Raw genomic sequence first — 70,484 nt, forward strand, 5'->3', positions numbered from 1 at the left:
ATCATTTCCAATTTCTCCAGCACATAGCTTGTTGGCATGTTGTCTCTCCCATTAGACTGGAGCTCCTTGGGAGCAAGGACTGTCTTTTGTCTCCCTTTGTATCCCCGGTGTTTGGTACAGTGTAGGCATTTAATGTTTACTGACAAAGCAAAAATATTCTTCCAAATTCATTTTGCAATTTAATGTAAAAATCAGAGTAGTTCAGAGACCCAAATGCAGACATCAAAAAAGACAAGATTGTAGATAGGATGGTTAAGACCTAGTTAGAGCCACTAGGTGGCGCCATAGTGTGCAGCACTCGAGGCCTGGAGTCTGGGAATCCTCAGCTCCAAATCTGGCCTAAGAAACTTACTAGGTGTGTGGCCCTGGGCAAGGTACTGAACTCCATTTGCCTCAGTTTCCCCATCTGTGAAGTGGGGTCATGAAGACGCAAACACAACTGACCAAAAAAGACCTAGTTATCTGCAAGTTCAGAAATTTCTGCCCAAGCATGAGTTTGTGTAGGTCCAGAGTGTTTTCTGGTTCTCACGAATAGCTTTCCTTACTTGATACTACTTCTCTTCGAGCTCTGGTGGCAATGAGAAATCTCGCCATCAGACCGGTAGTAATTTGTTGTATGTGGGGATTTCACTTCTAGACGCCTGTTAAACTCCAACATGAAAGAGACGGAGTGGCCCTCCCGGATATAGGTGTCCAATCCCGCCCACCCCAGGAACGCCCCCAGCTGTGTGCATGTGCCCCAACATGCCTTGGGACTCACACCTGTCAGAGAAACAAAAAGTCATTCACTTCAGCTTCATTTTCAGGTAATTTATTCTTAAGTCATGTTTTTTGAACGGCCAAAGAAAAATTTTCAGAACAAGTGAACTGTAATGCTAGCTCCTTTCCTCTTACAAACTCAAATACTAACAAATAACCTAAAAACGGCCCAAGTCAGACAGGGGAGGCTGAGGGAGAGCAGAAAGGTTTTTCTACTGGGCAAGAAAACGGCATGTCTACAAACTGCCATAGAAATACATTTCAGAAAGTCTAATAAAAGTTAATTTTGTGTCATTAAGGTGAGCTAAGCCATCATTCCCTGACTGACGTCAGTCGGCTACAGGAAAAATTCTTGCTTTGAATTAGTTTGAAAAACATGAGTCGCCAGGCAAGCCCCAAGATGTACTCAGGAGATTCTGGCCACACTGGATTGGGCTTTTACTGTCAAGTGCCTTTGGTGTCCGCTGGTGGGTCTGCTCCTCTAAGCCATCTCTGCCCTTGTTTCCAAGGACTGGTGTAGAGATTCATTACTTCCTAAACATGTACCACATCTGAGAGGCATGCTCCACTGAACACCCCCCACCCCCAGTGCAGAGAACAGAATCTGGGAAAAGTGCTCCGATGAGATTATGATGGAGAAAGGGATGAGCCTGGTAAGAGGGCAAATGTGTTTCTATTAAGCCTGGTTTTCTGAAGGAAGGAAAAAAAAAAACCAGGAAAAATGGCAGCAGCTGACGGCAATCCTGGGAAAAACTCATTTTCTTTATAAGCAAATTCTCCCACAATCCTGACACAAAGTATAAATAACCTACGGTAGTTTTGTGACATTGCCCCCTTTCCTGGCTGTTCAGATCCACTAAGGCCTCAGTGCCAGGCCATCCATTCACCACAAACAGCCCCCTATCAGCTCCTGGCAGGTCACAGAACAAACCAGATCAGACTCGCTTGGCAGCCCTAGGTTTAGTTACCACCACCAAAACTTAACTCCAGAGCTACAGGGCTCAAGGTGTGCACACCAGCTTAAGCACAGAGGCCAAGCACTCCATGTTTCCAATCTGCAACCATCATCATGGAGAGAACGAACACACACACACACACACACACACACACACACACACACACCTCCAAGGAATGCCATCTGTCATTTGCATGATGTCTTGGGTCAGCAGGCACACACACACACACACACACAGACACACACCTCCAAGGAATGCCATCTGTCATTTGCATGACGTCTTGGGTCAGCAGGCAGCCCAAAACTTTGCCTTGTAGTTAGAAATAGGAAGGAAGCCCTGGCTACATAAACTAAAATACTTGGCCTTGCTTTCCTGCCACTGCTTCTCTCCCCTAGACTTGCCCTGCCCCAACCAAGCCCCGCTCAAAAAAAACAAAAACAAAAACAAACAAAAAAAAAAAACAAGGAAGCACAAGTCACTCTTCAGCCAGGGTTTTCCCCAAGTTAGTGATGGTAAGCCCCTTAGGCAAGGATGATGCCAGGGACCCTGAAAAGCCCCGTGGAGCAGAATGTCCTACCGCTCAGATCATCTAGCAGACTGGGAAGAAAACTTAGCGTTAAGGCAGGACTTCTTTTCACGCACTCTGAGGGTGGAACCAGGCCAGGAGTAATCAGTGACTGTGGCCAGACCACCAAGGCAATGAAAATGTCCATTTATTCCTCTCTGAATGAGACAGCGTGGCCTCTCTAACGGGCGGTTCTTTACCACGCTGGATCAGTCAGTTTGGAGTGGGAGATGTGACAGGCACACTTTGATTCAGGTAGGTCAGTAAATTTGGCATCTAAAGAGCGCGTGAATCCACGTCTGGGTCAGGTCTGGTCAGGTCAGTGGTCTCAGTTGAGCCCACTGGGACATTAGCCTTTGATAACTGCAATTGGTCGCAGTTTAATTGCTTTCTTGCTGATTCCAGCATCATGGCAGGTGTTCACAACATCTGTCACGTTTTTATACGACTCAGGGGCCTAAGAAGGGAAAAAAATGAGAGATTTAAAATTTTGTAAAGGAAATCTGTGAGTCCCAAGCATAAACAATACTTTTTGAAAATGCATCTTCCTAAGCAAAGTTTCCACTCTTCTTTACAAAGACTATGTGCAAAACTTAAAATACATGGTAAAGACAATATTTACAAACTATGACACCCCCCCCCGTTTTTAGATTAGTATTTTACTATTTAACAAGAGAAAAAGCTCCTCCGTCCTCACCCCACCTACTCCCAAACAAGGTAAATTCATTTTGGGTAAATCTGGAAAATGAGCTGGAGAAGGCAATGCCAAACCCTTACAGTATCTTTGCCAAGAAAACCCCAAATGGGGTCACAAAGGGTCAGACACGACTGAATAACAATAAAATCTTAATGTTAGGAGTTGGAGGCTTTTGTAGGAGGCAGTGAATTTGGTCAGAAAGAAATTTCTGAACGGGGAATCATTTAACACAGGATTTCACAACTTTATGGTTGTGTTTGTTTATAATGAATTATCGATGTTACTATAAAATGGTATTGCTTCATGCAATACGCTCATATATGGATCACATACAAAACAGTACAGACTACTCTGCAGTGAATCACAACTCAAGAGTGTGACTGAGAAGACGAAATATGGACTAGTTTTAGGAAAATTTACATAATTTACAAGATGGCAGGCAAAAAGCTTCCTAGGTGTAGCTGCTCCCATGCAAAGAAGTACAATGTAAAACTGTCACGTGAACAACCATGTAGATCTCCCTTACCTCTTCCATCACCAATTTAGGGGAAGCGACCCGGATCGCGATGCCCATGTCAGCCAATTTATCTAAAACATCCTGGAAGTCTAAGTTACGTCGAGATTTTGCTCGGGACAACGCACGACCCTGGGGGGAAACACATTTCAACAACATAAACTAGGGCCTGAGAGTCTTTGGACTAAAGGATAAATACAAAGAAGCTGTACGTGTGCCCATGGAACAGGATTCCCTGGAAGACAAGAATTCCCCCTGTCCCCCAAGAGGCTGAGCCAGAAGCTGTAGCTCTGAATGCAATGGCCCCGCGTGGAGAAGGCCAGAGAGGGAAGAGTCCTGGGTAGGTGTGTGGGGCAGGAATCCCCACTGGGCAGGATGCTCTCCAGCTCAGCGGGCAGACTTTCAGATAGATCTGATATTCGCAACGTTGGTCCCCTTTCCATCCTCTGGAGAACCCCAGAATCAGTCTGTGGCACATACAGTGTCATGAGCATTAGAGAGAAGGCCAGAGTTTAACACCATTTCTTCCAGGTTGTTTCATCTGAGTTAAGCAGGACTAACAGACACACTCCCGGTCTCTCAGGATTGGCGCACTGTGCACATCACTGACTCCTTTTCAGATACAGACACTGTGGTTCAGGAATCCAGGACAGCGCTCCAGGTCTTCTGGCAGAGGCCGAGGGTGGGAAGGAGACAAGAGTCTGGATGGAGTGGACTCTGTCCAGGTCTCTGGTGATGCTCAAGAGAGAAGGTGCTTAGAGATGAAGGATGCAGAGAACACCTCACCTAGATAACGATATCCGTAAGAACAGAGGAGAATGTGACCTCTTGGCAACATCCAATGTCCCTCTTATAGTCTAATCTCACCAAGAGACCTCCTAGTTACTTCATATACTCCCTTGGGAGGGACGTGACTGTTGTCCACCAATGTTTGAACTGTCTTCAGGTGGGAGAGGGAATAGATTTATTCTACCTTGTCCCACGGGGCAGAACTACATGTAACAGGTGAAAGCTACAAGGTGGCAGGTTATGACTTAACAGAAGAACTAACAATCACAGGCCCATCCGAAAGTGGAAGAGGTTGCCTGGGAGGTCAGGAGCTCCTTGTGGAGGTCTCCCAGGCCAGACAACCACCTGGTGGCTCAAAATAAGTAATCCTCAAAGATCTGGTGTTAATGTGGCCAGAGTGGATGATAGCAGGGATATGCGTTTGGCTCTGAGCTGCTCAACACTTCCACTATCACGTCCATAAAGGCACAGCTGGCACCCTCATCAATTTAGGTGATAACGTGAAATTGGTGGGAAGAGCTAACACACTGAATGACAGGATCCAAAAAAGATCTCCAGAGTTTAAAGCACTACAGCATCTACTATGGTAAAAAATAGGTAGGCATAGTTGGACAATTAAAAAAAAAAAAACTTGAGGGTTTTAGTGGACCCCAAGCTCAATGGGCCAGCCCAGTCAGATGTCCTCTGGAATGCTGCTAGGCTGGAGAACCCTTAGAGGCTGGGAGCAAGCAAGATGGCAAAGGGCCTCAGGAAGAACAGCAGACAGAATGGTAGGTATGTAGTTTGGAGGAGCCCCACAGGAGCACAAGAGCTGTGTTCAAAGATCTGAAGACTCTCATGTGGAAGAGGGATGACATTTTTTCTGCCTGGACCCCCAGAGCAGAACCAGAAGCCGAGGGAGAAGAGGCAAAGGGGCACACATCAGCTCCATGTGTGAATGACCCGAGACGGGGAGGGAGAGGCTGCCTCGTCCCATGGTGAGCTCCCCTTTCTTGGTGGTCTCTGAGCAGACACCAGATGATCACACTTGGATCACACAGGGACATTGTTGTGGGGATTCCTCTGAGGCAAAAGCACCATGGGATGAGATGTCCACCGAGGTCCCTCTCTTCTTCTTAGAATTCTGTGGTCTATATAAAGGATCTATGCCTCAGGTGAGGACAGGACTAGGTGATCTCCAAATTTCTTGTCCACTCTATAACTATGAACTCCAGGAGTGGTTCTCAAGCTGGGGGCTATCAGGCATCCCTGCAGGGAGGAGCCCATGAATCCATGCTCAGTGAAGCCTGTCCTTTGTTAATCAGAGATCTTCTTAGCCAATGAATACTTAGGGCACAACTTCTATCACGTGAAGGGAGGCCAACAGATCTGTTACGACATTAAAAGGAGTCCTCCTATTTAAAAAGACTGCGAACAGGTGATGAAAACTTTTTCTCCAGAGTGGACCTATCCAGCTATCAGGAAGATTCAGTGCCCACGAGTGATAGCCAAGCTAGCAGGTCTGTCTCATTCCACGGCCAATCCCCAAGGAGTTGGTTGGGGATTTCATCGGGATACAAACCTTCTCTACCAATACAGACTGGCAAGAGCTCTGCATTCGATAGTCACAGAGTAATGTCAGGCATGGGTTACATGGACTTCCCCAGGGTCACAGTCACTCTTGGGTCAGCAGGAAGGCCACCTTCCCCTCTCTCCCTATGCCACTATGCTTCTCTGAATACAGACCGACATCTTCGCCCTCCTCCATCTGGCCCACCCCAGGCAGAACACTGAAGAAGCCACTAGGGGACTTCCCGTACAACTTAGTTTTTAACTGCCTGGGAAGGAGTTTCCTATGAACCAATCGCCTCAGGCTTCCCAAAGTGCTGCCTTCTACAGGTAATGGACACTTGTGATGATCAGAAAGCATGAGAATGAAGCCCACAAAAGAGCGAGGAGGAAAACTTCTCAGATCATCTATTTCTGGGGGGTCAAGCTGTGTCCTCATGTTTCAGCACACACCCAGATATTACTTTCTGATCTCATTTTGGGAGTGGGCATAGCTGATGCTCCTCTTCAAAGTGCTCTCTGGCCCAGGAGTGAGTTTGAAGACAGCAGGGTGTCAGATCAACTGGAGGGACAAGGTGATGCCCAGACCCAAACTGGGCCCACAGGGAAGCCATCAAGATCACCCCCACTCACCTTCTTCAGACCATTAAGACCACCCACCGTGCACTTTGTGAGGCAGGCTCAGCAAGAAATGAGACATATCTGAACTCTTCCAGAAGGAATGAAAATGAGACGGATACAGCAGGGCGTGAAAGCGGGTCACTTCTAAAGGAGAAATCTACTTACAGCTCCATGACAGGTTGTTCCGAAGGTCTCTGTCATGCCCTGCTCAGTCCCAGTAAGAACATAGCTGCAGGTTCCCATGGTTCCCCCAATGAGGACTGGCTGTCCGGTCAGCTGAGGATGCAAACAGACCCACCACACAGAAATTAGAACAGCATGACCCTCAAACACCCACAACTTAAAATCTCTATGGCTTTGTTAGGTGGCAGAAGAATCGACTTGGTTCCTAAACTGAGTAACTTTTGCCCCATGTTAAGACCTGGTAGGTCCAATACAACCAGCATGTCTCAAAAGCCAGATATGACCATGTCATTCTCCTTTGAAGAAGTGGTCTGAGGGGTAGGAGGTGGGAACAGGAAGCCCTGGGGGGCGGGGGTGCTGCTGGAACAGTCTGTGCAGGTAGCATGAGGGCCTGGAGAAGGCAGAGGCAGGGAGAAGAGAAGAGAAGTGAGAAAGAGTCTTGAAGGTCCATGATTTAGTCACATTAAGTACTAAGACCCTAGAAAATCTCAGCATCCTGGGCTGCAAATGCCTGATAGGGACAGACGAGGGTCTGACACCAAAGTGAGGAGAACAAAGGAAAAGACTGTGATTCTCAACCCTTGTTTCATTGTCCCCCAGGATAACCCATTTCAAAAAACAAATTCATTGTGATTCATATCAGCACAAAGATAACTGTATACACATGGATAAGTACCATCATAGAAGCATTTATAGTGAAATCACACAAACCCCCAAGGCTAAGAATCCCTGTTCTCTGGGGCTTCTCTGCCCAGTGGGCATCATTCCCAGGACCAGTGGGGCAGAGAGGCTTACAGCAGCTCAGCTAAGACTCCTTTCCACTAGAAATATTTCCAACTGACTGACACTGATTCTGACGGCGACTCTTCCCCCTGCCAGGCCCTCGAGGTGTTGAGTCCCTGACCTGGTAATCCACAGCAATGAGGGGGTGGTGCGGAGGGAAGGCCCGGGTGGACCCCTTCCTGTGTACCAGCAGGGTCCGCTCTTTGCCATCCACCACATGCTGCTCCACCTTGGCAATGTTGTGGGAGACGTCATAGATCACATGGAGGTCCAAGTCATCAGGGGTTGTGTTGAAGACCTTGGCAAAAGCCTAAGCAAGAGAAAGTTCAGCTTTGGTTTAAAACAGTCAGGACTAGCCATCCCAAGTATTGAGCACATGCATGTGCACACACACACACACACTGCTATCCCCCCTCCCCCCCATCTCAGATCCTAGCCTGTTCTTCAAGTAGTCCAAGACACCTGAACAGTGGCATCCATCTCCAAGATGATGACCAGAAATGACCACTTAAGAATCCACTGCCGTACACCATCTCTTCACCCAGAACTGCCAAAGTCCACAGGACAGAGTCTTCCCTCTTGCTGTCCCCACATCCTTGACCCTGCATGCTGGGCTATCTCATTTTCAGGAGCTAAGCTTTACCTCATGGGGTTGTCAAGAAAAAGAGCGAGGTTTTATAGAACCGCCAAGGCTGCTGACTTGGCATGTCTCTGCACGAGGAAGGCTGGCTGAAGCCCTGTGGTCTCAGGGCCTGTAGGAAGCTCCTGCCATAAAGAAATCCCCTTTTGTCTTCTCGGTCACCCAGGCCACCTGTGGGCCTTGCCTGGCCCTTGGCTGTCCCTTCCTACCTTTTCAAAAGGTTTACTTTTGTGTCTTTTAAGAGAGACCAAGAAGAAGTCTGATGCATTCCATGTAAGGATCTGATCTGCAATAGAGCTAATTAACTAAGGCTTCAAAATTTAAAACAAAAACCTCAAACCAAACACTTACCTACCCTCAAATTAAGTTCAGGGCAGCTAGGTGGTGCAGTGGATAGAGCGCCAGGCCTGGGGCCAGGAAGACTCATCTTCCTGAGTTCAAATCTGGTCACAGCCGCTTGCTAGCTGTGTGGCCTTGGGCAAATTACTTAACCCTGTTTGCCTCAGTTTCTTCATCTGTAAAATGAGCTGGAGAAGGAAATGGCAAACTACTCCAGTATCTTTGCCAAGAAAATCTAAATGGGGTCATGAAGAGTCAGGCATGACTGAAATGACTGAACAACAGTTTGAAACTGAGCTGAGATTCTTTAAAATTTCAATGTCTCAAGAGTGAGAAAAATGCTCCAATTTAGCTGCTAGTAGACACTCCAGGGAAGTATAGTTTTTGTGTGGTTCTGGCATTGCCACTTTGCCAAGTGTCAGTCCTCTTATTTATGGGTTGCCTTAGTAGCCTACAATGAGGGATTACTACTGATTCCCATGACAACTGTTAACCAAGTGAAGAAAATAATCAGGTGTGTATCCATCCTCCTTTAAAAGGTGACCTCACATGCCCTGAATCTTATCCCACCAGTTACCAAAACAAACTTTCTTTGCCCACTATCTTTAGATTTCAAGGACACCAAGCCACCAAACCAAACACGGTCTCCAAAGAACACTTGGAATCCCACCTGGCGGGTCAGAAACGTCATGGAGGAGCGGTTGACCCAGGCATAGTTCCCGGCAGCTGCCATCCCCTTCAGGTAGTCCTGCCCCTCAGGGGAGCTGATCCGAGCACATGCTAACTGGCGGTCATTCACGATAATCTTGTCTCTCTTCATAGCTTTTTCCATGGCCACCAGGGCATCTGGAAGAAAAAAAATTTAGTTTAGCTTTCACTTGGTGGCTTGGCAAAGCAAGCTCATGCCACATAAACTTCACAGGCTTATTGTGAAGAAAGCATTTTCTACACCTGAAGTGCAACATAACCATGAAGTTACCTTTATTAGTATGTTATAAAAAAGTAAACCTGCAAACTTATCCTTCTGATCATTTCAGTACTACAGAGTTCACGCCTTCTACAAACAAATTCACTGAGCTCCACAAACATGCCAGGGACTGTGATATCCAACAATGTTATCTATGGCATGGTCCCTGCCCACAGGGATCTTACCATCCCCATCACAAATCTAGCAGCATCGTTAGTGTAGAAGCAGGAATAATAACCAGGTCAGAACATTCTGGTCTCCAGGAGTAAAAGTGGATGAGAAGGAATGTGACAGAGTAATTTACAATTTATCATCATCATGTGAGGCATGTTTATGATGGCTGGATTTCAGGGAGGTAAAGTGTTTGTTAATCCCATGAAATGAGATATATTATTAAAGGTTTCCAATACTTGTGAAATAAAATTCTCATAGCTGAAAGTCAAACCAGGGAGTGTATATGAAGCACCTACTGTGAGCCAGGCACTACACGAAGTGCTGGGGATAAAAACAAAAACACAAGGCAATCCTTGAATGAGAAATGAGTAATGAGAGAGAATGAGAGAGCGAGAGAGAGAGAGAGAGAGAGAGAGAGAGAGAGAGAGAGAGAGAGAGAGAGAGAGAGAGAGAGAGAGAGAGAGGTGCCAGTTACAGGAAGAGCAAAGGAAAGGGATGGGGCTGCTGGCACCACAGGGACTCAAGCTGCCCCACTGCCCCCAAGGTGGGAGCCCAAGAGATTCTCCTTCTTCTGTTTTCTGTTCCCTCTACATCCACCATCATGCTTCCATCAGATCATTCATCCTCAAGCAAAGAGTTGGCTACATCTCTCCTCTAAGAAAATCCTTCAAGAGCTCCTTCCTGCCCTGACTAAAGTGAATGATCTAGAGCCTGGCCTCCAGGGCCCTCCTGCCCCACCTCTACACTTTTGTCTCTGGCATTCCTTGTACCTGGAGCATCATTCTTCCCATTTGCCCTATCTCTGCCTAACCTTCGATGTTCCCTCCTCTGTGAAGTTTCTCCTGAATGGTCTTTCTTCATCCCTCAGATGTCACCCAGCACATGATTTGTGCCCTCTTAAGAGCTTACAATGTACCTTTTTATATTTGATCTGTGTATTTACAATCCCTTCCCCTGCCCTCCAAGCACAGAGAGGTCCTCAAAGGCTGGATCTGATGGAGTCTTAGCCAGACCTTTGTATCTCACCACTTAAACACTGTGGGTCCCCACAACCTGCCTCAAGCGTCTGTTCACGTCCCAAGGTTCCATGAGGCCACAGGTTAGGTCCAGATCATACCTGTAGCTACCTGATGGCCCAGGCCTCTGCTGCCGCTGTGGATCATCACACACACCTGCCCCTTGTGGTCAATGCCCATCTTCTTAGCAGCGTACTCATTAAAAATCTCATCCACAACTTGGATTTCTGCATAGTGATTTCCTGCTCCCAGGGTCCCAAGCTGTCAAAACAAAACAAAATAAATCCACCCTGGTCAAATGGTCCCCTCCTCCTTTAATCAAATGACACGCCAAATCCCATTACAACAAAGAACATTACAGAAAAGACCTCTGTATAGTTAAACTTCTGACCCCCAGCAGATGGCTTACTTCTAACAGTATTTGATCTAGCAAAAATAACTCGGACAAGGCCTTAGAGTTCACTGATTATTAAAGAAGATATTGTAGACAGTACATAAACAGAAAATGCTTCATTAGTTAGCTAAAAGTATAGGTTCCCATATGTTTTGTGCCCTGGCCTAAACACCATCAGCTACAAGAGAAAATTCATTTTACAGGTAGACAGAATCCTTTACTAAAAACTTTACTGACTTCAGCATGAAAAATATTTCAAATAGGGGGGCAACCGAAGTTCAGGATAATTTCACCAAGGAGGAGGCACATTTGGCCTCTAAGGCAAAAGTCCAGGATTATAAAAGACAATCAGGGAATCAATTTGATCTTAGGGGTCATAGAAATACATCATGATGCATTCCAGTGTTTCTGCTTTTTCTAACTCCTACATCTCCGTAGGAGGATGGTTGTGCACTTTTATTTTTGGAACCCAAGGCTCCCTTGGCATGTGACCCATAGCACTGGCCAAGCATCCACCAAAATGGTGGGATTGGCATTGGCCATCCACTGGCCACTAACCACTGTTAGAGGTGGGGGGCTTGTAAACACTTTCTAGAATGACAGAGAAGTGACAGATGTTTCAAGAAGCCAAGGCCCCAGGTCCCTCTCCCAGGCTATGACCTCCTGCTGCTTCTCCTGGAGGCTGGAGGTGGGGAATGTGGTCATAAAATACAAGAATGATTTTAAATAAAAACAATGTGGAAAAGAGACAGCTGAATGACCCGAAAGGTTACCTGAGGAAGGCCTCTCTTTTTAGCCCTGGCGGAGACCTTGTTAGGGTCAGCTTGCAGCATACGCCCATATTCCTCACAGTGCTCCTTGTCCTCTGCCCAGGCATAGCCTTCTCGTAGAGACCAGTCCACCCCCATCTCTAGAGCCTCCTCTAAGTCCCTGAAATAAAAGAACTGTGGTCACCATGGGGTCAAAAAATAGGTCACACAACTTTGTTACAAGTGCTTCCTTCAACATTTAAAAAAACCCAATGTTTCTAAAGGCAGACAGAACACTGAATCCATGCTGGTCTGGCCCTTTTCCTTTATATGAGCTCATTTGATCCCAAGCCCTATGCGGCAGGGAAAATGTAGTACGAAGAAACCTCAAGCCCATGAATGGAGAGATAACAGGTCAAGAGTCGCCTTGGTCTGCATGGAATCAATATTTCTAATAGGTGTTGTCATGCCAACCATGACTTTTCCCTGTTTCCATGCCCCTTGTGGAGAGAGTAAGCCAACCCAACTGATGCAGTCCACCTCCAAGCTGCCTCTGCTTCTGCTCTGCATTCTGAAGCTAAGCTGTTCACGTATGAAATCCTAGAGGCGACGCAATCTATATCCAGATTTGTGAAGCCTTTTGCCCCATGTTGGCATAACCCTCCCACCGTGGCCTTTTAAATACAACAAAATCCCATGGCCCCTTCAGTACTGAGTTTCCTCATCTTTAAAAAGAAAGGATGACCTAGAATACCTTGCAAGTTTCTTCCTTATCCTAGGAGCCAAGGTCCCTGGAGGTTGTTTTTAACAGACACTCTCTGATCCCCAGCCTTGGGAATGTGACTTGGAAAGAAAGAGCACCCAACACATCATGTCCACCATTTTCATTCAAATTATGGTGGTCTTAGCTTAATTACAGGAAAAATTCCAATACAAAGACACTGTTAAAGTTCCCAATCCATTACATTTGACTACAAGAGACCTGACTGGTTTCTCTTATAGTACTGAAGCTACTCTTAATAGGTGGGTTTCCACCTGAAGCTCAAAAAACTTAGGACCCCTATTTGAAAAAAAAAAAACAAACCAAAAACCATCCTTTCCCAAACTTGCTAAAGAGAAACATACGCATTAATAACTTTTGGCCTTACTTGGCATTCATGGGGATAACTCCTTTGGATCCCACCCCAACAGGAATGTGGTCAAACATGGCCTGGGCGAGTTGCTCCTTCACAGGCTGGACATCACTTTCATCAAGATTGGTTCTCAGCAAGCGGACACCACAGTTGATGTCAAATCCGACACCACCTGCGGAATGAAGACAACCCAAGCCCAATCAGCAAGTCTGGATAACCTGGCAAGTGTTTCTTGCTATTAATAGATAAAGGAAGGGAGCAGGTACAAAGAACATGGAAGGCAGGGTGGAAGAATGGAAGGAACCCTGGAGCTGGGTTCACAGCCCACAGGGCAAGCTCTTGGAGCCCAAGTTTCCTCACCTGTAAAATGAAAATCTGACTTGTGTGATATCCCAACCTCACAGGGTTGCTGGAGGAAAGTGCTTTTTAAAGTGCTTTATAAATCTAAGTCATTGATAATAAAATGTTGATAGTTCAGCTGCTCATGACAAGGCAGAACCTTTTAGTTTATTTCAACTCTGGTTTTTGTCACAACAAAGTGGTCTCAGCTTTGTTAAGGTGGATAACACAAATAATATAACAAAACTTGATGCAGACAATTCTGGGGCCAGAGAGGCAGCACTGAATCATGTCCTGGAATAGGGAACAGGACAAAGACTTCGTTTTTAATTCCTTATTAAAACTCTTCCAATGCAACAATCAACGTTTTAGAGTAGCTTGTTTTTAGTGACTGTGTAACAGCAGGGATGCAATATGCAGCTGAAGGGGGAAGATGAGGGTTTCGGTAAATGCCCATCTAAGTTCAATGTTTTACTACGTACTGATTACCTATGGTCAATTATTTTACTCAGTAGAATGGAGGGAAATTACTGCAATTCCAAACTACTGATCATGAGCTCTGGTCCACAGAGAGAAGGTGACCAGTGAGCAGCACAGTGTAGGGGTGGATGGGGGAGTGTCCGTGACCTTACCTGGGGACACCACAGCTTCTGGGTCACTCATGTCAAAGGCAGCCATATTCCCAATAGCAAATCCATAACCAGAATGGACATCGGGAAGCCCAATAGATCTCTGAAAGAGATTTTAGAACATCCACAACCAGGAACCATCTTTTTTTGGAGCCTCTCAAAACCTCTTCCTCTCTCTACACTTCTTAGCTGAGGTCACTCCCTACTAATCAAGAGTCGGCAGCCTATCTGGTAATAAGACTCTGAACCTAAACCACATGGAGGCTTACGCCGTCCAACTCAGTGATCAGAAAGTTTTCTTGTCCGCTTAGAGCTCACACAGCTTTTCTTAGGGGTAAAATCCTCCACATACAAAGCTGATAACAGGAAAGGCACCCACGTAAAGCTCCTGAATAAACACGAGCTCCAATCAGAAGACACTGAGTTAAGAGGCTGCTGAGAATCGTTCTTCCCAGCTGAAAGTGGCAGACATTTTCATTTACTCTGAGAACATTCTAGAAAGTGACCCTTGGCCAGTGTGAATCATGACAATGCAGAACCAAGATGATTCAATCGATGGAAATATGATCTAATGGGAGGACCCTGGGCTTAGACTAAACCCTGGCTCTGATGCTTACTAAGCCCAAAGTGGGGACAATATTATCTGCAGTAACCATCCCACAAGGTATGAGGAAACTGCTTTGTTTGTAAACTTTAAAGCCCTAAAGAAATGTTTGTCACTGCTACTGTTACTGGCTAGTTTACATCATGTGACTTCTGTTTGTTTCTACATCTAACCGATAATGGCCTTACTATACAATGGGACCAAGGCTTTTTTTATCCAGGGCTCTAGGAGACGCTGACGGATCCAGGACTGGGACAATGAGCATGCAGGGTATGTGTTCATTTTCTATTTCCAGCCCCATTTAATGAGGAGCTGTAGGGGCCCTCCCGCATACTTCCTGGCCGACTATCCCCCTTTACCAATAAATATGACCTTGAATAATTGTCTCCTCCATCCCCACACCAACTCTCCACCCCTTTTCCACTCATGCTCCAATTATTCTCTTCGAATGGAGCAACACACAGCAATATTGCCCAAACTCATCAATCAAATGCAATATAAGCAATTAAGAAAAAAAAATCAGCTTCGTTAGTTTTGAACTTGTATGAATTTTAGCCAAGTGATGCTATGAAATCTATGGTATTCCCAGCTGGAAAACTCCAAGACAGCCACAGTCAGTTATCTTTTCAGCCTCCACCCTCTTGACAGGCCATCAGAATGGAAAAGTCAACAGCAAGATTCTGAGCTATAACTCACGTGGACAATCCCAGGTAAGGCTGCCACGTTGCCAATCTGCTTCATTGCTGGCAGGAAGCCACCAACACCTAGAGAAGGAAAGAGAAGAGAAGAAAAGAAAAGAAAAGAAAAGGATATTTCCCTTTTCAAAACATCTGAGTAAATATATTCATAATTCACCAACAGGGCAGAAACAGCTTTTCTTGTGCCCAAAACAAAGCGCTACCTTAAATCAAGGGGAGATGGCTGAAACTACTCACACCATGCGGCAGAGAAGGCTGGATCAAAAGGGAAGAGTTCTCAAGCTCTAGGGAAGGAAGTGAGGCTATCTGGATGTCGCTATGACACTTCATAGAAACTTACACAGGGAAGCAGCCAGCCTGGCATGTGGTGTCCAGAATGCTGGGTCCACCTCCCCACAAGACCGACCTGCTCGTGGTCAAATCGCTTAATGCCTCTTTGGGCTTCAGCTTCCTCAAGCGGTGCCACAGTACTGTCACCCTACTGACAGATGAGGAAACTGAGACTCAAGAGAGTGCTATAGGCTCTCTCCTAACTCCAAGCCCATTTAGGGGCCCCAGTGGACAGTGCTGGGCCTGGAATCAGGAAGACTTGAGTTCAAATCCAGCCGTGTGACCCTGGGCAAGTCGCTTAACCACTATTTGCCTCAGTTCCTCATCTGTAAAATGGGGATTATAACAGCAGCTGCCTCCCAGGAACAAATGGGATAATTGTTTAAAAAAAGCATGCTTAGCACAGCACCCGGCACGCAACAGACGCCTAATAAATGTTTGCTTCTCACCACCACACACCATCGGTGTATTTACACATGGCCTCCCTAAGGTCCCACAAGACATCAGCGACAGACACACGTCTGGTTTAGTCCGATTACACCCATTTCCTTCCCAGGAAGTAAGCGGAACACCTGTGGGATGACTTTCCTATCTCAAGTCTTCCTTCTCTACTAGGACTTCACTTGTCTAAGATCACCAAGGTCTGATGCGGTAGAACCCAGAACCTGTGACTCCAAATACTGTCTGTGTGTGTGTGTGTGTTATGGATTTTGGGGGGGTTCAGCTCAACCAATTCATGTTTTTCATATAAATACCCACCAATTTTCACAAAAGCAGGTGTGGCTTTTGTTTGTTGCTAAGCGATGCTATTTTGCATTCATTTCATCAGGAGTAAATACTTCTTTGGTATAATTTCAATCCTTGGTTACTACTTTGGCTGAGTCTTTATAAAATCAAGCCTACTTCAGGTCTGCTTTCCTCAAGGAAGGAGGGAAGACACGGCAGTTAGCTAGTAGAAAAGCCAATTCCTTCCACCCAAACCTTGGCGTACTCACCTCCACCTCGGCAGGCATTTCTTAACTCCTCAAACATCAGCTTCTCAAGCGGATCGTTCACGTAGAACACTCCTTCCACCTGGGGCCAAACGCAAATGAAAAAAAAAAAAAACAAAACCACATTATTTACAACATGCATGCTCCAAAACAGAATGCTGGCCACAATTTCTGTTGTTATCTCGCCCTGCTCCAAATCTTTGTTACATGGTTTGTAAACTTATAATATTGTCCTCCACAATAAAGAAGATCTAAGATGGGGCCTGGGAGCAGGGTCACCAGCATTTTTTCAAATGGAGAATTGCTGCAATATGTAGAGTGTAAGCCCCTTGAGGGCAAGAGCTGTTTTGTACTGTGTTTGTCCCCCAGTGTCTAACACTGTACATAGCAGACAAGCCTGAATAAGTATTTATTGAGCTGAACCACACCTTGCTTTCATTTTGAAAAAGCTTTTATTGAACTACCGTTAACAAAACATGGAATTTATGACTTTATAAACTGAACAGCATTGCAGTCTTACAGAATAGGCCAGAGTCTATGTTGTCTCGTGTTTCCAAAGCAGCAATCAGTATCGAAGAAACTGACCCTAACAACCCCGTGACAATTTTTAATTACGCCAGTTGAGACTTTAGTATACATGTACAATTTTTCTCTATCCTTAAAAAAGGAAAATGGATTCACTCAACAAATATAATTTGCTAAATGCCTAATGGGGCAAAGCAACAGGGTAGACACCGAGGAATGTTCAGACAAGAAAACACAAAAATAAATAAGAAATGTGCCTTGACTTCAAGGAGAGAGGAAGAAGGGAAGGAGAAGAGAAAAAGCATTCATTCAGCGTCCACTCTGTAACAGGAGGTTCTTACAAATATTATCTTGTTAACCACAATTCTGCAGGGTTTTATAGGTGAGGAAACTAAGGCAAACAGAGGTTAACTGACTTGCGCAGGGTCACACAGCTAGTGTCTGATGCCAAATTTGTACTCTTCCTGACTCCGGGTTCATCACTCTATCCACTGAGCCACCAGCTGTAGAGCTCTGTAATGCATCCTGGGCCATGTCCGGTAGTCCTGACCAATATCTGGCCACTGGAGGAGAAAGTGAGGCTGGTGACCTTGCACAGCCCTCCCTCACTCAAATCCAAGTCAACTGCAAGTCACGTCATCATCTCCCTGCTGTCATGGTCCTCTTCAAGAATGGAGGACAAACACAATAAAACAGAGAGAGCTCCCCGAAGCTTAGAGCGGTTAACTTACTAGTCCAGGGTCACACAGCTACAGCTGGTGTCTAGGGCAGGACTCAAACCCAGGTCTTCCCAATTCCAAGTCTACCACACACACTAGTCCCTTCAGGGCCCTGCTATCACCACCACAGGTATGAAGCAAAGGAAAAATCACTTCTCTTGGGGAGCACGAGGGAGGACTTTGTGGAAGACGTGATCATTGAAATGGGTCTTAAGAAAAGGGGGAAGGATGTCTGACTGAGTGGCCTGGGGGAGGGCAGAAGAGTGGCCACACACCTAAGAATGGTGAGGAATCTAATCTGTTTGGGATGGAGGAGATATAAATGGAAAATGTGGAATAAAATTGGTCAGTACAGCTTGTGGAAGGCCTGAAAAGTCTGCTAGGGGTGGAGAAGTAACTGTGCTAATAGCGGTCAGTGTTTCACAATTATCAAGATTGGTCCAAATGCGTTTAGCCAAAATGATACAACGAATTATGTGATTATGACAAGAAACGTCCAGCACGTTTTCTAGCAGAGATAAAATGTCACCAAAGGTGGAAGGGCTAACGGAAAGACAACAAAATGAAACATTCTGTCATCTAGGGAACGTCTCATTCTTTTCTAGCGCATTTATCAGAAAGGAAAATCGTTATGGTGCAAATGGTGACAAAGAAGCAACGGAGACACAGGGGTCTCGGGACACCGTCCAAGGGGCCCCGCCATTAAGGGAGCTCTTCATGTACAGGCTCTGCAAACACCTCCGTCCACGACCCAACAACAGGCTGTGCAGTTTTCCACGTTCGTGACCGTCACCCTTAAGGTGACTCTTTTCCTTTTCTGGTCCCATCCAAATCCCAAATTCCGAATGCACACGGCGGACACCTCTTCTGTCCTGCACCTTCCCTCCCTTAATCCTCTCCTATTTATCCTGGATATAACCCGCTTTGTCTCTGTCCGTCTGCAGGCTGTCTCCCCCATTAGACTGTGAGGTCCCTGATGGCAAGGGCCCCCTTTTGTCTCTTTTTGTATCCCCGCCGCCCGGCTCAGTGGCTGGCACAAAGTAGGTGCTTAATGTATGCTTACTGATTGTTTCCCCTGTGAACTCCCAGAGGGCAGGGGCGGCCTTTTCTCTCTTTCTGCACCCCCGGTGCCTAGCCCAGTGCCTGGCACGCGGGAGCCCCTTAATGAATGCTTATGGATGGATGGAGTTGTCATTACCTCCCCCAAGTTACTCTGCACTTCATAGGATCAGACTAGGGCTAGAAGGGGCTTCAGGAGGGACCACCGACTCCAACTACGTAATCTTACGCCAACGAGCACTTATGAAGCGCCTGCTGTATGCCATACTTGGTAAGTACAGACTGACCGCGCGCTTCGAGAGCCCCCAGTTACTAGGCAGAACAGTCCGGGGGTCACGACCTGCTGGGGGGGGAGGCGCCAATTGTGAACCGCCAACTCCTCAGACCGCTAGCGACGGCAGACACCATGTGGTCCTGACCCTCACCCGGTCCGGGGCACTTGCTGGGGAAACTGAGGCACAGCAGGATATTTTTCACACACACCTCCCCACTCCCCGCCTCCTGGGGACGCTCCGGGCCTGGGACGGAGGCCGGACAGAGGCCGGGCCAGGCGGGCCCCGCTCACCTGCATGTTGGGCACGAAGCCCTTCTTGATCCTCCAGCAGTTCTTGTGGATCTTGTCCAGATACTGCAGCTCGTCATTGTAGCTGCGGCTCATGGTGGCTCCCGGCCCGGTTCCGCCTCGGCTTCCTCAGCCTCTTCAGTCCCAGATGGATCAGCCTCAGTCGCCGGGAGCTATGCCTCCGTACTCCGACTGCACAGGCGCAGGCGCATAAGGCCGTGGCGCGGGAGAAGCGGAAGCGGAAGCGGCGGCGACGGGGCACGGCGGGGCTCAAAAGGCTTCGAGGCGAAACACTTTCCGCTTCAGTGAGCTTTGACTGCCCCCTAGTGCTGGCTCCTCTCCTATCCCCTTCTCTCCTCTCCCCATCCTTTTCTCTTTTTCTTTCTTTCTCTCATTCTCTTCCTTTCATTTTCTCTTTTTTTTCCATTTTTCCTTTCTCTTTGTTTTTTCTTTCTCTTCCTTCTTTCCTTTTTCTTTCTGTTTCTCTGTTTCATTATATTTTCTTTCTCTTCCTGTTTCTTTTTCTCTCTTCTCTTTCATTCTCTCTTTCTGTTTCTTTCTTTCTCTCGTTATTTTTCTTCCTTTCCTTTTCTCTTTTTCTTCTTTTTCTCTCATTCTTTCTCTTCTTTATTTTCCTTTCTTTTTCTGTTTCTTTTATTCTCTTTCTTGTTTTTTTTTCATTATCTTCTTTCTTTTCCTCTTTCTCTTTCCTTCTTTCTTTTCTTTCCTTCTCTTTCTATTTGGTATTGATTTTAATCTTTATTCCTTTTTTTCAATTAGATTTTTTATTTTGAGTTTACAACACTAAGTTTTACATGTTCTTGTGTTTCAAATTTTCTTCCCTTCCCTCCCCCCCATGGCATGTAGTCTGATATAAATTCTATATCAACCTTTGCATTAAACTTATTTACACAATAGTCAAGTTGTAAACAAGAATTATGACCAATGGAGTGAATCATGAGAGAGAAGAAACAAAACCAAAAAAAAAAAAAGAAAAAAAAGAGAACAAATGGTTTGCCTTAATCTGCATTCAGATGCCACATTTCTTTCTCTGGATGTAGATAGCTCTCTCCATCATGAGTCCTTTGGAGCTGTCTTTGAGCCTTGTATTCCTGAGAAGAGCCGAGTCTATCAAAGTAAGTCAGATTTGGATCTTTATTCTTGCAAATGAATGCTCTTGCTGTACACAGCCACATCAGAAACTACATTGTTAAACAAATTACTTACTATCTGCTAACTTATAGCAAATTTAATTTTTGTGATGTTACTTGTTATTGGCCATACCTAAACATTCTTCTCTTCAAAATTTTTTTTTCAATTAGCAAGTTTTTGTCTCTCTCACTTCCACCCCACAACTGGACAAAATGAAAACAAACTCTTATAACAATAATATTAATAACAATGATGTTAGCAACATCAAATGTAATAACTATAACAATATTACCCAGGCATCTGGGCGGCACAGAGGATAGAGCGCTAGGTGTGGAGTCAAGAAGATTCATCTTCCTGAGTTCAAATCTGGCCTCAGACACTTACTAGTTGTGTGACCCTGGGCAAGTCACTTAACTCCATTTGCTGCAGGTTTCCTCATCTGTCAAATGAGCTAGAGAAGGAAACGGCAAATCATTCCACCGTCTTTGCAGAGAAAGCCCCAAATGGGATCACGAAGAGCTGGACATGACTGAACAGCAACAACATGACAATATTAATAATTACAGCAACAGTGATGTTTTATGTGCCCAAACTGATATCAATGATATCAGTAATAATAACAATGCAATGACATTAATAACAATGGAGCTAAAATATATAATCTCATTTGATGATCACAACCATCCTGGGAGGCAGGTGCTGCTATTATCATCCCTATTTACAGGTGAGGATACTGAGGCAAACAGGTTAAGTGGCTTGTCCAGAAAGTATATCTTAAATGCTGTCTCTCCTCTCTCTCTCTCTCTCTCTCTCTCTCTCTCTCTCTCTCTCTCTCTCTCTCTCTCTCTCTGTCTGTCTTTCCATCCATCTGTCTCTCTATCTATCTCTACCTCTGTCATCTGTCTATACCTCGATTTATCGATCTATCCGTTCATCTCATTTATCATCTATCTTTTTATAGTTTGGGGAAAGATTTTATTTTAAAATTTTATTCCATAAATAGTTTAATTTTTCATTCTTAAAAAAAGAAATAGAAAATTCTTTTTAGCACTTTAAAGTTTATTGATACATTTTTGACACAAAAGATATTCCCCCAACAAACCACTTTAGAAAACATATCCCCCGCAGATAGCTTACTTACATGACTCAGTCATGGAAAGCACAGCTTCCTTGCCTCTGAATCACTTCCTACTAGTCACATCTTCTTCCCCACAAAGATGCTCATGATCCCCCTTTCCTCTCTCTCCCTAAGTGCCTTGTAGCTACATTGTATTGATTTCTTTTTATTCTCTGCATATACATACATGTACATACAATACATATATGTACACATACGTATGCTTACATAAATATATACATACACTGTATAATTTTAAATTTGTACTTATCTTCTCCCATTTGCAAATAGTCGTTTCCTTCTTTGTATTTGCACCCCTAGCAACTAGCACAGGGTCTGGCCTATAATAGGCACTTAGTAAATAAATTGACTGAAAAGAGCAGTTCCATATTTTAGGGGAATAAAAAGAAACTAATTCCTTAAAGGGGAAGGAAATTGTCCAAGGTCACATAAGTAGTAAGTAACAGAATCAGAATCTGAGCTCAGGTTCGTTGATTCCAGAGGCAGATGGTCTTCCCTCTGTGTCATAGAACGAAACTGTATAGTAATGAACAGCGAGGGAGCTTGATTTCCACATCACTTACCAGACAAACAGGAAAAATTAATGTTTTTTAAAGTGAATTAATAGGCCTGGTCTAGTGGGGGGAAAAAGAACACCTAGATGAAGGAAAAGTGTCCTCTCTCCCAATCCCCTCCTGATTGTACATACTTAGGAAATATTTCTTCACTTGATTTGACTAAGTCCTTCCTGACCTCCTCCTTGGCCCTCAGACCCACCTCGGGACTCCTGGAACTTTCATTTGAGGATGAGGAGGAGGAGGATGATAAGGATTTATGTAGCATTTTCAGGGTGGCAAATTGACATTAGCTCATTTTGTTCCCACAATTACTCCGGGAGGGAGGGAGGTACTCTTATTATCTCATTTTATGGGTAAGGAAATGGAGACAAACAGGTTTGTGACAGTGTCCTTGAGCAAAGAAACAGGGTGTTCTGTCCGCTTCCCACACCAGGGCAGTTAAATGCTCTGCATAGTAGCGGCTCAGTGCTATCTTAGGCAGTTGGTTGATTTCAGCTATCTAGTAACAAAATGACAGAATCTGAGGGACAGCTGTCGTCAGTTACCCGAGCTACTTTGCCAGAAACTGCTAGAACATTTTTTTCCTCAAACCTTTGATAAGGAGACGAGGAGAGTTTCTTCTTCTAGTCTAGGGGAATGTAGCCCACAAAAGGTGAAGGGCTTCGAATACTAAACAGGCAGGGAGGTGGACTGTGCCCTGTTCTCGTTTTGCCCCTCGGTTTTTCTGCCCCTTCCCCCACTCAGGGGCTCATCCATCCCATACCGCTTGGCCCAGGTGTAAACATTGCTGGTTGAGGCTCTGCTTCCTCCGTGTGAGCCCTGACTTGTCTGCTTAAAATATTAAACCTCCTCTCCTCTGCCTCTTAGAACCCCTAACGCCCTTCAAGGCCCAGCTCAAGAGCTACCCCGTGCTAAACAGAGTCCCAATTGTCAATGTCTCCACCCACCCCCACCAAATTAATATATATTTATTTTTATATATATTATTTTTTACTCATTTGTGTACGAATTGTTCTTTTCTCTTTTCCTCTAGAAACTCCTTGAGGTCAGGGATTGTTTTGCTTTTCTCTTATATCATTAATTCCTGATAGAGTGTTTTAGGACTTGTAGATGCTTAATAAATGCTCACTGAATTGAATGGACAATGTCCAGTGCTTTCTGCACCCAGTTAGATGATTTTTTCATAAATAAATTTTTATTGCTATCTTTTGGTTTTTTTTAATTACGTACACTTACCAGTGCTTTCCCTTCCTTCACCCAGAGAGCTCTTATTTAAAAAAAAAAAGAAAAAAAAACCTTTAAGCAAAACTAACCAATATTGGGAAAAGTCGGACCTTATATACAGAGGTTTACACCCATAATCCCTTATGTCGGCAAAGAAGTAAGATGGAGGGGTTCTCAGAGGCATTTCTGCATATCTCTTCACAAGCTTGGGGCCAAGCTTGGTCATTATAATTTCCCAGCATTCAATGTTGTTCATAAATGATCATAGGACACTTGATCTAGACCTGGAAGATACCTGAGAGGCCATCTAGTCCAACGTTGTCACTTGACAGATGAGGACACTTTGAATGAGGGCGGGTAAGTCCTGGACCCCTAGATTTAGAGCTGGTTCAGACCTCACTTAGTCATCACCATATGTGATGTTATTTTCCTGGTTCTGTTTATTTCACTTTGCATCAGTTCATATCCAAGGCTTCTCTGTACTCATCGTATTCATTGCTCTTATAACACTGTAATATTCCATTGCAAGGTGGTCAAGGTGACTGATGGACTGATACATTTGTCAGCATAAATAGGAATCATCTTTAAGGTTTGCTCCTCAGGTCTGACCCAAGTCAGACTTAGGATCATTGCTTTAGTGTTGGAAGGGACCTCAGAGGCCATCTTATTTGACCTTCTCCTTTTATAGATTAAGAAGCCTGAGCACATAAGTTATGTGACTTGCTCAAGGTCACACAGCCAGTGTCCGAGGCAAGATTTGAACCCAGATCTTTCAGACTCCAAGCCCAGCACTCTTTCTACTATACCATGTGACTTGATAAAAGTCACCAGGGCCAAATCTTTTAGATGATCACAGGTTCTATGTTTGATTCTAAACCTGGCCTTTCTCACTTAAACATTTTAAAAAGCAAAGCCAGGCCAGCCTAGAAACTTGTTCAACTTCCAAAATCCTACACCATCTGAAACTGTGGATCCACCCTCATGCCCGATTGCCCCCCTTTCTCAAAGCAAGAGAGGTGGCACTGTATGAATGGGGAGGAGAGATTTTATTTAAATAAAGGGAGAATAAAATATGAAGTACAAAACATAAAACCCTAAATGCAGTGGGGACAAAGCAAAGGCAGCCTTGCAACTCCCAGGTGGATTCCCTAGATTTTCTTGTCCTCTGTACCCATCATACAAACCTGCCTCGTGGCCCCAGCAACTGACATCTACACGTACTCAGTACACACAGTCATACATATATACAAGTGCCATCGCAAGCCCCTCCCCCCTTTATCTTTAGTGCCCTTAAAGCGAGAAAGGAAACCATTTCAGTTCTCGTGTTTCCCTTGTCTTCTAGCCTTGGGGACGCAGTCATCTTGGTGGGGGTTAGAGATCATTTGTCTCCTGTTCCTACTAAGAACACTCGATCCAGGAGCCAGGCGGGGTGTGCTGTCAGTCTCCTCGGAGGTCTTCTGACCTTTCTAGTCTCCAAAATGCTGCTTCTTCCACAAAGGGTCATACCTGAGGTCAGTGGAAATCAGGAGGAATCCCTGAAGGGGAAAAGGCATTGGCAGATCACTCAATCAATCAATCAATCAAGGACTTAGTAAGTTCCTACTGTGAACTAAACACTATGTGCTGCCTGGAGTCAGGAAAATCCAAGTTCAAATCCAGCCTCGGATGCTAACTAGCGGTGTGACCCTGCGCAAGTCACTTAACCTCTGTCTGCCTCAGTTTCCTCATCTGTAAAATGGGGATAATAATGGCCTTTACCTCCTAGGGTTGTTGTGAGGATCAAACGAGATAAGATTTGTAAAGTGCTTTGTAAATCTTAAACATATATTAAACATATTAATATATTATATATAAAATGTACTATATAAATATATTATATTAAATATACATACTATATAAATGCTAGCTATCATTGTTAATATGAATCATTAATTCTTTTTATAATATACAATATTAGTATAATAATCTAATATAATACATTATAATATCATTATGCTAAGTGCTAGAGATTCAAGGACAAAAGAATAACAGGCCCTACCCTCAATGAGCTTGCATTCTATCAGAGAATATAATGTGCACACATCAAAATAGAAACAAAGTGGAATCTGATTGACAGAGGGAACTCTTATTGAGGAAAGTCTCACTACCTACACAAAGAACTTGGTCTGGGAGTTCCACCCTCAGCCAGGAGAGGTTAAGTGCTTTGCTCAGGGTCACACAACTAGTTAGTGTCTGAGGCAGGATTAGAACTCAGGTCTTTCTGGCTTCAGGTCTGGTGCTCTAACCACTGGCTGCCTCCTATTAAACTATAGAAAAGATTAGCCTTCTGTTGTTGGCTAGCAAATTACAGATCATTGGAAGTATTTCCACGTCCCCAGGCTTTGGAGAAGTAGTAGCATTAGTGGAAAATACAATGGATTTGAAGCCAATGGATCTTAGTTTAAGGCGTTTCGCTGCCCCTGCTACCACCTTGGACAAGTAACAGAACTCTGTGGACCTCAGATTCCTCATCTGTAAGATAGGAGGTTTAACTAGATGGCCTCTGACGCCCTTTCTAGATTTGGCATCTAATCGGGGGCTCTCAGCTGATGATTTGAATCTCGGAGATTTACATAGACAGTTCCCATCTTTGTTCTATGCAGTGAAGGGATTCAGCCACTAGGTGGCGTCAGATTCATTGCCTAGTCCCACCTCCACTCCAAATGCTCTTTATAGTACCCCTGCAAATTTCAAGGAACAAAATGGTAGCGGATACAAGTGCTGGGCTTGGAATTGGGAAGACCGAGGTTTGTATCCCACCTGAGATACTACTAGCTGTGTGTGCGACGCTGGGCGAATGGTTTAATGTTTTTCATGCTCAGTTTCCTTTCCTATAAAATGATGGGGGGTGCGGTTTGGCCTAGGGGGCATCTGAAGGCCTTTTTAGCTGGAAACATCTGATCCCATGAACCATAGAACGTCAGATCAAGCAGGGACCGTAGAGATGGTCCAGGGGTTCTTCATCATGGGTCTGTGAACTTAAGAAAATATATTTTGACAATGGTTTCAGTAGAATTGGTTTCCTTCGTAATCCTATGTATTTTATTTTATGAATTTAGAAACATTATTCCGAGGAGAGGTCCATAGGCTTCAATAGACTGGCCAAAGTGGGTCAGGATACACAGAAAAGGTAGGAATCCTGAGACTAGTCCAACAACTCCCTTTATAGAGGAGGAAGCTCCTCTTCAGAGAGGGCGAGTGAGCGGCCCAGGGCTGAACAGCTAGTATCAATTGTCTTGAAATATTTGAAAAGTTGTTATCTAGGACAGGGCGGTCTAAAATGCAGCCTGCATTTGCATGTGGCCCACACTGCAATTTATGTGGCCTGCCTACAAGCACAGAAAATTTACATAAATGCTTTAGTAAAGGAAGCTGAGCTCTCACTAAAATGGCAAATCAAAATATATTGGCTGTTGTTTCAATAAAAACCTAAGGTTGGACAGCCCTGATCTAGGACCTGGATCAGGCTTATATTTCTTCATTTGAACTAGGACAGACCAATGAGTTGAAGTTACAGAGGGACAGAGTTTGGTTCAATAGGAGGAAAAACTTCCTAAAAATTAGAGTTGTCCGAAAATGGAAGGAGGGAAGTAGTTCCTGTTAATGGAAGTCGTGTGGGCATAGATTTAGGGATGAGGGAGTTTAACCCACTAACAGTGGGTAGATAACAGATAACAGTGGTTTAGCCCACTAATTTTGCAGATGAGGAAACTGAGGCCCATGGAGATTAGGTGACTTATGCAGGTAGGATTGTAGACCTGGAGCTTGAATGGACCTTAGAGATCCTCCAGGCTAACTTCTTCATTTCACAGATGAGAAAACTGAGGACATAGCAGGTTAATTTGACCGAGGTTACAAAGGAAGAGCTGTGATTTGAACCCATTTCCTCTGATTTGAAATCAAGCCCTCTTTCCACTGTGTCATGATGTTGAAATGGAAATTGGAGGACCCATTGTCTGGGACCGTGGGATCAAAGATGGAGCTGTGGCAGGGACCTTGGAAGTCATCTAATCCATCTCACCTATTTTACACATGAGGAAACTGAGACCAAGAGAAGTCAAGATAGGAATTCCGATTGTTGAAAAAGGGCTTCAGCCTTCATGTATCACTTGGACAAGATGACCTCTGGGGCTCTGAACTTTGAGAGTTTAGTATAATTCTGTGATTCTACTGTAAGAGAAGGCATAACAGGAGAGTCATCTTCTCACCTTGTGAACTTCAATGTCAGGCTTGATAAGAGAGATCTGATGTGGGTTAGGCAGTGGGAAGCCTTGCTGTAACCTGGCTAAAAAAACAAAACAAAATATTAAAAAAAAAAACTTCAGAGATGCACAGGTATATAGTAGCTGCTTTGCCTACATCTGTCTTTTAATCTTGTCCCTTCTATTTTTCTCTTATTTTTAATTGAATTTTTAATTCAATATTATTTTCAGATCTGCCTTCTCTCCTTCCCATTTTCCCTTCAGCCCTCTTGAGAAAGCAAGGAAGATAAAATCCCAGTTACAAATATATATAGTCAAGCAAAACAGATTTTCACATTGGCTATGTCCAAAAAAAATGTGACTCAATCAGCATCCCAAGCTTGTTACCTCTCTGTCAGGAGGTGGGTTTTCTTAAAAGTTCTCTTGGATCAACACTTCCCCAGCTTTTCTAAACTGATCCACTATATACTTAACTGAAAACGTTTGCAATTTTGCACATCTGGGCAACAGGAAAGAAAATCTGACAGCTTGCTATTCTCACTTAAAAGCACAATTTACATTTTGCCGAGGCCCAGACTCATGAGCCCTGAGAACGTCTCATTCTTTGAAATGAAGAACAATTTGAATGAATGCTCCATAGTTGCAAATTGCCAAGCAATTGTGTGCCAGTTGAAGGCCCAAGATTGGCAATCACTGAAACTGAGTTTGTCAATCTAACCCGTGAATTCTGGCCCTTGCATGGGTGGCCACCGTGATTTCACCCTCTAAACAGAGCTTTCTAAGACTGGGAGGAGAATCTAGCTTCCTGTGGATCCAAATTAGAATTTCTTCTCAAAAGATTATAAGAATTTTTTTAAGTCCCTACCCTAGCTTTCTTGTCGAGAGAACCAATAAGGTAGCAGTGAGGACTGTACTAATCCATAATTCATTTCATAATCAAATTGTGAACATTAACCCTTAATCCCAGGGTTTATAACCTTGGGTCTGTAAACCTTTGATTTCAAGGGGGTCTGTGGATAGACTTCGGGGGGTCTGTAGGTTTTGGTGCGAAAAAAATCCTGATTTTCACTAACTTCTAACTGAAATTTAACATTTCCTTCAATTGTGAATTTTTAAAAAATTATTCTGAGAAGGAGTGTATAGATTTCACCAGACTGCCAAAGGGGATCATGACACAGAGAAGGTCAAGAATCCCTTTGGTAATTGCTACTCTCCTGGGCTGGACTAATACCAGTGCCTCAGCAAGCAGTGGACTTGGGGTGGAAGGTAGAAAATATTCCCAAATGCTTTAGTGATCCCCAGGAATCACAGAGTTCCTTAAGATGCCCTAAACATTAAAGAATCTTGTGGCATCCTTAACTTACCATTGGCTAGTGGGAAGACTCCAAAGTGAAGGATTGAGGAGAGAATGTTCTCAAATCTCAGGACCTGAAACAAAGGACCGAGTCAAATGAACACACAGCTCTTGGACCATGAAATTCTTATGTAGCACAAACAAGTCTTCATCCTTGTTCAGTTCTGATCTGGGTGAAGATTAGTTAGTCACAGTAGACAAGAGTACTGGACTGGGAGTGTGAAAGACCTGGGTTCAAATACTGGCCCAGACGCTAACAAGCTGTGTGACCCTAGAGCCAAATCATTCTCTCTCTCTATGCCTCGGTATCCTTATCTTTAAAATGGGGAGGGGGCAGTGGTTAGCCTTGAAGTAGTCTAAGGTTTCTTTCAGCCCTAAATCTATAACACTATGATAAGAATGTGGGGCAGCTAGGGGGTGCAGTGCTGGGCCTGGTGTCAGGAAGACTCATCTTCATGAGTTCAAATCTGGTCTCAGACACTCACTAACTATGTGACCCTGGGCAAGTCACTTAATCCTGTTTGCCTCAGTTTCCTCATCTGGAAAATGAGTTGGAGAAGAAGGCAAACCATGGTAGTGTCTTTGCCAAGAAAACCCCAAATGGGGTCAGGAAGAGTCTGGAAACTGAACCACAACAAAATAAGTATATGAACAATAGTATATAGGGCCATTTCAACAATCTGTCCATTCCCAGTATCTGTTAGATGCATGAAGAAGGCATGGTTTGTGATAGAATGTAGTTGAAGCAATTAGAAAGTGGGTCTTTAGAGACTGGAGGGCCTGGGTTCAAGCCCCCCGCTCTGGCTGTGTTACACTGGGCAAGTTACTTGAGCACTATGAGAAAGGAGTTTGGCTAGAGCCTCCTTTAATGCCTTGATGTGTTTTAATTGCCTTGTATCAGGAATTTAATCAGGAATGACCTGTCTCTGTAGGAGAGAAATCCATCTGTGTGCCTCAGGCTTGTCCTTCCTGCTGCGTGGCCATACCTGGAGTTCTGATCAGGCATCCATCTACCCTAACTGGTATTACCAGCTTCTGAGACTGAGAATGGCACTAGGTACTGCCTCCTACCTGGAGGACTCCAGCTACTCCCCAGTTAGTCCTTCCACCTGTAACTCAGGCTCTTCCTCCCTCTGTCTTAAAGCAAATAAAAAAAAGTCATCGCCCGATATCCTGGCACCTGTTACCCAGCGTTGTGGCTGCCACATCCTGTCCTGTTCCCATTCCACTGGGATGCTTGAAGTGGCTGCTTCTATGTTATGTGGGACTGATGCAGGAAAGAGTAAGAAAGAAGTGTGAGAACCCCTGGTCCTAGAGTAATTGCCAGGTGGGCTTGACTGGGCACAGGGTTCTAGACCTTCTCTAGTTTATAACTTCTGCTTTCAGCTAGAGTTCTTAGCTGGGCTGCTGTCTCTTCGTTTGGCTCTGTGAGGGTCCCACTGTTACCTGGTGATACTGGCACTATAAAGTAGCCCCTGTGACTTGGGCTGGGCAAGTGAAGAGGCAGATGGCCTAGTAGATAGGGAGTTGGCTTTGTAGTCAGGAAGACCTGGGTTCGAGTCCTATTTCTGACATAATGGATTGTGTGACCCCAGGTAAGTCACTCTACTTCTCAGTGCCCTGGGCAACTCTTTAAGGCTCTAATTTGAAGAGAAAAGGCTAACCTGCATTGATAGTTGAAGTTCCTCATTGAAGTATGTTTTATTATGTTTTAAAATTTTCTTATGGGGGCAGTTAGGTGGTGCAGTGGATAGAGCACCAGCCCTAGAGTCAGGAGGACCTGAGTTCAAATCTGCCTTCAGACACTTACTAGCTGTGTGACCCAGGGCAAGTCACTTAACCTTGGCTGCCCACCCCCCTCCCCAGTTTTTTTTCCCTTGCATTATGAATTTTGGAAAACATTGTATAAGAAACACTATTGAGGATGACCCAATTTTATCATTGGAAAATTTAACTCTTTTGATCTGGATGCTGTGAAATTATTAATTGAGTTATTAAAAGGCTATTGTCATAATTTTAAAACCTTTGTTATTCAGTTGTGTCTGATTCACTGTGACCCAGTTGGGATTTTCTTGGCAAAGACACTGGAGTAGTTTGCCATTTCCTTCTCTAGCTGTATCAGCAAGGCTCCTAAATTGCTATTACACCAGCTCATTTGACATGAGGAAACTGAGGAAAACAGGGTTCTGTGACTTGCCCGGGGTCACACAACTAATAAGTGTCTGAGACTAGATTTAAACTCAGAAAGATGAATCATCTGGCTGTGCATACTATGTATTTAATTGGGTATATTTTAACAGCTGGACTTGTAGCTGTCCAAGATAATGAATCTACCGTCCAATCAAAGACCAAACAAAATCAAACCCAAGATTTTGCCTTTCTAGCTGGTGCCACTGAGCTCTAGGGTGGCTTCTGGATTGTTACTCTGATCACTGGATCATCTAGTTACAGTGATAAGAGATACGTCAAGCAGTGAGACTGGTGGGGAGAGGAGGATACCTGGCCTCAAGGGCACCCAGAGCCATGTTCCAGGTAACTCCCGGAAACTGGCTCAAAAGCCTCTAAGGGCAAATATAATAAATATTGACCTACAATGCCCATCTACCCCCTTCCTTTGGGATTCTGGGGCATACATTTAACTCTAGAAGCTTAGCTTAAAACTTTTTTTTAATGGGCTTTGAAATCCCTGAGAACAACTGCTTCTCCTACATCCTGTTGTGCTTTAAAAACCTTGATGTTCTGTTTCAAAAGTCCTTGCATAGATTTCACTGAATGACAGTGCAAGTCTCTTTTGTAAAGAGCAATTTAGCCTGGTGGGTGGAGGAACCATCGAGAGAGACAGAGAGAAAGATTTTGGAGCAGAAGAGAAAAAGGGCCATTTGGAAGCAGAAAACATAATCATTCAGGCAAAAAGGTAGCAAGCCAGCAGGTGGGGAGGCGGCACAGGCACCTTCTCACTTAAATCTTACCTCAATGGAGCTGCGATTAGACTCTGGCCCGGAGAGACGGAACCTGAGGAGAAAGAAATTCGGAAAGTAGTTTTAAAAGACACAAGAAGAACTGTTTAAATTTCAAAATGCAAAAAAAGAAAACCCAGCAAAAACCTAGCAATAACAGAGAGGTAGAAACATCTTCTACCATTAAATTTGCCCTTTTGGGAAATGCTGGGGGAAGCCCTCAGCTTACCCAGGTTGGTTCAGAAAGTTCTTTTGTAAGTTCATTCAACATTCACTCATTCATTCACTCATTCATTCATTCACTCATTCATTCATTCACTCATTCATTCATTCACTCACTCATTCATTCATTCAATAAACATTCATTTAGTAGACAACAAAAGGTATTTGGAAAAAAATGATGTATTTGAAGTTGTGAGACCTGGCTTCAAATCCCGACTCTATCTGTGTGACCTTGGGCAAGTCTTCACGTTAATGAGCTTCTCTTTCCTCATTTATAAAATGAAGGGTGTGTATTGGTTGGCCCCCAACATCTCTTCCAGCTATGAATCTATGATCTTGCGATCTTGTGACCTTAGTCAAGTCGCTTAACTTCTTCAATCCATTGTCTCCTCCTCTGTAAAGGTCACTTGCAGTTCTCAATCACTGATTCTACAACATTCGTGAAGCACCTGCTGTGTGCTCAGTGCTGGGATGGGTGGCAAGCCACAATGGATTTTCCGTAGGAAGGATGTGATGATTGGCCCTCAGGTTTCCTGGGCTAGTCCCCCATTTACTCCTTCATGTAGCTGTATTATGGCACCACCCGTCACACACAGCCTGTAACCATGACGGCGTGCCTCCTCGTCATGAGAGCCAAGGTTGGCAGTGGCTCTTGGTCCTCTGTCGTCTGCCTTCTGCGGCTCAGCTGGTCCACGGAGCCTCTCTGATTCTAGCTCCTGGATCCGGCTGGAGTCCTTAGCTGAGCTGCTGTGTCTTGGAGACTTTTTTTCCTGGAAACTCCTGGTATGGAAACTCTCTTCACCAACAAAGACTGGTGACTTCTGGATCCCCAACATGAGTACACACATACACAGCACACACACACACACACACACACACACACACAGTAGTACAGAAGACAGAACCGTGGGCCCTTACGAAGTTTATGTGTACGTGTTGCCTCTTCTTATAGAATGTAAGACCCTTGAGGACAAGCGCTATTTCATCTTTGACCTCTTATGTCCAGCACCTAACAGTTCTTGACATATAATACACACTTGATGGTTGGTTGAATGGAAGACTGCGATCACCCCCTTCCCCATCAAATAGCCCTGGTTATTAGAGAGATTCTTGCAAATCTAAGAGAAACCAAGTAGAGCACCAGAGCAACAACCTCCCCACGTACTTAATGCTCCAAGCGACCCCAAACAACCCGCTGGGGAAAATGCTGAAAATGTTATGATCCCGTTCCATAGATGAGGCAACCAAAGTGTAAAGTGACCTCTCCAAAGGCTCGCAGCTTGTCAGTGCTGTTTTCATTGTCGTGATCCGAAACTTTGTCACTTTGGTGAAACTTTGAAACTTTGGTGTCCATGATCCTTACTGAGATTGTAGCCTGGGATTTCCCTGAGTGGTCTTGGGGAAGGCACTTATCCACGGGTGTGCTGAAATGTGTTTAACAACTGACTCCCTTCGGGGAGAGGTGGGGATGTACCCTAGACACAGTTATAAGTTTAATGTGCATCATTAACATTTTCTCCATCACTTTCTTAAAGTATAAACAATAAACCCTAAACCGAGCCCTGACTTGTAGTGTTACTTATTTCTCAGGTGAAAATGCTTACAGTGAAAATTTAACAAGTGGCTCTCCAGAAGGCATTTGAGCTGACTCTAGGCCCTCCCTCCCCTTTCCTATCCCATCGACCCCTTGGCCTAATGCTTGTGAAGCAGAGACGGACACAGGCGGCTTGGCTCAGCAGGTTGCTTAGTACAGCAAAGATAGGGCACTCCATCCGTCCCACCTTTGCAGAAGCTCCCGCTCCAACGAGACGCTGTGCCAGCCACTTTCTGACCTCACAGGCTTGCCCTCTCCTATTTGTCCCATAGAATGCTTCTGTTGATAGATGTTTATCTGTATATACTTGTATGGTGTGAAGGAAGGGGGTAGTTTTGCTACAGCGACCAAGAGCAGCATTGTAGACGTGGAGCTGGAAAGAAACTTGGTGCCCATTCACCTCGTTTTACAGAGAAGGAAACTGAGGCAGACAGGGTGAAGTGACTTGCCCAGGGTCACATAGCTAGTAAATGTCTGAGGCCGTATTTGAACTCAGGAAGATGAGTCTTCCTGACTCCAGCCCAGCTCTCTATGCACTATGGCGCCACCTAGCTGCCCGGTCACACATCTAGTAAAGTATCTAAAGCAGGATTCTAGCTTGGCTCTTGTTGATTTCAAACCTAGCCCTTTATTCTAAACGCAGCCTCTTATAAAGTTGCAGGCTTAAGAGTCATAAGAAAACCAAGAAACCATCTAGTATGAGCCGCTCCCTGGAGAGACGAGTACAGAGAGACATCAGAACAAAACCCAGCCTCCCAGCCTGCCTTTGCCTGTCTGCTGAGTTTCCCTTCTTCATTAAGAAAAAAGAAGCTCACTTCCAACAGGAAAAATGATTTTTCACCTGCTGTCCTAAGGTTGATTTTGCCTAAAAGTAGTCAATTAAACCCAATTTATCTTACCTGTTCAGAGATAAGGAGCAGACCAACTTTTGTCCCAAAATAGCCAAGCCAACACCGGTATTGGCCACCTATGACAGAACAAATGCTCTGGTTACTGGGCTGAGTGAACGTCATTTCAGATTTGAACACGGTCATCTTCTGTAACTGAAAATGCAGAAACTCCATTGTCTTGAAAATAATGTAGCTCAAGAAATCCTCTAAGGAGCAGATTTGAAAAGATACTAACTTTTATGGAGGGAGCGGGGAAGGAAGACAGTTCTTACTTGTTTTCATCACACTTCCTCTTAATTATCTTTTAAACATGGTTAACTGTTTGGTTAAAAAATTAATGGTGACAATACTTGGTGATCATCATGATCGAGCTTGCCCTGAGGAAGAGAGAAACAAATTCTCCTTTCTCCCTGCTTGGGAGAAGGGGACTCTGAGGATAAAATCCAATATAGTGCAAGACTGAAATGATACACTGGCTAGTTGTGAGTTATTTTTCCACACCCCGTCCTCTTCTCCATCTTTTTTATTCATTATTAAATGGGATGACCCTTTGGGGAGGGAAACATAGAGTTAGGCTTTAAGGTGATGCAAAAGGAAAAGATAGATTTTTTAAAAAGGTTGAACATCAAAAACAGCTGACCACACTTCTGTAATAACTATTAGAATTATTCCAAGCAATACAATGATCCAAGACAATTCCAAAGGACTCATGATGCAGCATGTTATCCGCCTCCAGAGGAAGAGCAGATACTGTTTGAATGCACTGATGCGTGCTGTTTACACTTTCTCTCATTCTTTTTTTTTTATTCGAGTCTTGTAAAAAATGACTAAGATGGAAATGTTTTATATGATCGTACATGTATAACCTATATCAGATACTGTCTCAGGAAGGGAGGAGGGGAAGGAGGGAGGGAGGGAAAGAATTTGGAACTCAAAACTTGAAAAAAAGTTTTAAAAATTGTTTTAACATGTAATTGGGAAAAAAATAAAATACTATATAAAATAACTAATTAGCATTTAATTTTTTGTTATTTCATGTCCCATTTGTTAAGTAATGTCCAGTTTTTCATGACTCCATTCTTGGTAAAGATACTGGAGTGGTTTGCCATTTCCTTCTTCAGCTCATTTAACAGATGAGGAAACTGAGGCAAATGGCATTAAGCAATACGGTCATACAGCTAGTAAGTGTCTGAGGCTAAATTTGAACTCAGGTCTTCCTGACTCTAGCCCCTCACGCTCCACTGTGCCACCTAGCTGCTGCAGTGTGATGCCATATTGTTCTCCAAAAAATCCCATAGGTTTGCAATTCCACTGGCAATCAATGAGTGCACTTATTTCTCCATATCCTTGTTAGCATTGAGTTTCTTGGCATTTTCACATTATCGTCTGCCAATTTGATGGGTATTTATCTTTTTGTTGTCTTTCCAGCCCAAGAAGAAGGAAGACCTCAGCAGGTCCCAGGCACAAACCACAAATATTTCCAGGCACTTGGGAAGTATGTGGCCAGTGCCCCATTGAGTGAAAGAGATTTGGGGGCCTTTGGGTTGAATTCACCTCCCTTGCTCTGGTTACTTACAAAATCCATGGAGACTATAGCTTCCTCGGTGGCGTTTTTAGGTTTGGTCAGCATCACGACAGAACCAGGAATGTTGAGGGTAAAATTGTTTGGTTCTAGATTGACCACTGGGGGTTCAGTGGTCAGAATCCGCATCATTAGGGGCTGGGCCATTATATATAGTTCTGCAATCTGTCCAAATTTGAGAAGAGATAGGCGGAGTTAAGTAACAAGAAAATAACTGAGAATCAAAACCAAACCAGCAAGACTTGCTTAGTAACTATGAACATTGAAATTAGTCATTCAGCACTTCAGTATCATTAAAACAACTTTTTCAGTTCTTTGCTCGAGTTTCTGAGCTTTCTCTGTACAAGCTTAGATTTGAGGTGGTTTTTGACAATCATCAAATTTAAGCAATAAGCATAATGATAGCTAATATCCAAAGTTTACACAATTCTTTACATACATCATCTCATTTGATTCTGGCAACAATCCTGTAAGGTAGGAGCTGTTATTATCCCCATTTTAGAGATGAAGAAACTGAGGATGAGAAAGTTTGAATCACTTGCTTAGGGTCATATAACTAGTTAAGTGCCTGAGGAAGGATTTGAACTGAGGTCTTCTTGGTGTCAAATCCAGTATTCTATCCACTATACTTGTCTCGACTAGTTTATAAGAAATAAAGAGAATTCTTAGGTGCCAGAAATGAAAAGAGCTTTGCTAAAATTAAAATGCCTTTTGTCATATGCACATCCGTTTTGTCTATGCTAGACTATAAGCTCCATGAAGGCACACGTTCTCGCCACATAATTTTCAGCTGAATATCAGCTTCAAAAAATTCACAAATACAGACAAAATTCTATCTCCAGTCATTAGTTTGAATGGTTTAGAACCAAACTGAGCCCTGAAGGGAAGAACAAATATTTTATTTGGGGACCTTACAGAGGAATAGTCAAACACCCTGAACATATTTATACTGTCACCTTAAATTTGTCTCAAAGGGAATTCATTATCTTCCCCCCTCAACCTGCTCCTCCCTTTGAATTTATTATTTGTCTGCATTTCCACCCTTCACCCAGTATCCCAATTTCAAAGCGTTAGGACAAAGTCAGATACCTTCTTTTTCTTCACCTCTCACAGTAAAGCCGTCACCAAGCCTTATTGATACCATTCCTCTCTGGTTTTCTCATGACCACATCCTTTTCTCAGTTCCTTCTTCTATCACACCAGTCCGGGTCCTCATTACCTCTCACTTAGCAAGAATTTTGTTATAGGACCTCCCATCCCCACTATGTCGCCACTCAGATCCATTCTTTGTAAGACCATCAGAATCTTTGTTTTTATGCATTTGGTCTACTTCTCTGCTCAGAAATCTTCATTGGCTCACTAGAGTCCACCCAATAATGGTCAATTTCCTCTGAATGACATTCCATGATTCCATGGGACTCTTAAGATTGTCATCATAAAATTAGACCTCCTGAAAGTCTGCAGAGCAAAAAAATTCTTGAGAAGTGACTAAAATGAGACTAAGGAAGGGAGTATACTGGAGGGAATGATGTATTGGAAGTCAGAAGCTATGGGCTTAAGTCTGGTGTCTTTGACTTATTGACATTAACTTGGAGGCAGATTGATTCTGAACTTCTCTGGACCTCAGCTATCTTCCCTGTAAAATGGGTTTGGACTCACTGGCCTCTAAGATTCTGTTCACCTCTAAATCTGTGATTCCATGATCCTAGGACTTCTGAAGTCCCTTTTAGCTAGACGTCACCCCATGATGTCATTTGTTCTCTTCAAAAATGAAGGATGAAAAACAGCAACAACTGTCTATCTGAAATCTGTGATCAAGAAATGAAACTTGGATTACTCACCTGAGAAAACAAACTGCCAATGCTCTGGGGGTTTTGAATTAGATGCTTGGATAACTGGAAAATAAATGGAGGAATCAAGTCAAGCTTGTGTTAATTTCTCATCTCCTTTTCCTTCAAAAGGAAAATGCTGCGTTTACTACCATTTTTATGATGCTAAAGCATCTCCCTGAAGGAAGTTGTAGCATATACAGCTTAGAGGCAGCTGGATGGTGCAGCGATCAAGAGCGCTGGATTTGGGGAGTCAGAAAGACCCGAGTTCAAATCTTGCCTCTGACACTTCCTAGTTGTATGCATCATGGCAAATCACTGTTTGCCTCAGTTTCCTCATCTGTCAAACGAGCTGGAGAAGGAAATGGCAAAGTACTCCACTGTCTTTGCCAAGAAAATCCCAAAAGGAGTCACAAAGAGTTGGAAACGACTGAAAAAAATGACTCGACAACAACAATACAGATCTATGCAAATGTATGGATATACATCTGTATAGTGCTTTAAACTTCTCAGAGAATTCTCAGAGAATTTTCAGGTGAACTTTAGCAGCCTCAACGTCCTCATCTGTAGTGCCTGCCTTAGAGGGTGGTAACGAGGATCGAGTGAGGTAATATGTTTACAATACCATACAAACCTTAAAGCGTTAGGTAAATGCTGGTTATTATTTTGCTTGCAAAAAACATCACACAGGAATATTTTAAAAGGATGAGCATTTTATTATTGCCACTGATTTTTAAAAAGTGTATGGCAGTGTTGGGGCCGGTGGGAGCGGGAGGGGATGGACTGTATCATAGGATTCATAGTCACACATGAGTTTTAAACTAACATGGTCCTAAACCAAGATGGTGAAACTCAAGAGGATGCCATATGTCATTTAAAGAAACTAGGGATATTTAGCCTGGAGTAAAAAAGTCTCAGGGAAGACATGAAAGTTGACTCCAAGTACATGATGAGCTGACCTGTGGAAGATGGTTGGATTTGTTCTGTTTGGTCCCAGGGGGCAGAACATGAGTCATGGATGGAAATTGCAAAAAGGGAAATTGATGGGTTTGATGTTAGGACAAATCTCCTAACAATTGGAGCTGCCCTGAAGTGGGCTTTCTGGGGAAGTGATAGCTTCTTGTCCCTGGAGGTCTTCAAGCAAAAGCTGAATGACTTTTACAGGGCATGTGATCTAGGGAATTCTTGGCGAGAGATGGGTTGGATTATTGGCTTCCAAGGTTCTTTCCAACCCTGTGGTTCAGAGCTTGGAAATTTCTGGCTCTCAGTATAGTCATCTGCCTTTAAATCATTAAATGACAGGCTCTCAGAAGTAGAAGGTACCCCAGATGTAGTCCAATCTGCCCCCTGATTTGCACAAGAATCCCCTCCTGACAAATAATAATGGTAATAATACAGCATTTCTACAGCACTTTAAGGTTGGCAAAGGGCTTTACAAATATAGGGTCCTCACAACAGCTCTGGGAGAAAGGTGCTATTATTTTCCCCATTTTACAATGGAAGAAACTGAGGTAGACAGAGGTAGAATGACTTTGCCCAAAGTCACCCTGTTAGTAAGTGTCTGAGGCAGAATTTGAACTCAGGTCTTCCTGACTCCAGATGATTAGCCAACCTCTGCTTGAAGGTTTCTTAGTGTAGAAGAATCTAGTACCTCACAAGCTAGCCCCATTCTATGTCTGGACAGCTTGAATTGTTAGGAGGATTTTCCTTAATTGGACCTAGAACTGACCTCTCTTCCACTTCAGTTCATTGCTCCTACTTGTGCTATTGGGGGACAAGCAGACTTTCTCCCAAATATAAAATAAAGACTTTCTATCCAGCTAGCTCTCATGATCACTCAATGGTGCAGTTAAGATCCATGGCATGAAAGTATGCAGGGCTCCGTCCACGGAAGGTATTCAATTCATGCTGATGGTTGGCCGATAGTAGAATTTGCTTTCATTGTAGGCAGGAAGTTCATGACATAAAGATCACTGAATTTGTCTGCTCTCCTATGAATTACTATAGGTTAAGGAATTTCAGTTGATAGCAGGTGGAAATGTCTGGGGACACAAGAGGTTGGTCACATAGTGAGATCCATTCCATTCTTAAGAGCCAATCCAGAATAACACCCAAGAAACTCCAGGTAACGTAAAGGCTAAATATAGTAACAAAGACCAGGCTTTTCATTGTTGTCATTGGTGTCGTTCTGTCTTGATTGATTAGATGGCATTTATTAATCAACCAATCAGCTAGTATTTATTAAGTGCTTAATGTGTGCTGGGCACTGTGCTAAGTGTTGGGGATACAGAGAAAGGGGAAGAAATCCCTTTCTTCAGAGTAACTACATTCTAATGGTGGAGTCACGAAATATGTCTATATCTATATATAATACATACACCACCACCAACAATAAAATATATACAATAACATGTATGTATAGTTACATATGCATACACATGTACGTGTGTACACATACATATACATATACATACGTGTGTGTGTATATATATATATTTATACTGAATAACAACAAAAAAACCAAAATATATTGTGTTTTTTTGTTGTTGTTCAGTCACTTCAGTCGTGTCAGACTCTTCATGACTCCAGCTGGGATTTTCTTGGCAGAGACACCGGAGTGGTTTGCCATTACCTTCTCCAGCTCATCTTACCGATAAGGAGACTGAGGCAAACAGGGTGAAGTGACTCCCCCAGGGTCACTCAGCTAGTAAGTGTCTGAGGCTAGATCTGAACTCAGGGAGAAGAGTCTTCCTGAGTTCAGATCTAGCCCTCTTTATACGCATATACAAACACCAACATTTACACATATGTACACACACAAACACAAATATACACAGAATATGATATATACAGAGCAGATGGAGAGTAACATTGGATGGGAGGGCGCTAGCAGCAGGGGAGAGCGCTTGATGGAGATGGGATCGCAGCTTCTCCAGGTTAGTAAAGAATAGAAGGTCCCAGGATATGACTTAAGCAGTGCATTAAGCCCAAGGTAAGCATTCTCACCTCTTTCGTAGACAGGGTGATATTGAAAGCCCCAGTTATGAAATAAGTGAATGAGGCTGACTTAAGGAAATACTCCGAGATTCCAATGTAAAGCATCGAATCGCTGCGGTCTGGGAGTGTGAATGGAACAGGTTGGAAGGGAGGGTCAGTAAGATTTCCCACTTGGTAGAATGTGCCCTATAGAGAAAAAAAAAGAAAGAACAATCAATATACTTTGTGGAAAACCCAAGTCATCATAGCAATAACTGAGGTATATTCATGCATATAGTGCTTTAAAATCGGCAAAGCACTTTGCGTACATTATGTCATTTGATCCTGGAGGCAGGGTGGCTTAGAGGCAAGGAGACCTGGGTTTAAGTCCCATGTAGTCTGTATGACCTTGGGTGAGTCACTTAACTTTCCAGTGCTCTGAGCAACTCAAGACTGGAAGGTGCAAATTCATTTTTTAAAGGACAGAGAAAGTCCTCCCTCCACACGGGTGAAATCATGGGTTTAGTACGATCGACAACAAAAGCCACGAGAGCTGGCATTGACGTTGAACTTGAAGGTTTACAGAGCACCTCACCTGTGTCATCTTGATTGATTCTCACAGCAGCCCCAAGAGGCAGGTGCTATTATTATTAGTTCCGTTTTACAGATAAGAAAACTGAGGCTGAGGGACTTGTCTGGGGTCACACATCTAGTGAGTGCCCGAGCCAACCAAAAGCTTCTAAAGCAGGTACTCATATCCCCACTTTATACGTGAACAAACCGAGTCTCAGGGAGGTTGTACGACTCGTCCAAACCTGCACAGTTAAGTATCAGAGGCCGTATTTGAACCCCAGGTCAGGCGCTCTATTATGATGCCACGTCCCTCCTCCCTTAGAGTGTGGCACCCAGGAGTCGGGAGTGCTAAAAATCAGGGCAAGAAAAACTCTGGAAGTTTGGTAAAATTGAGGGTGAGGGGCCGAGGGGGGGGGGCGGAAACAACACAAACGATGACTCTTTGGTCAGGAATGATCTCTTTAAAACAACGAACGAGAATGAATTACCCCGCCGTAGTTAATGAAAGCCGCTTCTTGTGTGCTGTTCCTTCTTTGTTTTCAAAGAGGACCAGTGACCTCACGGGGCGATGACTTACCCATGAACTGGACAAAAGTCAAGATGGCTGACCTTCGCCCAGGACGCTATTACGATTTCTGACCAGACTCCATGGGGGATAGCAGACGTCAGTTAAATCATTAAATCAGCAAATTGCGAATGGAAGTGTCAACACCGGAATAATGCTATCATTAATTAGTCTTCTAAGCACCGATAAGTACAGCCAATTCTATCGTCTCCTAGCCCAGAACAGATGGACTCTCATGCCCATCTCAGTAAACTGCGGCTGATTCCTGATGATACTGGTTTGTTTGGAATTCTGAAGCAATTACTAATCAACAGAGAGTCTTTAAGGGACAGAATCACGAAGGGGTTGTGGGAAAGGAAATTAAGCCGCCCTGCTCCAAAGTCTTCCTCTGAAACTTCTTGGAGGGGTAAAGGTGACCCTGGGTTCATTTCTTTGCTTAAATATTTCCCAATTACATTTTAATCTGGTTTGGGCTACAACGTGGCCATTGGTGTTGGACACCTCTGGCTTAGACAAGTCACTTAATATCCCTAGGATCTCAATTTCCTCTTCTGGGTCTCCCACGTAGTAGTCGTTGGGTGCTTGATCTGTAAACGGAAAAGGTTGGACCGGTTGGCTCTGAAGTTCCTTAAGACTCTTGGTTAAGGGAAAAAGGATCCCTTTCCCCTTTCATGCTCCGCTTAAGTGCCATGTCCTACACGAGGGTTTTTCTGACCCTCCCAGTTGCTGAGAGGTATCAGTAAAAAAACCCTCTATTAACAATATCCCATTCTGCTGAAAGTCAATGCCACCTTCCATGAATAAATTCACTTTTCAAAGTACTCTTGTTGATGACCAAGACGATAATAGTCACCTTGACAATGACCAAATTACCTTCAAATTCAGGTCAATGGCTGACTGGGTAACTTCTGGAGCCTCCAAAAGGGAATAATCTAACAGGATATCCTCACCAAACTTGGTTACAACTAAATGGGAGGAAAAGAAAAGACCCATATTACAAAAGGCGCAGTAGAGTATAAAAGTTGTACCTATCCAGAAAAAAAGGATGGGATTTTGCATAGCCAGGAAGGCAAACAAAGCACCACAAAAAACCAGAGTCAGACAGAGACAGAGATTTAGAGGGGGAATATTGAGAAGGGGGGTGGGGAAGAGAGACAGAGATAGAGGGAGACAGACAAAGATAGAGCCAGGGGATAGAGACAGAAGGGAGAAGAGAGAGACAGGGACAGACAGAGAGAGACAGCAACACAAAGAGACAGATTGAGAAGCGGGGGAGAGAGAAATAAAGACAGAGAGACAGAGAAGAGAGAGACAGAGAGAAATATGGTCAGAGAGTCAGAGGGGGGAGAGACACACAGACAGAAACAGACAGAGATGGAGAGACAGAGAGAGACTGAGTGGGGAGACTGAGACGGGTAGGGGAGAGAGACAGAGAGAGACAGAGACAGAGAGAACATAATATGATAGAACCAAGAAGCTGAAGGAGTTCTCTGTGACCAGTGACTTGCTTCTAAGTCACATCTGTTCTCTCCACTGCCATTTTCAGAGAGATAAGGGAACATTCTTTGGAAACTCTGGGCCAGCTCTGTTCTACCTTTTGACACAAGGCAACCATATCACGGTCTAATTCTACATGCTTCCTTTTGGGCTTGGAAGAGAAATCTGTCTCCAATCTATGGCATTTTCTCTGTGATGGGTACACTTCTTCCCTACTTGGTTGCTATCGATATCATTGTTAATCAGGGCAGCACAAAGCTACAGCATTTTCTTTTCTTTGATTTTATGTTTCACTTGAGCCAGGACTAGAGGCAGGCAGGTAGGCAGCCATTGCTTGGTGCAATGAGAGATGCTTTCTATCATTATTGTTTTAATAAATACGCACATTTTCATGCCAGGGATCTCCATTCTCCCTGGGATGTAGATATGTACTGGGTGATCAGTCAAGTGGCATGTGAAGTCCCAGAGACCCCAAAGGATAGTTATACATAAGCAGTGTATTTTCCAAAAGCAGGGATTTTCAAACCATATTTCAGCTCCATTACAGATTCCATTTACAGATGAAAGGGGGCGGGGCATTAAGAGATGACAGAACTTCCTCGATAGTTACAAATAATTAATAGTGGCTAACATGGAACTAGGACTCAGAAGATTTTAACTTTCATGTCTGCCCTTAGTCTACTTAATCCCAACCTTGATTACTACAGCAATGTGCAGATGAACTCATTTGGGAAAGGACTGAAGGAAGAGAGAATGCCCTGTGTCTATGCTGGGTCTTAAGAAGACACCTATTTGTTGTAGCAATGTGGGGCTGGATCACAGGATCACAAAATTTAAGAGTTCGAAGAGATTGCATTAGTACAACTCATACCTGAAAGAATAAAGACAATGACTTTGGTAAAATGTACCCCAATCACCACATATTAAAAATTGAGACTGGAAAATATAGAGGAGGAGGAAGAAGGGAGGAGGACAAGAAGGAATTAGAGAGCTTGGATTGAGAAGATCTGTCACTGACATATACTGGCTATATGACCATGGACAAGTCACCTAACCACCCAATGGGTACCCCAGGAAATTTTTAAGTACGTAAGTCATAGATGAGTTGCCAATCTGCATCAGTAAAGAGAGTTTCCATTTTCAGAATTTCCTCTACAGTTGAATTCCACCTGCTCACAGCATGGGTCACATTTATTTAGTTTTTTAAAGTTTAAGATTTTAAAATGGAAATATTCAAGAAGAGATAGCTAAAAAGACTCACCTTCCAGAGAGCTTATATTGGCATTTATATGTTCAAACTGATCCATGATAATAGGACAAAGCTAGATAAAAAAACAAAGAATAAAAACATCATTATGTCATTGTAACATGTGGGTCACAGCCATGTTAAGCTGTACCTTTGTTCCCTCAGGGGTGAAAAAAAGTACCCATTGTGGTATAAGTTACAGGCCATGAACCACTGATGATTCTCTAGGCCTGAATGTATCATTGCAGCCCCGGGAATTTGCCTGGTACTTGATCCCAGGGCGGAGAAAACCCTCTGCTGGGTAAACACCACCTAGGCTGGTTTGATCTTGAGCCACATCCCTTTCCCATTTGATCTTTGGCAGAGAGAATCTATTACCCCAATAAATCAATTGTAACAGCAGCCCTGAGTTGTAAAGAGTAAATATATGACACAGATTGTTTGATGCATCTCCAAGTTTGGGGACTAACTGGGGCAGGAGGAACTATGGAAAAAACAGCTAAGGCTACTTAGGGCCATCTAGGGCCTATAAACCTCTTTCTAGCTCTGTGTATATTTACTGGACCTGTAATTTAATTGGTGTAGGAAATCTGGTAAGCAAACTCTCTTTAGCCATGCAGGACAGTAACTACTCTGCAATTTAGGTTCTTAGAGAGTTTCCCAGGTCACACGGCCAGTACGTGTGAGGTCAGCACTCTATTCACTGTCTCTGGCTATCATCTCTGGACATCCTTCAGTTAAAACCTATGACAGAAAATCATGAGTATGATCATGGATCCTTTGTGTTGGATACTTTGAACCCCCAACCATGACAGCATTCAAAGTACAACACATGTTGCTTATAAACCATACGCATCTCTCCAATTTATGAGCTAGATTGATGGGAATAAAACAGGAAGAAGTCTTTAGAGATCATCAGTAAGCCTGACAGATGAAGAAACAGAGTGATTCATCCAAGGCTCCACAGGCAGTAATTGGGAGGGAGATCGGAACCTAAATCTTCTATTAAAAGAAAACTAGAGAATTAATCTTTTTAAAAACCCAACCCAGAAGAAGGTGGCATGTGAGATCTCAGGATCAAATGGTCCAACTCTCATTTTACAGATGAGAAAACTGAGGCCCAGGGAAACCTTGCCAAGGTGGCTCCTATCAAACTAAGAAGGCTCCAAGGCTCCTCCCCTTGGCATTTAACACACTTCACAAATGGATTTTAACCTACTTTCCAAGCTTATTATACATTACTCCATTTCATATAATCTTTGATCCAACAGAAACTGGCTTTCTTGTTCCTCTCACCCAATATCCCCCCTCCTAACTCTGTGTCTGGAAGGCTCTCTTTCCTCACCTTCCCCTTTTAGCATCCTTAGATTTCTTCGAAGCTGAGTTCAAATACCACCTCCTACATAAGGCCTTTTCTGATCTCTGCCCCTTCCTGTTATTTTTCATATATTTACTATATTCTTTTCACTTTGTATATATGTGTAATATTCTTTCCTACTTTGTACATATTTGGTATACACATATTTGTATATATTATGTTTCTTGTCCTCAATAGAATTTTAAGCTTGGAGACAGTGACTGTTTCCTCTTTCTCTATATCTGTGGTACCCAGCACAATGTCTGGAAATTAGGTCCAGTGATGGATCATGTGTCTGTCATTCAAGGACCAGTCAAACTAACTTTGGGGAGGCTGATCACTAGGATGACTGGAAGATGATGAATTCTTTGGTCATGCCAATTATGATCTATTAAGAAAGAGACTTACACTCGCAATGACGGAGGAAGGAGCTTCAGTTATTATGGAAAGGGCTATAAAACTGCCCATGCCCGTTGATTCGACAGTACTACTACCATGTCTGTATTCCTGAGGGATTTTTTTAAAAAGAGGAGAAAGAACTTATTTGTACAAAAATATTTCTAGCAGCTCTTTTTGTGGTGACAAAGAATTGGAAATTGAGGGGATGCCCATTAATTGGGGAATGGCTGGACAAATTGTGGTATATGATTGTGATGGAATACTAATGTACTATAAGAGATGATGAGCATCTCTTATAAGCAGGAGCTTTCTAGGAGCACCAGCTCCTAGAAAAACTGGAAAAGACATATATGAACTGATGTAAAGTGAAGTGAGCAGAACCAGGAGAACACTTACACAGTAATAGCAACATTGTGTGATGATCGATGGTGAATGACTTAACTATTTTCAGCAATATGATGATCTAAGACAATTCCGAAGGATTTATGATGAAAAATGCTATCCACCTCAAGAGAAAGAATTGATGGATTGAAGCAGAATATTGGTCAGTTTAATTTGTGTGTGTTTTTGGTTTTTGGCCTGGGTCTTCTTTCACAACATGGCTAATTTGGAAATATGTTTTGCATGATTTCACACATATAATCTATATAAAACTGTTTACGGTCTCAGGGCATGGAAGGGAGGAGAGGAAAGAAGAGAATTCAGAACTCAAAATTTTAAAAAATGAATGTTAAAAACGGTCTTTACATGTAATTGGGAAAAAAATAAAATATTATTAAAGAAAAGAATCTCAGCTATAACAGCAGCCCTGAGCTAATGAAATTATAGGTCCTTTAGGTATTGAAAAGGTCCAGACCACAGGCATCTGACCACCGCTACCCCTGCAGACACTTACCTTTTTATTCAAGTTCTTCAAAATGGGTTTCTCCATTGGCTCCGCAAATGAGTTATATAGGACACTAAAGGAAAAGGGGGGGAATAGTGTTTACATATTCTAGGAAAATCCCTGATCACCGGTTGGAAACATCCCCAGCCCAGCTGCTCCTCATCTAGACCCTCTCACCCACCTGAGTTCTCCTGAAAATGAGATGCGGGCATGCCCGACTCGAACATAGCAATCTTGTAGCTTCATGTTTGGGTGGCCCGTATCACTCCGGGACAGGTGAATGAGGCCCGAGAAAAATATTTCAGCTAGAAACAGAGTCGCTCCTCCTTCATCTCTGCTGCTCATCGGACAAAAAGCAGAAGCTTAGAACACATACCCGCGATGGATGGCATTGAATTAGGAATGATGGTCCTAACAATCGCTCACAAGTTTCAAGCACTCCTGAATTTACAAAGCGCTTTTGTCACAGCAACCCTGTGCGGTTGGTGAAATGAGTCCTATTAGTCTCGTTTTATAGCTGAGGACCGACTCAGGAAAAGGAGGAGGGAGTACCAGCTCTGGAATTAGAGGTCCTGAGTGCAAATCCCCCACTTCTGATGCTTATTACCCACCACTGTGACTGAGACCAAGCCACCTAACCTCGCTGGGACTCAGATGGACTGACCCTTCCAGCTCTGCATATTTGCACTTAATCTCTCTGGGTCTCAGTTTCCTCATTTGTAAAATGAGGGGAGAGGCCTTTGAGGTCCCTTCCAGCTCTGACTACAATTTTGAGATGTGTGCAATGTTGGATTATCTTTATCTATATCTACACACACACATACTATATACACATATATACACACACGCTATATATGATATCCATATCTATCTATATGCCCTTATTCCATCCCTCTTTGCCTCATTCTGTAGGTTCTGCTGGGAAGGACCTTAAAGGTCATTGAATCCAATCAGACGAAGATACAGAGAAATTAAATGATTTACCCAAGCTCACACAGCTAGTACCTTAGGTGGTATTTGAACCTCGGTCTTCCCAACCCAGGTTTAGCACTCTGATCACTTCACCATAATGTAACTAACCCACTTGTTTTATGGAGGATGATACCAGGGAAGTGATATGATGAATTTGCCCAAGGTCAAAGTAGTGACCCCCAATTGTAACCATCAAAAGCTGAACTGCCACCCTCCACCATGCTCTTTTCCATCGTACAATGCAGCGCTCATCTGGCCTTAGGCATGGGAGGGACTTGCAGGTAAATCTGGTTCTCTGTAGCCCAGAAATGGGCAAACGTGCTGAGATCAGTGGCCTTTGAAGCCAGCCACTGCTGATGCCCCAGTGAGGAAGCTCCATTACTCTGTGGGTTGGGAGCCAGCCCTCCCAGGCTGGAAGGCACAGCCGGTCTTTCCACACCGTTGGCTCAAAGGCCTACATTTCAGGATGAGCTGGTTTGCACTTCATACGATCAAAGGATCATAGCTTTAAAACTGGAAGAGAGCTTAGAGATCATTTAGTCCAGACTCCTTTTTGTATCATAGACCCCCTTTGACAGTCAGTCTGGTGAAGCCTCTCTCAGAATACTGTTTTAAATGCATAAAATAAAGGGGCATTATTGTTGTTAAATGTTTTAAATAATTTAATAATTCATTAACTCAATATTAATTAATTTGATCATTAAATTATTTTAAAAATATTTTATTAAAGGAATAAAAAAGAGTATGCAGGATTACCAAGACCAATTATATTGAAATACAGTTGTTGTCTTCGTCCTTCATTCTAGGAAAGGACCGTGACATCAAGGAAATGATGACATGACCTGCAGTTGACTTTGATTTGAGTGAGTGAATGAGGGAAATACAGTCGAACCCCAGGTTAAGAACTCTTGCTAGTTCAACCCATTACACAGATGAGGAACTAAGACTCAAACGGGTTAAGTCCGATTCAATAATTCAATTAAAAAGACATTTACTAAGTGCCTACTATGTGTCAGGCACTATGCCCAAGGTCACACAGTAGTGACAGAGCTGGCATTAGAATCCGGGTCCTCTGACTGCTTTCTTTTTTGTGAGGTCGTAGGATTATACACTAATAAGGGGAGTTCTAGATCAAAGATCCTGCGTTCTTACTGTTGAGAGCACAGCCTGATTCTGAATCCTGTGCACTTCACACTGTGTCAAGCTGCTGTCGTTCCTCACTTTACAAATGAGGAAACTGAGGCCCACTATGATTAATTGAGTTACCCAGAGTCATGCCTGGATGCACAAGTGATTGCCTCACAAATTCCCCAGGGAGCTAATTGGGTGAGTATAGGGTGTCCCAAAGTCTTAGCTTTAAGCTTAAACTACACTAAGACTTTTGGGACACCCTACACTATAACACCCATTTTACAGACATGAAATCTGAGGCTCAGAGAGCTCAAGGAATTTCCCTAAAGTCACATAGTTACTTAGTTAGCGGTGGATCCAGTCACAATCTGTATCTCCCGACTCCCAAATCCGGCTCTTTTCCCACAACACTGCACCGAAAAGGAAAAGGGCCGGCAGAACTTCGAAGTCTGGGGTAGACCTGCATGGGAAGCAGGGATTTCTAGGAAGCACTGTTTGCCTAGGATGGCCACCCTCCACGATCTATTTCTCATTAGTTGAAATGAGGGTCAATTTCTCACTAATTGAAATATTCATTTATACAGTAGTGTGGAAATTGTAGCAGTTAAGTCAGGATTGAATAGAATTTAGCTTATTGGCATGGTGGTAACTCCAGGACTCTTTAAAAAAAATATATATATATGCATATATATATATATGCATATATATATATATATATAATTTTTAGTATTCTTTAATGTGAATGACACCCTATATCAAGTCTTTCTCACAAAAGTAGGTGTCCTTCCTGATTCTGGAATCCAAGGACCTGGGTTTGAATCCCACCTCTGACCTTGAATAATAAGTAAAGCTCCCTGGGCTTCAGTTTCCTTTTATGTAAATAAAACAAGGAGGTTTGACTAAATGACCTTTCACCTCCAGGTCGAGGATCCTATTAAACTGGTTGGCTTAGTCTGACAGCCTCAAGCCCCCTTTGGAGTCTATGTGTCCCATTTGTTCCAGGAGAACCTCTGACATGTCGGCAGTACTTACAAAAGCGGAGATGTTATTTCCCATCCCATACTGATGTTTGTTGAACCGTGATTACTTAACACTTTAACTCCGGCTCCAGACACGGGGGTTAACGAAATATTCGGAAATGAGAAGGTGTTGATCTTTATGCTATTAAAAAAAAAAAAGAAACAGAGGCATTAGTTTGGCATTTCCTTCTAGAAGATCTGAGTGAGGCCCAAATGTATTGGTCCAGATTTGTCACTCATTAAGTGTCTTACTTACTTCAAAGCTAAGTGCAAGCATGCCACCTTCATGAAGCTCTTCCCAATTTTCCCTGATGGTCAGTGCCTCTCCCTCCAAGATAAGACCTTGTATGTCTGGGGCAGCTGGATGGCTGGGTGGATAGAGTGCTAGGCTTGTAGCCAGGAAGACCTGAGTTCAAATCTGGCCTCAGACACTTACTAGCTGTGTGACCCCAGGCAAGTCACTTATCCCCGATTGCCTCAGTTTCCTCAACTGTAAAATGAACACAAATCCCTTAACCTCTGTTTGCCTTAATCCCCCAGAGAAGGAAATGGTAACCCAGTCCAGTATCTTTGCCAAGAAAACCTCATGGACAGTGTAGTCCACGGCGTCATTCATGAGTCTTCAGAGTTGGACATGACTGAACAACACAAGGGCATTGTGAGGATCAAATCAAACAATATTTGTAAAGCGCTTAGTACAGTACCTGGCACATAGTAGGTGCTTAATAAATGCCTGTTCCCTTCCCCTTCTGGCTCCATTTCCAGGTTCTAAGCCACCTCCACACTCTAGTTGGAAGCTTATCTTCACTTGAGAGACCCCTCCCTCATTAGCAAAGTCAATTTGAGAAGGAGACTCTTTTTTTAAAAAAATAATTAATTAATTAATTTTTTGGGATGGGGGAGAAGGCAGGGCAATTGGGGTTAAGTGACTTGCCCAAGATCACACAGCTAGTAAGTGTGTCAAGTGTCTAAGGTCACATTTGAACTCAGGTCCTCCTGACTCCAGGGCCAGTGCTCTACTCACTGCACCACCTAGCTGCCCCGAGGAGGAGACTCTTAATTAGAGCATAATTAGTCACTAGCCTACTTCCCTGGATTTTTTTTAAGGTGATAGGCTTGAGTCTTTTTGTGTAAGATATAAACTGTTGGAGAATGAGCTCTCCATTTGGATTCCTTGGAGAGGATCTTTCTGGACTAAAAAGACGTAGCTCGGGAGACATGTAAGTGTGCTTTACATGGATTTTGAAATTTTCAAAATTAAATGCTCTTATGGTGGCAGCCTATGCAGGAGTCCAACTTTGGTGCTTATTCATGGCATGGAGAAGAATGATCGGGCAGCAGAACTCGGGGTCTGACAGGTGCTCCCAACCTGGGAAGGCTTTGAGTATGGTCTGGGGCTGGGCAATATGACCATGTCTGCTGTCCAAGCATCAGGTGAGCCAAGGGTGGTGGAGCTCTTCACCAATAAGTGGGCCATGAAGAGGCAAGCCCGGGTAAGAGTCATGAACTCTGTGGCCATGGCAACTGGTAAAGGATGGAAAATATTTAAAGAGTTCTTAGTCTTGTGTGGTCCTCTTCCATTTTTGCAGTATGATAGAAAAGGGCAAAAAGGTCCTAAGAATTACACAGTTTTTAGATGGGGAGTCCATAAAAGGGGGTCCTTCTAAAAAGATAATAAGGTGATTACTACATTTCAATATAGTTGGTTTACTTTGTAATCTTGCCTATTTTATTTTATGCATCTAAAAGCATCATTCTTAGAAGGGGTCCATAGGCTTTAACAGATTTGCCAAGAGGTTCTGTGACACTTGAATGATTAAGAACCCCTGTACTACATAAATTGGGCAGCCAGGTGGTCCAATGGTTAGAGTGCCAGGCCTGGAGTCAGGAAGACCTGAGTTCAAATCTGGCCTCAGACACTTACTAGCTGTGTGACCCTGTGCAAGTCACTTCACCCTGTTTGCCTCAATTTCCTCATCTGTAAAATGAGCCAGAGAGGGAAATGGCAAAGCACTCCAGTATCTCTGCCAAGAAGACCCCGGATGGGTCCTGGAGAATCAGACATGACTGAAATGACTAAAAAACAACAAAACTATGTAAATGAATGAATGGAAATGCATACATGAAGCATATGCTCTACGCCAGGTATTTTCTAAGTCCTGGAGATACAAATGCAAAAGACTAAATATTAACTGTGAGGACTTTGTGTACAATCTTTATATGATTCTTGTTTAACAACCAAACAGGCCTTTAAAGGATTGAGGAATGGGTCCAGGACCAGGCCCGCACACCACCCGCTTGAGTCTCCCTGCCACGGGTTCACTCAGACAATTTCCACTATCCTGGGATCTAAGCCTCAACTCTTGGCTGCCCCTGGCTCTGAGAGCTGAACCTTTTGTCATCTTAGGCAGAAATCAGGCTCCAATAACACCCTGTGCCAACCCCCGGTGTGGGTGCCATCCTCCCTCCCAACTTTCCATCATTCTTTTGTGTGGACTAGATGGCTTCTGGGTTCCTTTTTAGCTCTACATCTCAGATGAGCAATTAAGGTGGCACAGCATGTTTCCATGACAACGACCCTCGTTCTGTTCCCTGTTGTGTTAAATTAAGAATAGAATGAATCACTCCCGTACCCAAGGTTACCTTCTAGCTTATACCTCTAAACACTAGGTCATATTTCTCTTTCTTGTGAGAGGAAATGGAATTTTTGAAAAGTTAATTGCACACACTACCTTTTTACAACTCATTCATTCATTCAGCAAGCATTTATTAAGTGCCTACTATTTATAAGATGTAATGCTAGACTTTTTTTTAACAACTCATTCATTCAGCAAGCATTTAAGTGCTCCCTGTTTGTAAGATGTAATGCTAGATTTTTTTTTTACAACTCACTCATTCAGCAAGCATTTATTAAGTGCCTACTATTTGTAAGATGTAATGCTGTACTTTTTTTTCCAACTTATTCATTCATTCAGCAAACATTTATTAAGTGCCTACTATTTGTGTAGGATGTAATGCTAGCCCCTGGGGGATACTAAGGCAAAAAATGAACAATCCCTGCCCTCAAGGAGCTTATGTTCTAAGGAGAAAAGGGAAAAAACATTATGAATGGAGAGAATGTTCCTTTCTTTTACTTACTTTGAAAAATTATAGTCAACATAGTCAACCTTTAGAAATTCAAGAGATTCAGAGCCTTTGAAATCAGGAATACCATTTTTCTTCACTATCAGCTCAATCACTTCCATGCCAGCCTGAGTACCTGAAGTTCAGAACAAAGAGATTTGTTCTTAATTGGACTTATAGAGTTTAGAAGTTTCGAGGCCATGGTCCTGGCATAAGGAAATTTCAGATTTCCATATGGCAGCACATCAGTAAATATTCTCCAAGCACACTCCAAACATGGCTGCCCCAGAAAAACCTTACAGCAGCCCTGCAAACCTTTAAGAGGAGAAATGGAGAATTAAATGGCTCCAGGGGATGGGACTGATGTAGAGTGGATGTGTAACATGCTCTTGGTGGGTAAAATGTCACAGAGTCGTAGAATTGGAGGCATAGATTTGACATCTAACCTACATCTGTCTCTCCCCACCTTCCGCCCACCACTCTTCTGACTGAGCCCAGGGCTTTTTCCACTAACTACACCATAGTCATAGAACTTGAGAGTTGGAAGAAACCTTACAAAAATAATTCCTTCTATGTAGGTCATGCCTGATAGTGACCATACATCCTCTGCTTGGAGACTTCATACAAGGTCTGAAGGAAGGAAAAGGCCTCCCTGGCTGGAGGACTTAGGAAGGGCTTCTTCAGGAAGGCTTTTTATAAAACACATTAACTGATTTCTGCATGAGGGATGGGATTGACCATGCAATCCCTCTGCCACTTAGCCATGAAGAATGTGAAAAAACCAGCCTGAATCAAAGTTTTTTGTGTCTAGGGTTATTGGCCATTGATATAGTCTACACGTGTTGCCTGACTGTTCTGAAAGGGATGTTTTCAGCAAATCCCGTAGTGCTCAGGAGAGGGGAGTGGTTATTCATACTGCTCAAAGTTCAAAGCTTACCATAGTCCAGGCCCTTCTGAGTAATCCTCACTTTGATCCCAGGGTAAAGCTGAGTCGATTGGACGAGCGGGTTCCACAAGAGGAAACAGCCCCAAAGAACCAGGATCTTCTCCACCTCCATCTGCTCTTTAGAGTGACCTGTTAACCCATACTAATGGTTATTAAGTTATATGACCTGCGTTTTCCTTTCTATAAAACAAACATACCAATATTTACACTGCTTATCTCCCCAGGACCTGGTGAGGAAAATACTTTTGTACATCTTAGAACCCCTATAGAAATGGAAATCATTGATGGTGTTCATTTTAGGCAGAGAAGAGAACAAAAGGAAGGCCAAAGAGAAACAAAAACAAGACAGCTTTGAAAGTTAATATTTGTCACCAAAAAAAGTGCTTAGCACTGTGCCTGGCACATAGTAGGACCACATAAATGCTTATTCCTTTCCCTCATAAGAAAAGCAAGCTGTCCAGGTTTATGTACTACCTTGCTTTTCTGTTCTACCCATTTCTGCTCATTTTATTTGGTGGTTGTATATTTTGGGATAAAACTAAATCTAAAGATACGTGTCTGTGTTTGTGTGTGTATATGCATATATATACATATATATGCATATACATACATACATATCTATATGTGAATAAGTTGATGGAGATGTGTAAGCATCCATTGTGGGGCAGGGAAGGAAGGCAGCATGGAACAGTGGAAAGTGTGTGTATATATATATATGTATATATATATATTTACCAGAGTGCACGCTCCATCAATACAGGGACTATGTCTTATCTAAACTGTTATCTTCCTCAGTGTCTAGCACTGTGCTCTCACAAAAAAAGGGTCTAACACACATCTGGGGAGTTGGAAAAAATGTTTATGGTTATTTTAATTATTCCTGACATCCTCATAGGGATGGAATCATAGGAATTTGAGGCAAAAGGAACTTTATAGATTATGTAGCTGAGAGGTGTCAATCACATCCCTGATATACTCTGGAGTGCTGCCAAACCAGAATGAAATGTTACTGGGAAACATTTAACAAAATAAATAAAAATACTATAGAACACAGGTGGTGTTAATATATGGTTTTCTAAGTCAGTCTGCCCAGCATGATCTGTATGTACAGTTTAGTGGCCCATTTCTATTTGACATCACTGATGTAGTCCAATGCCCTCAGTATACTGATGAAGATATTGAGGGTTGGAGAGTAAATGGTTTTTTTAATTGAAATAATTATATACTTAAAAAGAAAAGTGAGTTCTAAATAATGGGAGGTTCACAGTTTTATAAGCAATCCTCTCTGTCTTACAATGCATATGGAAGTGCTCATTATATCGAGTGTTTGTTGGGTTCAGAAGAAAAATAAAATTAAGTAAAAATTTCAAAATGAGAGGAAATAATTTTATCAAGGTCACACTGGGAGTATATAATAAATTTTAAATCTGGATGTGGAAAGTGAGCGGAGTAATTCTAATTCCCTTATTTTACACATAAAAAAAAAACAAGGCCCAGGGAAGTAAGGTTTCTTACCCAAGGTCACAGAGCTAGTAAGTGTCAGGGTCAAGGTTTTGAATCCTCTGACTCCAAATTCAATGCTCTTTGCTCTGTGTCTTGCTGCTACCTCTCATTTTCATTGTCCACTTTTAGCACTTAGAGAAATCACTGGTCAATATTATAGAAAACCTATCTTGACATCACATCCTTTCTTTCTCTTTCTTTTTTCCTTCCTTCCTTCCAGGTTAAGTGACTTGCTCAGGGTCACATAGTAAGTATCTGAAGCTGGATTTGAACTCAGATCCTCCTGACTCCAAGGCTGGTGCTCTATCCCCTGCACCACCTAGCTGCCCCATCACTTCTTCATTTTCTTAATGAGCCGAGGCACAAGTTAATTATCAGCAACAAAGGTATGTGCAGAATGCTGGACAGATTAAGCCAGGAGATAAGGGAGGTGAGGGGGCACTTCCAACCTATGACATATGTCACTGAGGCGGGCACACATACCAAGAGAGGGGATGCTAATCAACAGCCACTCCACAAGTACACATTAAATTAAGAAGCAAACATTTTGTGGGGGTGGTAAGGGAAGAGGAAGTCATGGGAGCTGGGTATTTAGACAAAAGGAGCAGAGGAAGGTCACTGACTATATTTTCTCTGATTAGCGACAGAAGGATTTCTGGATGTGGAGGATGAGGGAAAAGGTGGTTTTTTTTTTTTTTGAGGTAGGACTAAGTTGATGGAGACGTGCAAGCATCCATTGTGGGGCAGTGTGGAAGAGTGGAAATTGATTCTGGATTCAAAGGACCCAGGTTCAAGTCCTGCCTATAATATTCATTGCTTGTATGGCCTCGGTCAAATCATTTAACCTCCCATATCACAACAACTATGGGAAGTAGGTGCTAATATTATCCTCACTTTATAAATAAGGATGATGGACGGTAAGTGATTTGTCCAGGGTCACTCAGCTAGTAAATGTCTGAGATCAAATTTGAACTCAGGTCTTCCTGACTAGATCTAATACTCTTTCTGTGGTGCCTCCTAGCTGCCTCCTAGCACCCACTATAGGCAGAGTTAAGCTCTAGGAGTGACCTCGCTAGGACTCCATGTCCAGCATTCCATCCACTATACCAGGGGCCCAGCTCTTGAAAGGCAACATTTATGAGAACCACAAGAGATGACATAGGCCTTGAGACTCTGAGACTGTCAGTTCTGCCAACTTAGCCAACTTGCACATGGCATTAGATTTTCCTTTTCTTCAGTCTTGTCTCTTTCGTTATAAAATTAAAACAAAACTGTGCCTTCAGTTAAACTGTGGTCATCACTTGAAGCACATGGCCACAAAGGTGATGGGAAGGCAGGTAAGGTTGCTCACAGGTAGAAGTTTTCCCTTTCTCCACTATAGTGCCTAATAAATAATTGTTGACTGACTGATTGATATTAGAGGTGATGGTATTGGGAAGTGATAATGATGCAATTAAACCAACAATAGAAACTTCAATGTAAAAGGAAAAATGATCTAGGTCAGGGGTCTTTACCTGGGGTCTGTGAACTTGTATGTGTGTTTTTAAAATTTAGATAACTATTTCAAAAGAATTGGTTTTCTTTATAATTCTGTGTGTTTCATTTTATGCATTATTCTGAGAAGGAATTCATTGGCTTCTATATATGTGTATATATATATATGTATATATATATATATAGACACATACATGTGTATTTATGTAGATGTGTGTATGTATGTGTGCATACACACACAAGTTCATGACCTGAAAAAGGATTAAGAACCTCAGTGTCCAAGGAGAAGACTTGGAAGAGGGATTGAGATAACTTGAGGAAAAGGGGTTTGAATAACTCTGTTCAGAAGTGGCAGCCCAGGGATCCCAGGGAAGTGAGGTCATGTGAGTGGGTCAACCAAAGGCAAGGGATGAAAATTTGGATCCTGACCAACAAGTAATATGACCTACATGTACAAATAACCCACAACCCTTAGGGTCAAGGGAAGTGAGGTCATGGTCACCACAACAGACAAAGAAGAATTAACTTTGGGAGTAGGTGGTTCTAGACAGGAAGGGAGGCATCTAGGCAATGGTGGGAGGAGGGCCTAGAATGGGGGTGGGGGAGATGAGGAAGAAGATGATCAGACATGAGATGGGAATGCATGGCTCAAAGCAATGAGTGGAATGGGATGACAGAGGAAGTTAGAGGAGGGATTAGTATTCACAGGCAACTGAGGAATGCCGCATAGCCTCCAAGAAAACAGAAACATGACAGGGCAGTGGAAGGGAACTGGATTGATAGTCAAGAGACCTGCATTGGCATGTGACTCCGTCCCTTACTACCTATATAACCTTAAGGAAGTCACTTAACCTCCCATTTCCTTGTCCATAAAAATGGATTGGTGGGAATGCACTAGATGACCTATCAAACTCCCAGCTCTGAGATTCTATGAATAAGTATTTTAAATGGGCTTGGGATGAAAAGGTGTCTGTAATGAGTACAGTGGCATACATTTCTGCAGACACAAAAAGGCTCAATCAATCAATAATCATTTATTAATTCCTATTATGTTGTGTTTGTCCTTCGTTTTTGAAGAAGACCATGTCATCAGGAAAATGATGACATGACTTGCAGCTGATTTTGATTTGAATGAGGGAGGGCTGTGCAAGGTCACCAGCCTCACTTTCTCCTCCAGAGCCATCTGGGTCCAGTGACCAGGTATTCATCAGGATGACTGGGGATGACCCAGGATGCATTGGGGGACCCTGGCCCTTTCAGGCTAAGACCTTTTCAGGTTAGGCACTGAAGGTTATACGAACACAAAGAATGAAACAATTCCTTCTCTCAGAGAGCTGACTTTCTAATGGAGAAGTCATCAAGTACATATATAATCAATACAAAGAGAATAAATACCAGGTAGTTTGGGACAGAGAGATGAAGATAATTTTGTCTGGGCACTTTTTGAGCTTTCTGAAGGGAGGGAAAGAAAGGAAGAGGAGAGGTGGTTATAGATAACAAAGGAGGTGGTCATAGATAAACAAAAGGCAAAGGAAAGAGATAAGTTTGTCCTGAGTGAAGAGCACTAACTTGGAATTTGGCAGGCCTGGCTTCTAGTCCTGATTTTATCACTATGGTGCTGGTTCACCTTGAACAAGTCTTTTCCTCTCTCTCTCTCTCTCTCTCCCTCTCTCTCTCTCTCTCTCTCTCTCTCTCTCTCTCTCTCTCTTTTTCTCTGTGCCTCAGTTTCCTTGTCTGTAAAAACAAAGCGGTTTGCCTATGTGCTATCTAAAGTCCTCCAGCTCTAACCTTCTATGAGACTAGAGATGGGGAAAATGGCACACATTATGTATATTTTTCTGTGTCCACAGTGAAGCAGGAAAGTCATGTCACACAGATATTCACTGCTAACATTTCCAGTGTTTGTGAGATCCCTCTTCTACACTAGACCTTTTATTTTAATTCAGAGAATGTGAGGTGGTAGCAGACGGGGTTATGCTTTAAGTCAGGGGTTCTTAACCTGGGGTCCGTGGACCCTATGCGGGCAGATTTTGGAAGGAGTGTCTATAGACTCTAATTGAAATCTAACATTTTGTTTAATTATTTAAAAACTTGATTCTGAGCAGGCTTCACCCAGCTCCATGGACAAGGCCTTGACCCAAAAAAGGTTAAACAATCCAGCTCAAAATCAAGAATTGACTGGAGATTTATTTATTTTTTAACTTTTGAAGTCATATACATTTGATTTGCTGGCCATGGCAAGAGATTTCATATTTATTTAAAGTAAAACAAAAAACTATTTTTCATCTCCAAAGGGGCAGTAGGGGTTTCACCGGAATTTTTTAAATGTGTCAGTTAGAAGTCATTCAGTATAAGAATGAAAATCTGTAACCAAGGAGGATATTTTTCTCTTGGAAATTTATGAGTACATGAAATTACTAGGGGCTAAAGGGAGAGTCTGTATATAACTTTCAGTTGAAATGTTTAGAGACAGTGATAATTAATGAGTAAGGGGAGGAAAAAACCCTTCTGTGTAAAGAGCAGGTGACTATTAAAAATTTAAACCATTTAACTACCTGCCAAGCAAGGGCGGGGCTGCTTCTCTGTAAGAAAGAGCCCCACATAAATTTGAAATGCTTCCAGTTGGTTATTCTGTGGCAGTGAAGGTCAGAAGTCTCAAAAGTACAAAGTGTCCATTCTCATATACACGGACAGAACAGATAGGCGCGCTCATATGTCAAAGCAAAAGTGAGTTTGTTAATTCATGATTTTCTATATTTCTGATGTAACTTAAATCGTATTTAACTGATCCAAGTCGATGGCCAGGAATAAGAGATGCCCCCTGGAATTTGTCAGATATGAGGCAATTTTGTAAAAATGTCCTTGAGAATAAAAAAAAGCAACTTATTGTTTCTATTCATGGGGGAGGGAATATTTTAAGTAGTATAGGAGAGAGAGAACTAGACTTGGGGCCAGGAAGACCTGAGCTCAAATCCTGTCTCTGACACTTATTAGCTGGGTGACACTTGGGCAGTCATTTAACTTCTCCTAGTCTCAGTTTCCCTATCTGTAAAATTGGGGAGAGAGGGGAGATAATAGCGCCTGCCTTCCAGGGGGTCTATGTGGATCAAGTGAGAAAATATTTATAAAGCATTTTTGAAACCTTCAAGTGCCACATAAATGTTACTTATTCTTATTCTTCATGGTAAGAATTGGAAGCAAGTACAGAAGACATCTAGTCCAATGATCTCATATAAGACATCTAGTCCAATGATCTCAAATAAAGTGACTTCCCCAAGGTCAGACAGAGCCGTGATTCGAACTCAGGTTCTGTGCTTCCAAGCCCAGCACCACATTACGAGGCTCTGACGTCACCGAGTATGTCATACATTGAAGCGTTTAAAATCAGAGTCGACCTGAGGGATCGTGGGATCATAGAATTAGAGCTGGATGAAACCAAAGGGGTCATCTCCTCCAGCGTCCCCGTTTTATAGATGAGAAAACTGAGGGACAGAGCCGGGGCGACTTTCCCAGAGTCACAGAGGTGGTAAATGACCCTAAGCCAGCTGATTCCAGACTCACGGCTCCCCCCGCCCCCCCGGGCCACCTGGTTCACACAAGTCTGAGGAGCAAGGACGGACGTCAGTCACCCTACAGAAATGGCCATTCAGAAGTCTAATCTAAGAGAAATCAGAGTCAGTAGTAAGAATCCTTTGTATTTCAATCATGCTTTACCACTTACAAAGCCCTGTTCCAGCTCTCCATCTCACTAGGTTTTTACAGTAACCCTGTCAAGGTAGGCAGAGCCCATTCTACAGATGAGGAAATTAAAACACAAAACAGATTAGCTTCGCTTGGCTAGTAGAGGCAGAGGTAAGGACTTGAATCGGGGTTTATCCTCACCCCGCCCCACCCCCATTATTGAAAATGGGCAATATTTCCAAGAATTCTGTTTAGGGGAAAAATTCCATAAAGTTCCAGATTTTAAAATCAGGTCCAGGCAACACAATGAATTGGAATATTCAGGCTAAGTCTTTACTTCCAACCCTATACCTAGATCTGATCAATTGAGACAATTCAGACAAATGTAAGGGTGGTGCATTTTGTTTTTTGTTTTTTTTGCCCAAGCCAGGCCAGTTATGCCTTATGACTTCAAGATTCCCCATTGGTTGAGACTTCCCCATGCTAACCGTGGGAGATTACTTAGCTTTTTTATTTCATTTGAGCCTGGCACTTTGTTCCCCCGGTAAAGCAAGAACATCTCCGGATTCTAGAGTGGCAGAAGACCTTAGGGCCCATCTAGCATACTCCTCTGCCAGACAGATTAGGTCCAGGAATGCATGAATTCTGCCTGGGTAAATGACGTCAGGAATACTGATCCACTTCCCCGACATTACCCTAACAATGGGAGTCTAATGAAATAAATATGCCAACTCTACATTTTCCAGTGGTGGTAGGTCTTACAGATGTTCACAATTTTCACCATGCCTCTTACTTAAGCAGCCTCTGGGATAGGGAGAAAGGGAGAAAACCTACACATGCACACACACACACACACACACACACACACAGACACAGACACACACACACACACACACACACACACACACACACACACGCAGACAAATGTAATAATTTACAATTTGCTGGGGTTAAAGAGCCAGAGAAACCGAGATGTCTCCCAATGAGAGTGTCATGGTGTGGGCTCACAAGGAACATGTACTGAAACAGGGGGACAGGTTATTCCAAAGAGTCTTACCTTGTGCAAGGGGACTCTGGACAGCAGCTCTTCAGCCCTGGCTGGCTCCTGCCTCACCTTCTCCTTTGAAGCCAGAAAGTTCAGTATGTTGTGCCTGAAACTCAGCTGCAACAGAGCCAAGATAATTATTGGTCTGAATCATCTCTGGGGTGGATTTTTTTTAAAGCCTCTTTCAAAATACAATAAATAATTACTTCATTGCAATTAAGCAATGACACTATGCATGAAAAACTATCCTCTAACTGGCTGAACAGACAATACGACCTTTCTAGTCATCTCCCTGGAAAACACACATGCACCTTTCCACCAGGCCAATTACTAGGAGGCTTCCAGTACTTTGACTGTAGAGGGTCTTAAATGATGCTGATTACTACAGAGTGATGGAAAATGGGGTCAGAGGATCTGAGTTCAGATCTTGACTCTGCTACTCCCTACTTATGAATGATTGAACTTCTTGGGACTAGAGTTTCTCTTTATCTGAGAAACGAGGTTTAGATTAAATGACATCTAAGGTTTCTTGCCACTCTAGATCTAGATGGGGATTCTTTACTGGGCAGGCCAGTAGTTCTTCTGGTTAGGGCACTGGTGCTGGATGATTCAGAAACTCTTATGTATTTAACTACAGTATCATCTTTATGCAAATGACTCTCCAATCTACATTATCTGGCTCTCATCTCTTTCCCAGGCCTTAGTCTTGTACCTCCAGTTGACTGTTGATCATCTCTACCTGGATTTCTGTCTCAGGAGGCTGATGGTTACTGTCCTCAATTCAGGTATCTGAGTGGCAAAAAAGGGCTGTTGTGCCTCCCAGATAGAGTGCCACTTTCTACCAGAAGCCTTTCCCAATCTCCCTTAATGCCATTGCCTTCCCTTTGTTGATTGTCTCCAATTTATTCTGTATATAACTTATTTGTATGTAATTGTGTATCTGTGTTTCTCTCTCTTGCTTTTCAAGCGCAGGGACTAACAAAAACTCACTATTTGACAAAAACTGCTGTGAAAACTGGAAAACAGTATGGCAGAAACTATATACAGAACAACATCTTATACCATATACCAAGATAAGGCCAAAATGGATACATGATTTAGATGTAAAGGATGATACCATAAACAAATTAGGAGAGCAAGAAATAGTTTACCTGTCAGATCTATGGAAAAGGGAAGAATTTATAGCCAAACAAGAGAAAGAGAACATGGACAGTTTTGATTATGTTAAATAAAAAAAAATTTGAACAAACAAAACCAATGCAGCTAAGATTAGAAGTAAAACAAAAAGCTGGGAAATTTTTTTTTCTAGCAAGTATCTCTGATAAAGACCTTATTTCTCAACTATGTAGAGAACTAAATCAAATTTATGAGAATGGAAGTCATTCTCCAACTGATAGTCAAAGGATATGAACAGGCAGTTTTTAGACGAAGAAGTCAAAACTATCTAGAGTCATATAAAATGCTTCAAATCACTATTGATTAGAGAGATGCAAATTAAAACAACTTTAAGCTACCACCTCACAACTGTCAGATTAGCTAATATGACAGAAAAGGAAAATGGTAAATGTCGGAGGGGATGTGGGAAAATTGGGAGCCTAATGCACTGATGGTGGAGCTGTGAACTAATGTAACCATTCTAGAAAGCAATTTGGAACTATGCCCAAAGGGCTATAAAACCTTTGATACAGCAATACCATTATTAGGTCTGTATCCCAAAGAAATCATAAAAAAAGGAAAAGGACCTATTTGTACAAAAATATTTATAGCAGCTCTTTTTGTGGTGGCAAAGGATTGGAAATTAAGGGGATGCCCATCCATTGGGGAATGGCTGAACAAGTTGTGGTGTACGAATGTAATGGAATGGTATTGTAGTATAAGAAATGATGAGCAGGATGCTCTCAGAACACCCTGGAAAGACTTACATGAACTGATGCAAAAAGAAATGAGCAGAACCTGGGGAACATTGTATACAGTAGCAGCAATATCGCAACGATAATCTAAGACAATTCCAAAGGACTTATGATGAAAAATTCTGTCTACCTCCAGAGAAAGGACTGATGGAGTCTGAATGCCGATCGAAGCATACTTTTTTCCCTTTTTTTCATCTTTTCTTTTTCTTTTTGTCTTCTTTTACAATATGACTAACATGGAAATTTGCATGATTGCACATGTATAACCTATATCAAACTGCTTAGCATGTTAGGGATGGGGGAGGGGAAGGCAGGACAGAGATAATTTGGAGCTCAAAATTTTTTAAAAAAATGAATGTTAAAATTGTTTTTACATGTAATTGGGAAAAATAAAAAAAATTAAGAAAGCTACAAAAAAAGACCAGGGACTGCTTTTGCCTTTCTATGTATCTCCAGCATGTTAGCACAGTGCCTGGCACATACTAGGCTCTTAATAAAAGCTCATGGACTGACTGACACAATCAGAGTGTATAAAAAGTAGGTTTGCTCAGCTTGTAAAGGTGTATACTATTGTCAAACACAGAGCAAGATATTTGATACAAGGGTTTTCTTTTTCTTTTTCTTTTCAGTAGGGCAGGGGAAGAGGAAAGAAATACTTTTTAATTAAAAAAATTCAAACTCAAAAAATAAAATAGATATAATAAATTAAAATAAAACAAAACAGCAAGAATATGAGTTCGCAAGGGCCTTCTGCTGGCCTGCGCTCCATGTTTTTCATATGCCAGTGGAGATGCCAGGGGTCATGACATCAGAGCAAAGCCTTCCACTGTGCATAAAACAAAGATACTTTTGTGCTCTTTCTGCCTACATCTCAGGCCTACTGACCAGTAACATTCCCTAGTTCCCATGTGACTTGAAATACTGTTGGTATCACAGGACCTGTTCAAGATTCACATAATGGGCACAGGCCCGGGCCATGGCCTACCAGTGTCCCACCACAAAAGGCCTACCAGGCCTTTTGAAATGAGAATGTTCAAAAGAAGTTCATTACCTTACTTCCCAACCACCTACTTTCTACTAACTTCCCTATGTCTACTTGAGAGAAATGATTATTAATAACCAATGATTTGTGGAGATCCACAGTTCCTCCCTTTTTCTATAGTCCTCATTTCGAAGTTTACTCTCTTGAAGTACATTAGTGATAATGAGATTGGATTAACTTTCTTAACAATCTTGTTCAGACCCACCTAGGTGAGGAAGTCTCCAGTTCTCTACTCAGGTTTGGGGGCAGAAAAATTCTTTTAATAGATTGCCCAAGGCTGGGGGTTACTTAGAAGTAAGTGACATAATCAAAGTTCACTAGAATAGGTCCAGCCCCTCATTGTAATATTCATTCTCTCATTAATTGTCAACCAATCAGAGTTGATTGCCGCCCTCAGGAACACCCATCTTCGAAAGAAATATAAACCATGAACCTGCTGCCATGATTGTCTTTGGCATACAAGAGTGCCATTGACGTTTTACTAAAAATGCTAATATTATTAATAAAATGATTAATTACCCAGAAATTATGTCTCTCAAATTTTTTAAACACCACACACTGAGGGTGTCTTCATGGTTATAATCACCCAAGTTCATGACCTCATAGTCATCTTCAAACTTTAATTGTCTCTCTCCTCCCCATAGTCAATCAATTGCCCATTCTTATGGGTTTTGCCTCCTGCACATCTCTCATATTCCTTCTCCTTACTCACCTCACAATCTTCCTAGACCCAGCACTCACGATCTTAATTACCTCACAGACTAATGTAATATTCTCCCTGCATCAGATCTTTCCCCACTCCCACCTATCCTTCCCAAAGCATGTCTCCCTAAGCCAGTTCCCTTTCCTGAGAAGCTTCAGTGACTCCCCATTGTCTTGGGGCTAAAAACAGGAACTCCTTTCTCTGGCACTTAAAGTCCTTTACAATCTGTTTTTAGCCATCTCTCCAGGCTGATTACCCACCACTCTTTTTCCTACGCACATATTATATCCCTCAAAAGATCATAAAACAAGTTAGAGTCAAATTTGTCTCCAACTGGGAGACTGGGAAATTTCTTGAGGGAAGGCACTAGGTCATTTTTGTCTTTGTATCTCTACAAAGTACCTGGCACACAGTTGGTGCTTAGCTAATGCTTATGGATTATGTGGTTAACCACCCAAAAAATCTTAAACATCTTCTGGGCTCTGGGCGGAATTCATCTTGGAACATGAAACATGATATCTAGGCATTATCTGCAAGAGGTATGTCCACAGATGCCACTATATAAGGGATGAAACCTCTCTAGAATTTTTAATAAGGACTTCCTGTAACAACATTCCTTGAGGGCGAATTCTCCCCATTGTGTAACTTCTCCACTCCAGTATTTCTTTAATTCCATTCGAGATGGGTGCGTATTTGATTTCACTGGGTGTCTTCATGATAATATTCTGAGTCAGCACGATAAGCACAGGGCACTTGGTTTTGTCAACTCCATTCAGTCTAATCTAATACCTATTTATTATGTACATGCTATGTAACAGGATAGAAGAGGAAAATGGACAAAACCAGGATTTATCCCAGCCTGCTTCCAAGAGACAGCCATAACTCCAAAGACAGAGGTATAATTAACTTCAATCAACAAGCATTAAGTGTTGGATTTCCTGCTGTATGATGAATGAATGAACTAATGAAAATTAGTCAACCTACAACCATTTATTAAATGCCAGACACTGGGTAAGGGGCCCGCTTAGTGTCTCAGTTTCCTTGTATGTAAAATGGTAATTAATAAAACACTTACCTCTCAGCGTTGTTTGGGAGGGTCAAAGCAGATGACCTATTTGCAAGTCTTAAAACACTATGTAAATGCTAGCTTTTAATAAACCCATCAATTGACAAAGAATCAAAGAATTGGCGATTTGGAAATGCGGTCAGAGGCCATCTAATCCAGCCCATCTAGTAAAGGAGTCCCCTCGAAGAAGAAATTGGGCAAACTTTTGACAACGTTTTAGATCCACTGGGAGGTTGGCAGGGAAATTTAGCAGCAAGGGAAGTTTTCACCCGAGGAGAAGCAGGTTTGGTGGAGCACTTAGTGATTAATCTTTGCTAATACAAGCTAGAAAGTAAGATGAATGATTTCATGCACTAACTGTTGATAATGCATTTAGTCCCAGTGGGACACAGGTGCACCTTTAATTAAAACATCGAAACAACAACGTAGATACAATGATAATTGTCTCTGAAATTTTAAAAAGATGCTCAAAATAAACAGGGCAGGTAGGCCTTTATCACACCAGTCCTGAGAAGAGTAAGATTTCCCTGTGTGGAAGACAGCTGCTTGCCATGATGTGTTGATGTGAAAAGAGCACTGATTGGAGTTTGGAGACAAATCTGAGCTCTCACTCTGACTCTAAGTTGCTGTGTGATCTGAGGCAAGTCACTTAAAATCACTGTGCCTCAGTTTCCTTATATTAAGTGGTAATTATAATAATATTTGCATTTCATATCTTATCGCATTGCTGTGAGGAATTCCCGTTGCAGTCCCAAAGCGCTATTGAAAAATGGGCTATTAACCTATTTTCTTTGGGAGAATTTTTTTCTTTTCTTTTGAGATGGGATATCCCTATCTCACTCGGACCCGAAGTACAGCGGTTGCTTACAGGCTCAATCCCAATACTGATCAACGAGAAAGTTTGAACCCACTTTGTTTCTCAGACCTGGAGCACTTGGAGCTTGCTCCTCCACTGCGTCCTGGGCCATCGCCACTCCTGCTGACTTTCTGCCTCGCTGCTGGACTTTGATAACTCTGGAAGAGAGAATGAGATGGATGACTTTGTGCAGCTCTGCCTTGCTTACATCCAAGTCGCCCATGAGTCAGGACTGGGGTCACTGGTCCTCTTCAAAAACGAAGGACAAAGAAATGAAGGAGCAGTTCCAGCCAATCCCTTGGGTGGGAATTGCTTGGGAGGGAGTTTGGGGGTGGCAAGGACAGTCTGTTTCCCCTGCCTTTGACCTTTCAAATTTTGGAAGGGGAGAAGATTTGAATTTCAGCTGGTAGAAGGTCAAAGCATCCCAGAATGGCAGTAGCTAATGTGTTTATATCAACAACAGAGAACAAACTAGATACGTTGAGGGCTTCAGGACTCTAAACGGCCCTGACCCTCAGAGGCCAGCAAAGAGCTATGTCTCTGGGGAACTTGATGAAGACTTCCGGAAGGGAGAAAAGGACTTTCATTGAACCAGAAGCTGTGTTATTGCTTTGCCCAGTGTGCTCCTTAAGCCTGAGCCCACTTTTCTACGAATACCGTGTATACTCACAGAAGACTATATTATAGAGTTTTGGGGGAAAGGTACTTTGGTCCTTGTGATACCTTCTCAGTGAGCATCCCTTTGTGAAAGCAAACTGTTTGGAAGATGTTAACTGGCTAAGTGATGTTAGGAAGCACACCGGTAAGGTTTGTGAGTGATAGTGCTAAAAACTCCTCCTTGTTAGCCCTAGAACCCTGAGGTGAGCAGTGGCTAGCCACCCCCTGGGGACTACTCTCTGCTACTGCTGCTGCTGCTCTCTACTAGTGAGAGTGAGGACTTGGAAGAGAGCCCAGAACCTAAACTCCACCCACTACTCCATCTCTTGCCTAGACATCCCTGGAGCCCCATCAATGGGCTCCTTCCTTGGCATGATGGACAGAGCACTGGTCCTGGGGTGAGGAAGACTTGAGTTTTAAAATCCTGCCTAAGACACTGCCTAGCTGTGTGACCCTAGGCAAGTCACTTTTCCTCTGCCTGCCTCAGTTTCTTCAATTGTAAAAATAGGATAATACCAGCACCTACCTCCCAGGGTTGTGGTGAGTATAGAATGAGATGATATTTGTTTTTACAGGCACAGTGGATGGAGTGCTGGGCCTGGAACTGGGACTGCCTGAGTTCAAATTCTGCCTCAGATATGGCCTAGCTGTGTGACCTTGGGCAAGTCACTTAACCTCTGCCTGCCTTGTTTTCTTCAATTGTAAAAAGAGGATAATACCAGCACCTACCTCCCAGGGTCGTTGTAAGGATCAAATAAGATAATATATGTCAAAAGCACTTAGCACAGTGTCTGGCACGTAGTAGGGCTATAGGAATGCATATTTCCTTTTCTTCCCCCCTTCCTTCCCTCACCTCTGGTTTTAATCCTTAGTTTCCTTTGAGATTAAACTCATGACACCTTCTACTGGAAGCCTTTCCTGATCCTCTAGATGCTAATGCTTTCATACAAAATGACTATTTATTTTATGTACACATGATAAAATTATAGATACATAAATGTCTCCCCCATAAGCTGTATGCTTCTTGAGGGCAGGACTATTTAATTCTCATTTCTGTATCTCCCAGTGCTAAACATAGTAGGTGTTTAATAAATGCTTGTTGATTGAGGTTCAAGATGTCCAAGCTGCCATGATGCTCTTTAGTGGGCTGGGGCAAAGTCTAGTCAACAAGCATTGATCAAGCCCTTACTATGTGCCCAAAACTGTGCTAAGCACTGGGGATAAACATTCAAGCAAAAAGTAGGACAGTCTCCCCCCCAGGGAATTTATATTCTAATGGGGGAACACGACAGAAAACGGAGCTAAAAAAGAGAGGCAGGAGGTCCTTACATCTGGGAGACACATGCCAAGAGGCGAATGGAACATGGCTGGCCTACGCCTGTCACCAAAATGGAGGCCCTGGTAGGAAATCACCAATAGCAGGGGAGGGGCCAACATGGCAGGGGGATATTCCTAGTGAGAAGAACCCAGGCATTGGGGAAGATGCTGGGGGAGGGAGTTTGTTGCCAGACGGCCCCTTCCGGGCATCCCAGCTCCTCGCTGCAGGGAGATAAATGCCCGCCATCATTTCCCCCTCTTGCTGCTTTCATGAATTGTCTTCACTGCCATGAATCATCCCCTCCAACAGAACGTGAGCTCCAAGGAGCAGGGACTGTAATTCTTTTATATTTGTGTCCCCAGCACTCCCAACAGTTCTTTGTCTATAGTAAGAGCTTAACAAATCCACCCACCCATCCATCCATCCATCCATCCATCCATCCATCCATCCATCCACTGACTTAATTTATTCATTTATTTATTTATTCATTCATCC

General features: G+C 43.0%; 2 protein-coding genes across 4 annotated transcripts; both read right to left on the bottom strand.

Annotated features, from left to right (window-relative positions):
* Positions 1-795: 795 nt before the first annotated feature.
* On the bottom strand, positions 796-19,530 carry RTCB (RNA 2',3'-cyclic phosphate and 5'-OH ligase). 3 transcript variants are annotated; one of them, XR_005010501.1, is made up of 13 exons: positions 19,288-19,478; positions 16,423-16,501; positions 15,096-15,163; positions 13,799-13,898; positions 12,843-12,999; positions 11,719-11,875; positions 10,653-10,812; positions 9,065-9,240; positions 7,537-7,725; positions 6,615-6,725; positions 3,504-3,623; positions 1,959-2,737; positions 796-1,881 (listed from the first exon to the last, which is right to left on the bottom strand). XR_005010501.1 is itself a non-coding variant. In XM_036761119.1 (12 exons), the coding sequence occupies exons 1-12, from the start codon at positions 19,378-19,380 to the stop codon at positions 2,630-2,632; spliced, it is 1,518 nt and encodes a 505-aa protein (XP_036617014.1). In that variant the 5' UTR covers positions 19,381-19,530; the 3' UTR covers positions 796-2,629. The 3 variants fall into 3 exon arrangements, 1 of the variants encoding a protein (XP_036617014.1); XR_005010500.1 differs by having other exon boundaries at positions 1,861-1,881; positions 1,933-2,737; XM_036761119.1 differs by having other exon boundaries at positions 796-2,737; positions 19,288-19,530.
* Positions 19,531-24,821: 5,291 nt separating this feature from the next.
* Positions 24,822-54,838, bottom strand: BPIFC (BPI fold containing family C). The gene is made up of 15 exons (XM_036760806.1): positions 54,706-54,838; positions 53,784-53,904; positions 50,659-50,787; positions 47,705-47,860; positions 47,533-47,596; positions 44,897-44,957; positions 43,012-43,103; positions 41,031-41,207; positions 38,037-38,090; positions 36,190-36,360; positions 34,623-34,690; positions 31,920-31,962; positions 28,961-29,024; positions 27,603-27,679; positions 24,822-24,890 (listed from the first exon to the last, which is right to left on the bottom strand). Exons 1-15 carry the CDS (start codon positions 54,824-54,826, stop codon positions 24,822-24,824), a joined length of 1,467 nt encoding a protein of 488 aa, XP_036616701.1. The 5' UTR covers positions 54,827-54,838.
* Positions 54,839-70,484: the final 15,646 nt, after the last annotated feature.

This window comes from Trichosurus vulpecula, chromosome 5, assembly GCF_011100635.1.
Source record: "Trichosurus vulpecula isolate mTriVul1 chromosome 5, mTriVul1.pri, whole genome shotgun sequence".
NCBI classification, from domain to species: Eukaryota; Metazoa; Chordata; class Mammalia; order Diprotodontia; family Phalangeridae; genus Trichosurus; species Trichosurus vulpecula.

Excerpts from the sequence above, each read along its gene's own strand:
- RTCB (XM_036761119.1), bottom strand. The coding sequence starts at position 19,380 with ATGAGCCGCAGCTACAATGACGAGCTGCAGTATCTGGACAAGATCCAC. Across the intron at positions 11,876-12,842 it reads GTTATCCCCATGAATGCCAA|GGACTTAGAGGAGGCTCTAG; the intron begins GTAAGGCCAAAA and ends CTTTTATTTCAG. Across the intron at positions 2,738-3,503 it reads CTAAATTGGTGATGGAAGAG|GCCCCTGAGTCGTATAAAAA; the intron begins GTAAGGGAGATC and ends TTCCCTTCTTAG.
- BPIFC (XM_036760806.1), bottom strand. The coding sequence starts at position 54,826 with ATGGAGGTGGAGAAGATCCTGGTTCTTTGGGGCTGTTTCCTCTTGTGG. Across the intron at positions 47,597-47,704 it reads TCATTTTCAGGAGAACTCAG|TGTCCTATATAACTCATTTG; the intron begins GTGGGTGAGAGG and ends CTTTTCCTTTAG. Across the intron at positions 38,091-41,030 it reads TCACCCTGTCTACGAAAGAG|TTATCCAAGCATCTAATTCA; the intron begins GTGAGAATGCTT and ends TTTATTTTCCAG.